Source organism: Dermacentor albipictus, chromosome 4 (assembly GCF_038994185.2).
Source record: "Dermacentor albipictus isolate Rhodes 1998 colony chromosome 4, USDA_Dalb.pri_finalv2, whole genome shotgun sequence".
Lineage (NCBI taxonomy): Eukaryota > Metazoa > Arthropoda > Arachnida > Ixodida > Ixodidae > Dermacentor > Dermacentor albipictus.
In genome coordinates this window covers 166,137,036-166,208,037 of record NC_091824.1, presented here as the reverse complement: position 1 = coordinate 166,208,037, position 71,002 = coordinate 166,137,036, and the positions used below count along the sequence as shown (strand labels likewise).

At 45.6% G+C, this 71,002-nt stretch overlaps 3 protein-coding genes and 1 pseudogene across 6 annotated transcripts in view; 3 read left to right on the top strand and 1 right to left on the bottom strand.

Moving 5' to 3' along the window:
* Positions 1-114: 114 nt before the first annotated feature.
* Positions 115-29,813, top strand: LOC135910076 (signal peptide peptidase-like 2B). Of its 3 annotated transcripts, none has more exons than XM_065442080.2 (14): positions 116-323; positions 8,598-8,708; positions 10,006-10,188; positions 11,598-11,684; positions 18,118-18,263; positions 20,987-21,216; positions 23,211-23,307; positions 24,235-24,430; positions 25,279-25,353; positions 25,520-25,567; positions 26,771-26,924; positions 27,191-27,268; positions 27,381-27,535; positions 28,417-29,813. In XM_065442080.2, the coding sequence occupies exons 1-14, from the start codon at positions 117-119 to the stop codon at positions 28,663-28,665; spliced, it is 2,016 nt and encodes a 671-aa protein (XP_065298152.2). In that variant the 5' UTR covers position 116; the 3' UTR covers positions 28,666-29,813. The 3 variants fall into 3 exon arrangements, with proteins under 3 accessions (XP_070393875.1, XP_065298152.2, XP_065298153.1); XM_065442081.2 differs by lacking the exon at positions 116-323 and adding an exon at positions 3,805-4,160; XM_070537774.1 differs by lacking the exon at positions 25,279-25,353 and having other exon boundaries at positions 115-323.
* Positions 29,814-35,782: 5,969 nt separating this feature from the next.
* LOC135910039 (signal peptide peptidase-like 2B) lies at positions 35,783-59,663 on the top strand. Its single transcript, XM_065441995.1, has 14 exons — positions 35,783-35,972; positions 37,042-37,155; positions 40,509-40,694; positions 41,705-41,791; positions 42,704-42,849; positions 43,829-44,160; positions 46,665-46,761; positions 49,055-49,250; positions 50,396-50,470; positions 52,415-52,462; positions 55,385-55,538; positions 56,167-56,244; positions 57,795-57,949; positions 59,186-59,663. The coding sequence occupies exons 1-14, from the start codon at positions 35,871-35,873 to the stop codon at positions 59,504-59,506; spliced, it is 2,091 nt and encodes a 696-aa protein (XP_065298067.1). The 5' UTR covers positions 35,783-35,870; the 3' UTR covers positions 59,507-59,663.
* Positions 44,767-45,689, bottom strand: LOC135910038 (protein GVQW3-like; annotated as a pseudogene).
* Positions 59,664-63,596: 3,933 nt separating the features above from the next.
* Positions 63,597-71,002, top strand: part of LOC135910077 (signal peptide peptidase-like 2B) — a 45,193-nt gene continuing 37,787 nt past the window's right edge. Inside the window, exons 1-4 of one of the 2 annotated variants that reach the window (XM_065442085.2) lie at positions 63,597-64,136; positions 67,232-67,345; positions 68,917-69,099; positions 70,986-71,002. The exon at positions 70,986-71,002 is cut by the window's right edge and continues 70 nt beyond it. In XM_065442085.2, the coding sequence (XP_065298157.1) occupies positions 64,050-64,136; positions 67,232-67,345; positions 68,917-69,099; positions 70,986-71,002 (401 nt within the window). In that variant the 5' untranslated portion in view covers positions 63,597-64,049. The remainder of the gene's footprint in view (positions 64,137-67,231; positions 67,346-68,916; positions 69,100-70,985) is intronic. The other variant, XM_065442082.2, reaches the window with a different exon arrangement.

The following is a 71,002-nucleotide window of genomic DNA, read 5'->3' as shown; positions in this document are numbered from 1 at the left end:
TCCCGCGGTCTCGAACGCAGATAATAGCGCGGCTAATCCCGGAAGATAGCGCATCAATGTTATTTAGTCGACACTCGCGCGTCCTGGCATCTTTGTCCCTGATAGTATGTGTAAGCATGCGTATATACAAACAGCTTGAGCAGTTTTTCGACTATATAACCATTCAGGTGCGGCACAGCAAGCTCATTGCTAACAGTAACCGTTACATGTCCGACGCAGCCGGTAGTAGCATCGAAGAGCTAAACCCGCCTACTTCTGGGGAATCATCTACCAGTGCATCGCGACCTGCCGCCCTTAACTCGAATGGCGAGACACCACGACAGGTGAGCGCGAGGGGACGTGATGGCTTGTTGCCGGTGCCCAGTGTGTCTATAGTTCTGGAAAATGATGTCAGGAGCGTAATTAATAAGCAATTGAGCGATCATTGCAGTGCACGGACACCTGCAGCATGGCTTCACCCAGACACGGACGACAACAAGATATTTCATGACGCGCTCAGCTTCCCCATTTATCGACGTGACCGTGAATCACATGTATATAGGAGGGGGCGTTAGGTTGGCTATTTCGCGACATATTCCATCGTACTGCATCGCTGTTCAAACTAATCTTGAAATTGTGTGGGCGCACGCTCATCTCTGTCGTAAAAAGCTTCGTTATTAAGGTTTACTATCGTCCGCCCAATAATTGCTCAAATTTTGCTGCCTATTTGCATGACGTCATTGATATCATCATTGCACGTCATCCTAACTCTTCCGTTTTCCTACTGGGAGACTAACTTTCCCAACATTTCCTGGTCTTCAAATCCTCCGGCTTCGAAACAGTTTTCTTCAGAAAGCTTTGACTTCATGAACCTTCGCTCAATATTTTCTCTTTATTAGCTTGTTTCGCAACCAAGTAGGCTATCAAATAATACTGCAAATATCTACACCTTATACTAACGAACTAGTTAGCGGTAAGAGGGAAAATAGAGCCATTCCAGATCAAGCTACAGAACAGGTATTCGGCTTTAACTCAGGAAGAGGACCTTAGTGTTGAAGCAATGAACGACAATCTTGTGGACATCATTAAGGAGTGTGCAGTGGAAGTCGGTGGTAACTCCGTTAGGCAGGATACCAGTAAACTATCACAGGAGACGAAAGATCTGGTCAAGAAACGCCAATGTATGAAAGCCTCTAACCCTACAGCTAGAATAGAACTGGCAGAACTTTCGAAGTTAATCAACAAGCGTAAGACAGCTGACATAAGGAAGTATAATATGGATAGAATTGAACATGCTCTCAGGAACGGAGGAAGCCTAAAAACAGTGAAGAAGAAACTAGGAATTGGCAAGAATCAGATGTATGCGTTGAGAGACAAAGCCGGCAATATCATTACTAATATGGATGAGATAGTACAAGTGGCTGAGGAGTTCTATAGAGATTTATACAGTACTAGTGCCACCCACGACGATAATGGAAGAGAAAATAGTCTAGAGGAATTCGAAATCCCACAGGTAACGCCGGAAGAAGTAAAGAAAGCCTTGGGAGATATGCAAAGGGGGAAGGCAGCTGGGGAGGATCAGGTAACAGCAGATTTGTTGAAGGATGGTGGGCAGATTGTTCTAGAGAAACTGGCCACCCTGTATACGCAATGCCTCGTAACTTCGAGCGTACCGGAATCTTGGAAAAACGCTAACATAATCCTAATCCATAAGAAAGGGGACGCCAAAGACTTGAAAAATTATAGACCAATCAGCTTACTGTCCGTTGCCTACAAAGTATTTACTAAGGTAATCGCAAATAGAATCAGGAACACCTTAGACTTCTGTCAAGCAAAGGACCAGGCAGGATTCCGTAAAGGCTACACAACAATAGATCATATTCACACTATCAATCAGGTGATAGAGAAATCTGCGGAATATAACCAACCCTTATATATAGCTTTCATTGATTACGAGAAAGCATTTGATTCTGTCGAAACTTCAGCAGTCATGGAGGCTTTACGGAATCAGGGTGTAGACGAGCCATATGTAAAAATACTGAAAAATATCTATAGCGGCTACACAGCCACCATAGTCCTCCATAAAGAAAGCAACAAAATCCCAATAAAGAAAGGCGTCAGGCAGGGAGATACGATCTCTCCAATGCTATTCACAGCGTGTTTACAGGAGGTATTCAGAGACCTGGATTGGGAAGAAATGGGGATAAAAGTTAATGGAGAATACCTTAGTAACTTGCGATTCGCTGATGATATTGCCTTGCTTAGTAACTCAGGGGACCAACTGCAATGCATGCTCACTGACCTGGAGAGGCAAAGCAGAAGAGTGGGTCTAAAAATGAATCTGCAGAAAACTAAAGTAATGTTTAACAGTCTCGGAAGAGAACAGCAGTTTACAATAGGCAGCGAGGCACTGGAAGTCGTAAGGGAATACATCTACTTAGGGCAGGTAGTGACAGCGGATCCGGATCATGAGACAGAAATAATCAGAAGAATAAGAATGGGCTGGGGTGCGTTTGGCAGGCATTCTCAGATCATGAACAGCAGGTTGCCATTATCCCTCAAGAGAAATGTGTATAATAGCTGTGTCTTACCAGTACTCACCTACGGGGCAGAAACCTGGAGGCTTACGAAAAGGGTTCTACTCAAATTGAGGACGACGCAACGAGCTATGGAGAGAAGAATGATAGGTGTAACGTTAAGGGATAAGAAAAGAGCAGATTGGGTGAGGGAACAAACGCGAGTTAATGACATCTTAGTTGAAATCAAGAAAAAGAAATGGGCATGGGCAGGACATGTAATGAGGAGGGAAGATAACCGATGGTCATTAAGGGTTACGGACTGGATTCCAAGGGAAGGGAAGCGTAGCAGGGGGCGGCAGAAAGTTAGGTGGGCGGATGAGATTAAGAAGTTTGCAGGGACCGCATGGCCACAATTAGTACATGACCGGGGTTGTTGGAGAAATATGAGAGAGGCCTTTGCCCTGCAGTGGGCGTAACCAGGCTGATGATGATGATGATGATGATGATGATGATACTAACGAACTGTCGTGATATGATATCTGATTTATCGTGTCTGCCTGGTCTAAGCGATCATTTCGCCCTTTGTTTTGCAGCAAGACATTGTCAGCCACAAAACCGCGCACTAAAAAAAGGGTCTTTGTAATTACAACAAAGCCAACTTTGAGGCTATTAATAATGAATTGTCTACGTTTCTAAACGTTTTCTTGGATGATTTAGAGAGCCAAGCAACAGAAACTAGCTGGACTATGTTTACAACAAAAGTGCGTGAACTAATTGACAGACACGTTCTTATGCGCACCATTCCTGCCCATTCAAAAGCACTTTGGTATAACTCGCACATAAGATGACATTGTAACAAAAGCGCGAGGGCTAGTATGGGAACGCTGGTATGATGAGCGGCATCGGAGCCAGCTCTGGAAGACGACGAACACGCGAGCAGTGGCACGAGCGCATGTCTGCGCGAGGCGAGCTCTTTCGGTACCACACGCCGCGGTTTCCAGACCATCTGGGGTATGAGCCATTTCAGGCTTTCGCTTTAATAATTTATTTTTTCTGCATTTACTTCGACCAACAGAAACAGGCACGCTTTATCCGGCAGGCCGAAGGCGCCGCCAGGGCCCGCAGGATCATGACCGATGTCTAGGTTGGGCCTCGTCCCCTGCAAAGGTTAGGGGGGAGCCTCCTGCGAATTGAATAAAGCTTGTTCCCCCTCCTCTTATATGGCCCTAATATATGCCCATTCTCTTTAGCGGGTAGGCGCCACTTTCTTTGGGTTCATCATCATCATGATCACATCCCTTGGCCTATTCCCCCTGTAGAAGAAGAGGAACAGATGTATGCTACATCGCTTGGCTTTTAGGGAACCCACACTGTGACGACGGCTTTCAGTTCCGGGAAACTTGCGGCATAGAATAAGAAGCCGCGACGGGATATCCGCCTTTGCCTTTCATCACGTCAGCTCTCTGGTGCCGGGGCTTTTCAACTAAGCGTCGCGACGGCTACACTTACAGTGAAGACTTCGCACTTCCCCAACTACGTTCGTGAACGACACTCCAAGAAAGAATGCCCTCCCCACGTCCAGTACTCTGCCAGAAGAGCCCACGCCACGACAGTCTTACAACGAGAGTGGTCGTGGTGCTCATGCTCGTTGCCGTATGTCAGGTGAGAGCTGAACTCTGACATTGAGCTTCTTAGGAAAGGTTTCACTTTTTACAGCTTGACGACACCAAAGAAACAACTTCTGGGCTAATGCAAATAATACTTGAAGCCGTAGTAGCTCTAAATTAAACGGTCAAAATAAATAATAAAATAAAAAGAAAATGCAGGGTGCAGGGCCACCCATGTGGATCCGCCTGTGGGCATACATGTATACGAGGTGCTTGCCTGATCCCGACCAAAGCGAGTCTTTCTTTTGGCGGAAGCCTGCCTGCCGGTACCGCGTAAGCGCTGGTCGGGTTGGCCTGCCTGTGTGAGATAGACTGCGTGCTGAGAAGTTTGGCTCGCCTGCGTGAGATCTACTAACGCAGCCCGACGCGCTTGGTATTGTGCATATAAGCGTGAACGGGTCGTCTCGCGGTTCGCCTTCAGCAGCCAAAGACACAAGCCGTGTCCGCGTGCTACGCCTTCTCGCCTCGGCGTAGCGGTTGGCCCGGTAAGAACGAGATCACGTAAACGTCATGTAAAGCTGTATCCGAGCCCGTCTTCTGACTCGACCCGCTCACACTTGGCATGTACGAGAAGCATAGAGAACGGAGTATGCAAGCCTGACAGCAAATTAAGTTTATGTATATATCTACATGAACGAGAAAAAGTAACCCGAGGGGCCCGATTTATATTAACTAAGAAGCCAACAAACAAAGACAGCAAGAATAGCATAGGGGAAATCACTTGTACTTACTAACTGAATTAAAAATATGGTAAACTAATGGAAATGAAAATCCGTGAAAGAACAACGGACCGCAGGTGCGGAACGATCCCACGTCTTCGCATTACGCATGCGATGCGCTTACCAAGTGAGCTACCGCGGCGCCGTTTCCCCACCCACTTTCTGGGGTGTTTGTATTTTTACTACTAGAACTGACCCTGGCACTGTTAGTTAGCGCCACCACTCACAAACCTCGGCGGCGGATGAGGAACATCCCTTCTGCCACAGGCGTTCCGAATACGTGATCTTTTTGGGTGAAGGCAACATAGCATATCTTAGGATATATATCAACGGCAACATTAGCCGATAAACACACTATTGTGGGTCTTTTCTTTTTTATTTATTTATTTGGTTGTATAATAGATGTTTGAACTATGTACAGCAGTTGTTGAAATGTGTTTCAGAGAATTCAATTTCTGTGGGAATGTCAGAAAAACAATTTAACGCCGCCCTCCAATGATGTTACACGACACGAATGTCCTATGTACGCTAGCTAGGACAAGCGCCACCCTGGACAAGGTTCTCAACAATTCGGCTTAATATCTAACTAACGCTTAGTGAAACTGCCTACGCCACTCGTGATACAGCGCCCGGCGGCCGTGTGCTCTGAAGGTCGCAGCGGTCGTAGTACGAGCTCTTTACCAAGATAGAGCTGGCGAGCTGGTTCGAGACAGCTTGCATTTGAGCACGCGCGGCGCGTGCCTTTTCACCCAGAGCAGCGGCCGTCTTCTTTGCGCGTGAACAGCTTCAGCACGTGCTGAGAATGATTGGGAGCACGCGTCGGCGTGAACCTAGTCCAGAACAGGTTGGCCCCGGACGGACAGACAAAGCACACCATGGAGTGCTACTCTTGCGGACCCCTTAGAGGCTGGGTTGACGTATAGGCTGTGTTTGTATGCTTCGTGGTTGCCAAACACTGCACATGGTGCACGCGACGACAGGCGTGGTTCTGCAACGACTCTTGTCAACGCAGCTGCTTGATCGCTTACCTTTTCCTTCCTCCATTGCGAGCACGATGGACCGGGCCCTGTGCAGCACGTACATCGCCGTCTCCTGAGATGAACACCTCATTACTATTCGAGTTCTCTCAGTGACTTAATATGTTCAAAATAAGTCAAGAAATTAATATTTCGTTAGCAGATGCCAACAATAGGTGTCACAGTGGCCACTTGCTTCCCATGATAAAGAAGAAACGATAAAATTATGCTGATTTTAGCACTAATAAGGTGTTTCTAAAAAAAATTGACGATATGCCCTTTTCAGCTACTGTTCCACTCATTCGGCCATGCTCGAATTGTGCAACGCCTTGTTTATATTCATTTTTGCTGATGCGCCTGAGAACGCGGCCTTCCCTCCGTATGAATTAACCTGCCAACGGTGGCTTTCATCTTCAACTGTACAAAGGCTCCCAGCCGGGCTGAGTAAAGCGCTCCAGAAAATAACGCATTAATTCTCCTCTTTACACACACTCTCTATCATTTCTTTAGGCTGAGCCGACGCACGTCCTTAAAATTGTTATCATGGAGTGTTGTCTTTGTCTTTGGTGACCTGCAAGAGGGCAGGTGCTGTGTCGCCATGTTGTTTTATGCGAAGCATATTACGAGAGCTCAACCCAGCTCCTCAGGCGCGGCGGTGTCGCCTTCAATATCACGTGACACTGTGACGTCACGACAGAAAAGAAACGGGGCTCCAACTAGCGCCGTCGCTCGCGGCGTCGCCCCCCGCATCGGACGCGGTGAGCGTCGAGCAACGCAGCGTTCGGCGCGACAACGAAATGTGCGCCTGAGCAAGCGCCGCACGCCTGAGCCGCCGCCGACGACACCGGCTTTTCTGCGACACGAGCTCCTTAACGCTGTCGCGTTAAAATAAAGGCTAGTATGCTTCGCATCCTGGGCTTAACCTTAGCTAAGCCACAGCCATTTTTGTTGCTTGCCATCAGCCGTGTTTTATCAGTGAACTATAGCGTTTCTTGTTCATTTCCTTCTATTAAGAATTTGTCACATTTTGAATATTTTGTAAATAATGTGTGCTAAATTGTAAACGATATGTTTTCCATACCTACTTTGTCGTTAAAGACCGCACTATTCTCTAAATAAAAATGTAATAACGATGCATCTGTGTGCCGTATGGCGCGAAAGCTTTATGAGAACGCTTAATGTCGGCCGCCTGAAACATAGGAAAGGGCGAACACAGGTGTTTGTTGCAAAGTACAGTGCTCATAACTTTGTGCTCATAACTACAGTGCTCATAACTCATACAGTGCTCATGAACACGCACGATTCCGAAACTACCACAATGGATTATTTTGTTTCCAGTTTCACCTGCATTTGTAACTGTGTGGTATACAACGCGAAGCAGGACAGGAGACACAGAAAAAAAGAAATTGGAGGACGCTTAAGCATCGCCTTTAAGAGTGGAACACGGTAGCATTAAAACATCCCTGACTGCTTCTCACGCTTCCCGGCAACTGGAGCGTATGTAACCGTAATGTTTACCGGGAAACGCTTGCCGCGAACACTACGCACGAAGGCGAGCTTTGTGGTGGAGCCACGGCCTCTTGCGTGAGCCGCGATGCGGCCCACGCAAGCGATGCGGCGGAGGTGAGCGTCAGCTGGATGCAAGGAACCGGGCGCGCCGCTCCGTGGCCCCCAAGGGACCCATCGCGCCGGCACGCCCAAAATGGCGGACGCCACGGCCGGTTTGTGTGTGTGAAGTCGCTTCTTTGAGTTTTCGCGTATCAGAATTATGTTTTCTCGTATAGTAAAGTTACAATCCCAGAGCTATCATATCTGTAGGTTGTGCGCATGTCGTAGTTTACGATTTTTCTACGTATTTTAGCTCGAAAAATGAAATCATTTCAGTTAATACCTTGCATCATACGGAAGGCCTGTGTATACGTGGTTCGATTGTCCGAAAATTTATTTGCCGGTACGATGTCCGATGCCTGACCCGGGGCGCCAGATCTTCGGCGATACGGGCTCCTTAACGCCATCGTGTTAAAATGAGGACACGCTCTTTTCCTATGTCCCCTGCCCCGTTTCGCGCTGTACCACGCAGTCTAAAATGGAAAACCAACTAGCCCAAGCCTTCTAAGTTGCATTTGTAACGGTGGCTTAAATCAGACTCCGAAACTAACAATTGAGACAACTCCACACTTATAAATCGGCTCCCGTGCTATTACACGCCGCAACTTTCGCAGCAACACAGCGAAAGCTATACGCGCACGCGCTTGCACGTTCGGAGCTTCTGCTATTGTGTTACTACGCCAAGTAGTGCCGACGTTTTGCTGGCGGCATATCCGACCACGAAAACCACATGGACAACAGTATGCCAAAACTAGGAACCTCAAGTAACAGAGATCCTTTTCCTAGGCACGCTCTTTATTGCTATGAAATAAATGTTGAACAAGAGAATTAAAATTTTCTGTAGAATTTGTTTTACGCTACGCATATTTCAGTTGCTTGCATTCGCGGAGTACATTCAGATGCGCAGTAAAGACGTGTGCTTCGGCGCCGTCGCTTTGGCTGCGCTGCTACACAAAGTTGTCGCCGGGTATATGCAATGATGCGTAAAAAGCGTTCGTTTCTGTTCGCGTTTGAAGTTATCAGCATTACGCACTTTACCGGCTGCATTTACTGAACAATAATGTGCGGCTTTGGCGTTCCTGTTTTCAGGGCAAAAGTGGGAAGCTCGGAGTTGTTCGCGTGATGAGAAACGAGACTTTTTCATTTTGCCTCAAGTATTTCCCTTCGTTCAAGGCGCTGCCAGAGGATAAGTCGGAAGCGGTAAGCACCCGCATCAAAACCAAGTTCTTGTGCGGTCTCTGTTGGCATTATTTATGTTTAAGACATTGTTGTCTCAGCTGCTTTTGGTAGGGGGTGTTATCATTACCTTCACCGGCAGGTAAACGTTGTTTTTAATCAGCTTAAGAGAAATTAAGGCAAGTTGTGCCGATAGTCAATTGAAGATATGGCAATAACGTCTCGTCTATACGCTGTGCCTGTAAATTCTTGTACCGCTTTAATGGCGTAAAACTTGTTCTATCCTTTGCAAACAGGACAGACATAAATTAGGCATTATCGATTCTTGTGACTGCACCTTTGTTCCTTCTGCCTCCTTTCTTTTCCCCATAGTTCTTATAGCTCATGTTGCTGTTCCCCTGTGGTAACTTGATCGTGGACGCGTGCTGAGGTGTATACTATGCCAGTAACGCAATAACGCATTCTTATTCAATGAAATAAAATAACCACTTTGCAGATCACCCCAACCCTGTGAAATGAGGGTGCATTAGAATCATTTTTGCCCCCAGAATTTCTTCAAGAATCATTTTTGGAGAGTCTAATGCAAGCATATTAAAAAGAAAAGCAAGCAAGCTCCTCTATTGTGGCAATGGTCTATCAAATTTTATTCGAGATGCAAACGTTGATAACTTGGTGATCCTCAGTGGTAGCAATAGGAAATGTGCACTGAGGGCATTTTTTCACAGTTATGCCTAAATTTCTATAGGAATAGCAATTGAGAAGTCTTTCTTTAGGCTTAACCCTCCGAGGTTGCTCAGTGGCTATGGTGTTGGGCTGCTGAGCACGAGGGCACGGGATCGAATCCCGGCCACGGCGGCCTCATTTCGATGGGTTGGCGTGCCTCATAATCAGAAAGTGGTTTTGGCACGTAAAACCCGATAATTTTTTTTTTCATTTCGATGGGGGCGAAATGCGAAGACACCCGTGTACTTAGATTTAGGTGCACGTTAAAGAACCCCAGGTGGTCGAAATTTCCGGAGTCCCCCACTACGGCGTGCCTCATAATCGGAAGGTGGTTTTGGCACGTAAAACCCCATAATTTATATTTTTTAAAATTTTCTTTAGGCTTGGACAAAGTTGATAACTTCTTACGTTATTCAGTCATGTGTAACTATGCCTTGCAGTTAAAATGACGAAGAAATTAACCGTATTTCTAGATAAGCATCACGAAAAAAATAATTCATTGTATTATTCGTTGCCCTATTTTAATTAGCGTTTATTTCTATCAGTATTCCGGTTACTGTGGTGTCTTGTGAGCAGTACCACTGTATGCGGGTCGCAGGAGGCCCGACAGCTCGTGGACATGACGGCTCAGAATGGGTGCCTGCCACTGCGTAAGATCAACCTGACCGACAAAGTGGCGCTCATTCGGGACTTGGGACAGTGTCCACTCGAGACTGTTGCCAAGAACTTCCGCGAGGTCAAGGCCTATGGTCTAGTTGTAGGCCTCTCCGGCAGCAAACTTGTAAGTCGACAAGAATTTGAAAAATATTGAACACAAATAGATAAACATAGTAGAAGCAATCTTTAGTATGAAGGAAAATTTGCCGTAATCCCGAAAGTACGTTTGGATGATCGATGGATTAAGCTTCCAATTAATCGATTAATGCTTTACTCGCGATTACGTTTTATTGTTCGTAACCGGAGAATAACAGCATAGACAAGCTTTTTCGCCGGCGCCTCCGCTTCACTTGCTCAACGCGAAGGGAGAAAATAATGGCTAGAGCTTTAATGTTTCAACTAAAATGACGCCTGCGGTTCTTGTACGACCGAAGCCACCCATGCGCGATGCTCCTCGATTTAGGGGAGAGTAAATTCAATGCCGAGCGAGTGTTTCGTCAGTGCAGCTAGCATGGTTGTTAATAAGCACAGGAAGTATTTACAACGAGAAAGCGTTAACAAGCTTATTAGGCTGCACAGGGCATTAAGTTGCATTCGAGTGAGCCCGGGAGGCCCCAGGATCTTTTTGTTGGGTGGTAGAGCATGACTGTACACTTTCGTCGGGGTTGCAGGAGAGCACTCCATCACTTGGTACGGCGGGGTAGTAGGAAGGGGACGATGGGTAGCGGGTAGGGATTTTGGTGGGACGGCTGCCCCCCCAAGTCCCCCACCTTAGATACGCCCCTGCGAGTGAGCTTGATATGCTCGATATGTGCACTTACGAGAAAGTGTCCACTGAAAGGCTAATTGTAGTACGGTTTTTTTCTACAAAGCTTAAGTACATCAACCACATTTTTTTTATAATTCTTGCTCACATACGTGAATCCGAAAATCTGATCAGTCGATTAATTATTCGGTTAAAAATGTTCAATTACTCGGAATAAAAATTTTACTCGATGCCTAGCCATAACAGAAAGTGACAGCAGTTATACACGCTAGGAACGAATAGTAGGAATGTTCGGCAACCGGCTGTGAAAAAAAGGAAAGAAAGAAAAGGTCTCAAAAATTGAAGATGACATTGCTTCTTACGAATCGCCTAAGTGGTTCCGTCACCCTTTGTGACATCTATAACTGGAAAACGGCCTCAGGCAAAGAAACATGACGGACTGTTCTTGTATCGTTATTTCATCCGTTTCCTTCTCTAGAGCCAGTTTTCTCGTTATAAATAATGGATTAATTAGTCGCACAAAAAGCCCGCGTCCTTGCTTACGAGAGCTGTTTAAAGTTTTGCTACTTTCGAAGATTCTGTGTCCATTTCATTGTTAATTGACACGAGTATCGATGCAGTAGAAGTATTTTTATTTGCCACTGTGACCTATTGAAAGCTTGTGTGTTGTAACTGAAGACAGAAGTTTAATGCGCGCATATCATATCGGTAAACGTAAGGAGCACGAATAACGTTTGATTCTCTCTGTTTTATTTACTGTTCTTTAGGACGACGTTGTCTATGACAGGCAATCACCTGAGCCTCTCGACATTGTTGTCGGGTTTGTCAACAGAAGAAGTTTAGGAAAGTTGATGGTAAGTGGAAGCTCAAATTAGTTTAAACCCCTAGTGTGACTACCAACTAGCTGGTATTGCATTTTGCAGCGTGCAGTGCTAGTTACCTGAAGCGTTTTGTATGTACCGCAATATCACGTAAAGGTCGCTGATTATAGTTCGCCGTCAAACACAATGATCGACGTCCGACACAATCGGCGCAATGATCGACGGGCTCAGGATCTACCGGCGATGCGCGAAAGCTGCCTCTGTTAGCGAGATGCGTTGTTCATTGAATGATAGATGCCGTCTCTGGATTCTATCGGAACGGGGCGCCTGGGTTCGTACGTTCGAGAATGAAAGAGATTCATTCGAGATCGTCCGTTCGAGAATGAAAGAGCGCGTGTGGAGCGCAAGCGCTCCGCAGTCAGTGGCAAAGTCCTGCTGGGCACTTATCAGAACTATCCTCGTCTAAACTGAGCTGTTCTTCCGTAGAGCTCATTTGTTTGGTAATGCTGCCGTCTGCTTCCATGATTGATGCTGATCACTGATACTTGACGATGTTTGTGTGCGAAATTCTTGACTCGTTTTGTGCCTCCCCATGACCTCGATCTGTCCAGTGTGTTCATATCGGCTGCCAAGGGATGGCAGATTCTTGTATTGTGTGGAATACGGCAATGGCCTTCACGTGGAGAAATCATGCTCGAGTGTTGCTGAAAGTACATTTTTTGCTATGGGATTCTCAAAAAGGGAGGTTTAGAAATGCTGGCACAATCTACGGGTGAGTCCAGTTCAGGGCCACTTCGCAACTCGACTGCATCTGCAGGCACCGATGACCATGGTTCTCAGTTAGGCTCTCTTCGGGAACAACCACAGAGAATAAATGACATGGCTGTTGTTCTTTTGCCCCTTAAAGAACAGGTAGATCAGCTACTTGCTCTAAAACCAAGAATCGACAAGGTGCTATTTTTGGAAGAAACAGTAAAGGAGTTGTAAAGCTCTCGGTAGTATTTGGCAACATGTTATGATGCTGTCTTGGCTCCAACAAAGGTATCACATTCAGCCGTAAAAGGTCTTGAAACCCAAGCAGGGTCACTAGCAGAAAGATTAAGAATACAGTTTGATGAAATAGCTAGAGTTCGGGCTGAGCGCAACAAAGATGATCAGTACAACGGGCTTTCGAATTTGGAACTCGAAGGACTTCCATTTCCTTCAGGAGTAAACCTGCGTGTTGCCACAGAAGAACTTGCACAGAAGCTAGCCTTGACAGAATTCAACCTTCGGTACGTTGCTGGGGTCCACCGAAAACCAGCCAGAAAGGATAATGTACCAACTGTACCAATCCGGTTCCCTGACCCGTTATTACGGTGCATTTGACTGGCAGCCCGTCGCAAACTGCGTGACTTGGCACAGGAAAGAACTCCATCCCATGATGTACGTAAACGAAAATTTGACTCAGATTACCAAAAAATTAATCTGGAAAGCTAGTGCCAAAGGCAAGGAAACGCTTTAAGTATGTGTGGGTTAAAGCAATAAAACGGCAGACACCGACCAAAGGAAGTACTAAAAATGAATAAATCTTTAAGACGTTTTGGCTTTGCTACGGAAGCCTTGCTCACAATGGGTTGAAGCAAAGTTCCTTCAAGTTTTTTTCAACCCATTGTGAACAAGGATTCCATAGCGAAGCCGAGACGTCTTAAAGATTTATTCATTTTTAGTACTTCCTTTGGTCGGTGTCTGCCGTTTTATTGCTTTAACCCACACATACTTAAAGCGTTTCCTTGCCTTTGGCACTAGCTTTCCAGATTAATTTTTTGTTAATCTGAGTGAAATTTTTGTTTACGTAGATCATGGGATGCAGTTCCTTTCTGTGCCAAGTCACGCAGTTTGCGACGGGCTGCCAGTCAAATCCTTTGGTCGGTGTCTGCCGTTTTATTGCTTTATGTTTCATCCCGACCAGACAGGCTTCCGTCGAACCCTCGACTGTGTGGCTTAAGAATGGCAAGATGTTGATTTGACGAGAAAACGGAGGCCGCATCCTTCGAAACACTATGTTCGCTGGCGTTAAGATGACGTAGAAAATAGCAGACAACTTTCACTCTCTCCCAGATTTTTGTTAACTTGGAACAGTCTTAGAAGTTGCACATACCCGCGTGGTTGCTCAGTGGCTATGGTGTTGGGCTGCTAAGCGCGAGGTCGCGGGATCGAATCCCGGCCATCGCGGCCGCATTTCGATGGGGGCGAAATGCGAAGACATCCGGGTACTTAGATTTAGGTGTATACATTAAATAACAACGGGCGGTCAAAATTCCCCGACTACGGCGTGCTTCATAATCAGAAAGTGGTTTTAGCACGTAAAATCCCATAATTAAAAAAAACAAAGAAGTTACAGATAACCCGTCTTTTTCAGTCGTTCATGTAAGCGTGAAAAGCATAAGGAAACACTGGGATCAGTTTCTTATCGATACCTCTAACATTTTGAGCTTAGCACACGCTTTCATACTTACATAAATTAACCCTCAAGACATGTTTCAATTCCGCCTACCCAACTTTAAAGAGTATTGTATAACTAGGTCAGGTAGACGAGGCGGGAGAAGAGGGACCTTCATTAGGACTAAGTGGTTACTTACACCGTTAACGATTTCGATTGCTGAAAGCCCTGTGATCCGCCTGGAAAATTCTACCAGTGCTCTCTAATTATTGGCTGTGTATCGTTCACCGTCAGAACACATTCAGTCATTTCTCATTCAACTGAAACAAAACTTAAATGTTTCACCCCTCTATGACAATATCGTATTATCGGTGATAGTAATATATATGTCCTAAGCTCGGAGAAAACATCTGTTTCAAATTAAACTTATTAGCTACCTATGGCATAGGATCTGTCATTAACGAAGCCACTAGACAAGACGTGCAGTCAGGTCGGTCGCCTTGTGTCCTCTTGCCTCGACCACGTTTTAGTTCGTTTCATTGATGTTTTTGACCTTTACCGTAAAAACCGGAATATAGGTCGAACTTTTTTTCAAGAAACCACGGCAAAAAAATCGACCTCCGTCTTATATAGAGGTCATTTTTTACGTGTTTATACCGTTTTTCTTTTCATTTTCTTTAAACTAAAGTTTGGGTGGCCAACCTACATTCCGTCCCGATATACATTCCGTTTTTTACGGTAAATTAATTTGAAAAGCAAGAAAACCGGCTGATCATTGCTATGTCGGCGGCCGGATCTCCCCTCCTGACACTCACGCAGTCAAAAGCAAGGAGGCCCAATATACTGAAATATTTGATTACGTTAAATATGACAAACCTGTATCCCAATATGACTGGGATACATGGTTAGCACATAGTTGCTCAACCAGATAAAAAGTTTGTAGATGCTTTTATCGAGCTAAAGCAAGAGTGTAAAAGCTATAATTTAGTACATAAGCGGAAAGCAAACTTACACTGGGTAACTATTCGAATATTTAAACCTATTCAAGAGAAAGACAAACTTTCTAAACGATGTCAAAAGCACCCAAAAGACGAAGCTTTGAAGAGTCTTTACCGAAACGCACGAAACAAAGTGACAGCAATGATGCACTCTTGCAAGGGAAACTGCTTGGCGGTCAGTTTTCTTTTTCCCGCGTTAAACTATAGTGACGATGTGAATGAACTTTGGGCAGCCAAGTCGTGTTCCTAATTAGATTATATACTAAAAGGTTTCGTTACTCCATCGCAAGCAGTGGCTAATTGTTTCAACGATTCATTTTCTTCAGCGGCGACAGATATGAGAACGCTCCTTAATCTGCTGCGCCTTATAGCAGCTAGCAGCTCAGCATCAGATTCGGTGCTTTTTCCCTCGATGGGGAAAGTGTACTTGTTTCGATTGCTATGTCGGTCACGAAAGAGCCGTGCTCAAGGTTTAGATGGAATATCAGCTGAAGATATAATACGTAATACCAGTGTGCTATCTGGGCCGATTCTTTTCATTTTGAACAGTATTCTAGACACGTGTGCTGTACCCGATGAAACGAAGAGAGCGCGTGTTATTCCGATATTTAAGGGCGGAGATGCGTCAAAACGAGAAACCTACTTCCGTACTTCTCTTCTTAGTGAAACTACTGGAAAGGCATGTTCCTGACGCTGCGGACAGCTTTGTTATTAAGTACATTCTTTCATGTAAGCAGCGATACGTAGGAACCTTTTGAAACTTTGTCAGATTTTTACACGACGTACTTGAACGAAACCGAGTGGCCGGTGGACTCATTTTAGATATATCCAAGGCACTTGACTCACCATTTTCTATGCACTAAACTTTACAACTGTGTCTTTCGAGGACTTTTTCTCGACTTATTAAATATTTATCCTTTGAATCGGTCTGAAATTTTTTATTTGTTTGATGTACACAGCCTACTGTGGTACATCACATCAGGAGTGCCGCAGGGTTCAGTGCTGTGGCCACTTTTGTTTACAGTTCACGTGTGACTTGGGGCACGTAATTGACACCGGCATTGTATTTCAATATGCGGACGACACGTTGCTTGTTTCGAGGCGCTTGGAATGTGAAATGGCCGTTGCTCTGTTTCAAAGTGATGCAATAAATATCATAGGCTGTGCAAAAATAATCAAATAAGAGTTAATGCGCGAATAACGCAATAAATGTTTTAGAAATTCCTTAAATGTTCTTGACGCCACTCTGCCTTTCCTCTTGCGTGCCTCCGACTGTTTGAATTTTGACTGTACACCACCGATATAGGGTATGTACACAGTGTTAAATATTTAGCAGTTCACTTTGACAATGATTTAACATGGAACGTTCATATGGCTTCCATTTGTGCAAAACTTCTACGAGCGGCGTATTTATCTTAACGCGTTGGAAACTATTATATTAAAGAAAATGATCCTGCATGCGCTAGCTCATTCGCATATAATATATAGTATCTGCAGTTTTTTCTAACTGCAGCAGCTATTGGAAAACGAAATTAAACGGTTTGAATATTCAAAAGAAGTGCGGCCTACAACACAAATAATTATATGGATGAACCATTCAGGGCTGCTTTGGCGTAAAACTATTAAAATGAAATAAGATTTGATTAAAAAAAATATGTTCTTGTTCCAAACCGGCCCTCAGCCCTCCGTGGTAGGTCAAAATGGCTCGGGCTCTGCCCATATGGCTGTGGCGCCCGCCCATATGGGCTGGATTCGAACCATTCTGACCTATCAGGAGGGCTAATGGCCGATATGGAACACAAACAGATTGGAATAGTTCTACGTTAAAAGTTCTGCATTAAACTTCTGCACTGCATTAAAAGTTCTACCGAACTTTTAATGAAGTGTTTCTTTCTGTTGTGCCGCGATATTTCTGGAACTGCATTTTTACCGTACCCGTTATAAAGCACATGGATCTACGCGATCCCTGCAGATGTGTTGTCCCTCGATCAAGAACTAATTATGGCAAAAGACAGACAATATTATATTCCGAATTTGTTTAATGAAACCCCACTTCAGTACTGGAGCAACGAAGTTTATCCGGCTGAAAGAACACCTTAAAAGAAGGAATATAAAAAATGTCATTTGTATGAAGCTGATTTTTTTGTATGTGAGCATTGCGGTTGGTGTGAATGCTGTATCTGTTCCCAGCTCCCTGCTTTTGCTTTTTACTTATTCGATGTGTATTTGACTCGGTTAGTCACCGTTTTCTATGCATTAAAATTTATAACTATGTTGTAAAGTTGTTTACGTGTGTTGGTATACGATGATATGTAGTACATTTGGCGCTCAATTTTGTGTGTTTCCTGGCAATTTATGTTTTGTACATGTTATTGAAAATGGTGAAGCAATTTAGTTTATACTTTCAAGCATTAGTTATGCTCGAAAAGTTCTGAATGTGATTTTGCCGCGACTGTCAGGTCTCTGCGGTACAATCCCTCGGAAAAGTTCGGCGGAGCAAGAAATGAATGTACCTAAGAACCCGCAATAAAGGCTATTATTATTATTATTATTATTATTATTATTATTATTATTATTATTATTATTATTATTATTATTATTATTATTATTATTATTATTATTCAAAGGAAACAAAATTGATTGATTGATTGATTGATTGATTGATTGATTGATTGATTGATTCTTCTTTCTAGGTCGACATTGTGCAGCAGCTGTTTTTATTCATTTGAACTACTTTTTTTCTTGTTAAACATAACAGTTGGTGTAATTTCGTCAGACGTAAAGAGTTACTGCCTGCATATAATATGTTAGCATCTCCTGTCCTCTAAAATAAAGTTGAGAAATAAGCTGCAGTTTCTGACGCAACGTAATTCTGGTTGCACAAGATGAAAAAATAAACCGCAATAAGCAATAAGCACGGCCTCCGAGAGCTCGGGCAATATGTTAATGAACCATCGATTTATCTTGTATATGTTTTAAAGCGCTTAATGATTGGCGATGCGTACAAACCCTTCGTCTTTTTTTTTTCACTCATTTGCACTTGCAGAAACTGATGACGCCGAAGGAACCGCTGCTTACTCAGCTCTTTACAAAGGAGCCTGAGGTCGACAAAGGGCTCCTCATCGTTTGGTCGATCGCTACATTCAGCGTTGCCATGGGCGCCTTGTGGGCAGGAGTCATCAGTCACCAGCTGTAAGTCCACAATTGCATCGGTTCTGCAAACTGACTTGAGGTTTGAACTTCGTTCTATTTCACTCTATGTTGATTTTCCGCATCCACCCCTGGTACAGCACTGGACAGGTTTGTAGTATCACGGAATAACTGTAGCGAAGAAGACGCAGCGCAATCGCCATCTCACATGGTTCGCATACGAGTCTCTTGCTGTTGACAGACGGACGGAAATGCTCATCAAAGGCCGAGGCTTTTGCCGTGCTAGTCTTCTAGTATGCGCCACGATCTCAAGTCTCAACCCTTCGTGCATTTGCGCACTCGCAATACGGGCGAGTAATTCAACCGCTGTATATCGCACTGCGCCTCACACCGCTGAAATCAGAACTCAGTGTCACACAAATGCGCCTCCATGGGCTTTGTTGGAGTGTTTTGGCCAATTTGCGAACAGATGCTCTTTGGCTACAAGTCATTCAAGAGCCTTCAGTACCAGCTACTTTGACATTTCGTGAAATAAAACTCCGAGCTGGAAATCGTATTACTCCAACGAACATCGGCTACATCCTTCCTCACGTATACCTCCTGAATGTGGATCTTTTTTCTTGCTACCCTTGTTTACCTTGAATATTCGATGAAAGCAATTGAAAAACAAGCAACATGCTACAGTTACATTTATCGAATCCACCCTTAATTTGAGTAGTTAATTTTTTTACCAAAATCACTTTGTAGTATTCAGAAACTAACAATTCAATTGCAATCTACGACACTTGAGGTGCGATGACACTGAAAATAAACTTGTAAATCGAACGCACCTTTTTTTTTCATTCAAAAATGAAGCGGCAAAGGCATACTGCACGACGTCCGAGCAAGGAAGTCAGTTTTCTACTGAAAAGCTGGGTTTTGCTGCCTCAAGCGTCCAATCTGAACGAGTGCACATGCTTAGTCATTTCACATATAACAAATGCAGGCCAATATTTGCCAAGCTAAGCAAAACATTCTTGCTTCTTCGCAGAAGTTAACAGGCTCACTGTTTTCAGTACGTCAAGACAGTGCGCCAAGCACTCGCTTTGCATGAAAATAGCTACTACAGAGTACGTCACAACGTAAGACAAACCGCTGAAGTTGTCTTTGACAACATTTTGTCTTTCGAAACAAGGCTTACATGTACAATGTCGAAACTGGTACAGTTGTACTGAGTAGCAGATAATCAATGAAAGCTACAGGTTCTCGGCATCCTAAACAGCCCTTTTCAACTCTCACAGCTTTACGCTCACGCTATCATAAACTAATATACGAGCCTACTGAACAAGCGTGATTGAATATCTACCGTTGCAATTCTGGCACATTTGCTTTGAGGGAAACATTAGGGAGCCCACATGTAAGTACACGTAGGCTCTCTAGAAAACATGGTTGCACCGGGACATAATTAATAGTAAAATTTTACGCGACATCAACAGAGTTAACATATCTCGACATGACCGCACAGATAAAAGTGGTGATGGAGTCCTGCTTGCAGTAAATAAAACATATTTGGTCTTTTGTAGTATATACTCCGTCCTCACTTGAGTTATCTTAGCTGCTTGCCGGGTACTTGTGAAAAACATTTATTTGGTGTCTGTTAGCATCCTCCAAAACTGTGCCTTTCCTTGGTTGATCATTTACATGAATGCATTGCTAACCATGCAGAAATGTCCACCAATTGATATTTATCGATTAGGCAATCTTAGTTACTCCAGATTGATTGGCTGCAGTCGACGCCCTCTCGTAGCGCAGCAATCGATTTGGTTAGTTTAACTTTCGACAGTAATCCTTTTTAAGCGTTTGACTGATCCACCTGTGATACTAACTTTATAGTTTTGGCGATAACTACAGTTCCCGAAACCGTGTGTCCCTTCATTTTCAGCTTAATTTAGTGACCCTAAACTGCTTCGACGATTAGTGCAGGTACCTTTGCGTTTGTAGGACTTAAGTGGAAGTAAATCGTGATTATGATACTAACAAAACTAACTATGACACCATAAACGCCGAATAAAAAAAATTACTCAATCTTTTTCGCAATCTTTTTCACGTCGCTCTGTCGAGTAATACAGGTCCCTTATAAGAATAGGTTGCTCTAGCTCGTTAAATACGTTCCGTATATTTCAACTAACGACAAAATCAAACCATAGTTAAATATTTTGCGAATACTTAGAAATACGAATAATATGTCTTTACTACCACGCGAAACGCATATTTTGTGTATTCCCCGCACGCACTTCGTCGTGATTACGTAATCGTCTTACTTTCAGGCGCATTTACGGAAGTACGCGCCTTCAGCTTACCTGGTCTTCCTCGTGCCATATCCCATTGGGATGGCCTTCCCGGCGAAGTTGCTTTCACATCGTGAAAACTTCTGCGATCACCTGTGTGCGCTTTCCACCTAATCTGCCTTGTGCGTTTATTATTTACAGATATGCTTGTGTCCTTTTTTTTCTCAGCTTTGAACACATTTTGTTGCAATGCCTATTATGTGACGCCCAGTCACGCCTACACATGTACTGCACTTCGATGTCATTTAGTTTTATTTATTTTTGTACTAACTTACGTGGTTAGTGATGTTCTTGTTTCGTATTTTTGTTCCCATTGTTCCGTTTTTTTTTTAACCACTTGCGATGCTCCCCTTACTCAGTGTCGGATGCAGGGCCTAGTAAGACGTTTTCTAAACGAACGAACCTTCTGGTCAAGGCGCCGCTGACCGCCTGTCGCAGTTACCGCTACCAGGCCTACAAGGCGAGCCGGCCCGCGGCTGCCGCGGAGGAATCCCAGCACGAGGGCCGACGAGCGAGCGTCGACGAAAACGGCGAGGTGATGAAGAAGCCCGAAGAGATCGACATTGAGGAGGACATCGACCTGCAGTTTACACCCAAGGCTATGGTCTTATTTGTCGCCTTCATGTGCGGCGCGTTGATCGTGCTCTACCTCTTCATCCAGTATCTCGGTGAGCTCGCGACCGGCGTGCATGTCGGCACGCCCGACATACTTTTAAACCGCTTTATCTTGGCAAGCCCGCAACTGTCGCTAATGAAACATTCTGGGACTCTAACACAGAGAGGCTGTTTTAGCACCAGCACAGCCGCCTTGCACCCTCTCTCACCTCCCCCCTCGCTTCCGTTACCAGAAATCGCTAACGTAGCAGGTATACAAGCTGTTTTATTTTCTGCACCAAATAACACAGGGTGCTGCACTCATAACTTGTGATAAGCGCATTTGCACATCTTTTGTCAGAATGTGAGGCTTGGCAGCCAGTAAAGATAAAGTTTTAATTAGCGATTTGCGAGGCAATATAGCAATTGCAAAATTGAAGTCTAATAGTCATATGTTGCCCAACAACAACTTCACAAAAATTGTCGTAGGTACTGAACTCAAACGAAAATTAAATAGCGTGTCAGTGACGTTGATCTCCACCCCCTATCAGAAAACGCCACCTGCTTCCTTGCTGCGCAGGCGCCAATGCTATGACAGTTACGAGTTCTCTTCATTCTGATCCATAAAGCCTTTCTTAATTTGCTTCAATTGGCAAACGTGATCATTCGAGCTGCGGTAGCGCCACAAGATTGGAAACGGAATAGAGCACACTCCGCGTCGATTCCTTGCGTCACTATGCAAAAGGCGAGAAGGCCGCGATTAAGCCCGTGCCAGTGAAAACTTGTGCTACTGTTGGTCTGCACTAGCAATGGAGCGGGTAGGGATATCGACGTCACTGATGCACTATTTTATATTTATTTCGGCACTGCCATACTGGGCCGCCCGCAGTGCCAAAGTACTGCATGCCTCTAGCACCCAAGACAATTTTGTTTAGTTAAGTTCTTGTTGAGCTAATAATATCCCTTGGGTCCTCAATTCCCCAATCGCAATGTAAGCAGTTATTTAAGATGTCCTTATTAGTTGTCTGTCATAATTTTTACGATACCCAGTTCCTAGTGGTCGCAAAGACGCATAACCTGATAGAATATAGGGAAATATCCTTACAAAATTAACCTTTTTGGTAAAATTCCGTGCAGCTGAAACAGGACACTGTATTTGTGACATGAAGTCACACAACAACAACAACAACAACTACTACTACAACAACAGGAAGAGGAGGAGGAAAAGAAGGAAGGAACGGTAGGAAGGTCAACCAGGCGCACATCCGGTTTGCTAATCAACATAGGGGAAGAGGTTTAAGAGAAAAGAAGGATGGGGAGGGAATAAGGTACTATCAGTGTGAATGCGTGCAGTTGTCCACAACTTCACGCCTACAATCGGTCATTGAGGCCAGTCGATTTTATGAAACGTAGCTTTGCAAGCCTGCAACGTTTGGGGCCATGGTGCGAGAATCTTAGTCTCTGAAAATGGTCTGCTGTCTAATCGGTTTAACACATTCCGAAGAACGTCGCGTTCGATCTCATAAAGATCTGACCGTGTACCGCAGTCAATTAGATAATAAAAACCTGTCACTATAGGCAATGCCATTCGCTCTGGAAGCAATTAAATGTAACATCCTATAAATGAGGAGAGCGTTTTATTGGGTGTTCAAACGGCGCTGCGTGTCCCCGCCTGATCCTTGCGTCGGCGGTTACGTAAATTTTGACGATAGAAGGTCGGAATACAAACAGATTGAAATAGTTTTACGCTATAGGGCGCCAATTTCGAGCGATGTAGTTGTGAACTTGTGATATTACAGGAGATGCCACTAGGGCGGCGCGCATGGCTTTCGGCTTGACTCGGGTATACAGGTTGCGACAACGGAGGAGAACGAGGGCACGCTCGCGCACGAACGATGCTCGTATGGTGCCGTGTTTTCGAGTTTAGTCCTACTGATGATGCTGCGCACTCAGTGCTTGACTCTCCTTACACGGATAGTTAGCCTTGCGCAAATATATTTTTTGCCTCATATTTATTGCCATTTTCGGTTAAGGTCACAAAGAGCTCTATTTTACTCTCTGCTTCCAGTGTACGTGATCATTGGCATGTTCGTGCTCGCGTCGACAGTTGCTCTCATCGGAGTTCTTGAACCCTTGTTCTACATGCTGCCTTTTGGCACGGCAAGGTAAGCGCACCTTTTTGTAGTGCTGCCGGTCACTCATTCAGTTTCTACTTCATTTGCTGGCTTCCTTTCTTGCGCATTTGCTCAGTTCGGTTTGCATCTTGGAAGTGAACTATGTTGCAGTTAATCACCGGCATGTTAAAGGATGTTAGCATTTGACGTGATCGTTTCATATCGATTCGATGGACTTACATGGGTGGGCAAATGATGTGTGAAATACGTAGCATATAATGGCTACATTTCCTACAATGCTGCGAGCTGTGTTATGAGCCGGGTGAGCTGTCAGATTGCAGTTAGACGGTGAAAACAGAGTGGGAGATATGCTTTCTGACCGTTTGTCCTGTGTCTCACTGTTTTCTTCCCTTCGGTGTTTCTAGCGCCAATGTGCTAGGCATTGTTATAAAAGTGCAGATGTCTTAACAATTAATACAAGCGCTTGTGGCTGCTCAGCTTCCGAGTTGTTAATAAATGCAGAGAACTAGTGAGGGTAACGCCGACGTGCACGCAGATCATCGGACTGACTCGATTCTTGCACACAGCGCATGCGCGTGCATGGCTAGCGGATACAGCGCTGCACAAGATGTCACAAGGCGGCGCTGCAGATGTGCGTGTGTGCGTAGATGTGTAGTTATGTCTTCGTGCGTGCGTGAATATGTTGAGGGTGTCGTGCACGCGTTCACGTGCGTTCTTACGTGTAAAGGTACGGGACGGCTTCCGTGCATGCACTAGAAAGGACGAATTCTTCCTACTATCGACTCAGAACGAACACCAGACTTTCGCACTGAAACTGCTCAAAATGTAGGAACAACCAAATGTGTATACATACTAATTCTCCCTTCTTAGTTAATATTGTGTTCAAATTTTGTGTTCTTTGCTTGTGGTGACCGTGCAAGTGCGGATCCTGAGTTTGTCTCCATACTCCCGTTGAAGGCTGCCAAACTACGCATTCCCCTGCTTCTACGGCTCACTGGAAGTGCGCCAGGTGTTCCTGATCCTGTTTTCCATTGGCCTGGCCTTTTCGTGGGTCGTCATCCGCCACAACTCTAAATCTTGGCTGCTCCAGGATTTCTTGGGCGTCGTATTCAGCATCTACATGATCAAAACCTTGCGCCTGCCTAACCTCATGGTGATCACTCTAAAATCTGTGCATCATACTCTAGGCATTTCTTTTTCTTTTTTTTTGCGATGCGCAGGTGTTGCCTCTTTCCTTTTCCTATTGCCCTTTCTCATATTGAACTCGTTACCTCTTGTCTTCTAACCTGCAGTGTACTTGGTGCGAAAAGAAGCGTGTTCCTAATTGGTTGATGCAACCGGTAAGAGAGATGACGAAATTAGAAAGTTGAGAGCAGAGCACGTTTTCTATACTGGCGGGGGTGGGGGGGGGGGGGGGGATGACGGCGCCTAAAGAAAACGGTTAGCTTCTGCACCCAATATAGGAACGAGCTGCTGCAAATCAGTAGGTAGACACAACGAAGGCGCGAGGCGACCCAGGAACTGCAAGAAACTTCGGGACTTCCTCACAAACGTGTGTAGGAGCGGCAACTAGAAAAAAAGTAGTAGCTAATTATCGGGAAAAGCAACTGATACTGATACTGAAGAGCAACTTAAACTGAAACTGACTATAGGTTCAGTGCTAAAGTCTATACGAGTCCGACGACTTTTTCTCGTTCAAGTGTTCATGCGTCCTGAAAGAGAGCGTAATAAGAACGTCCCGTTCTTATTAAAAAAAAAATTCTTATGATGGGATGCGAGGAACACACTGTTGTGCGGTTATGTATATGGCTGACATTGCGCAGTAGATATTTTCCCATGGTATATTTAGGTATGGGTCGTATAACTTGAGAATTTGGCCGTCAATATCGGCATCCTAAATGCTGTAACCGCCTCCACGTAAGGAATTCGTAACACCGCTGATGATATCGGTGCGTCTTTTCTAGAAACGCACTTAATGATTCCATTCCTTTTTTTTTGCAGGTTATCTGCGTTCTGTTGGTCTTGCTTTTTTTTTACGATATTTTCTTCGTATTCGTCACACCATACCTGGTTCCGGTGAGTGAGCTTAAAGTTCCGCGAACAACTTAAGCGCGGCTATATGCTTACTGTCTCAAAGAGTGAAATAATGAACTGATTGAAAGTGAAATTGATGTACTGTTATTGCTGAATTATTTGTAAAGGAGTCTTTGTACTTTTGTTCTTTGTGCCCTGCGTCACACAGAAATCAACGCCACACAACCAGACAGGCAGTTTCGCCAAGTCATCAGGTGTAAGTGGAGAAAGAAGACATGACTCCTCTCTCTTTTTTAATTGAAAGCACGTACTTGAAAACATTGCAAGAATAGTCGTAAAGAAGTGTTTATTATAACTTCATGGTTAATACGCAGCAAGTGCGACTAGACACGCGCGTTTGTTGGCGTTTGGCTGCAGCCTAGATATTATCCGTGTAGGGTTCCTCTAACGGAGGCAAGCAAGTATCGGTCATATCTTTCCGTCGAGGCTATCCGGTGTAATAGATCATTTATTCGTAATTTTGATTTTTCTACTAGATCAGTTCTTCGCCTCTTAATTTTTCTTCCCTGCCAGTTTTATGAAACTGTAAGTCCGGATGACCGCGTCAACGATTAGGGTTTTCTCATGCAGATTGGGTAACGACTCGTGTGCACTTGATTACCTTTTCGCATTGTGGACGAACAAGCCATACCCAGAACATTAGATAAGGACAACTGGAGCCACTTGTCATCGAATAGCACGAATCAATTGCCCCATGGTATAGCTTACAGAGCGTTTACTCTTACCTTCAGGTTAGCACGATTACTGAGCTAGTTTCGACTCGGTTCTGGGCATAACGGGGAGAGAGCTTCATAGTTTGACTATGGTTCAAATAATCTTTGTTGTATTTCGGCAAAACTCTAAAAGAAAGTCAGTGGTGAAGTTCCGCTACACCAGCAGTCTTTGCTCAGGACGGATGCTTACTGAATGCTGGTAGCTTTGAAAACGAAACATATTGGAAATGCCCTCATGGCAACCTCGGTGGTGGTGACGTGTGCTGCACATGCAGCAGCAACGTGCCACTGCAGGCCTTCCGGCGAAGTCTGTAGCACGGAATACGCACATTTTACGTTTTTCATACTATACGTAGGGCGTGAAGTCACTGAATTATTGCGGGTAGCCCAAGATTGAGCTATCCACAATATTGTAGTAGCTACGATATAGTAGCGCTCTGTTATGCATCGATCGTGTCCATACCTTTCCGACGTGTATGCTAGAAAATTTTGTTTTTGAAAGAGCTTGGATTATTACGAGATCTATAATAGCCTGCCTATGTGCTCCGAATAAATCTCTAAATTTGAGGCTGTGCGGTTTTCTTTAAACCGGCGGCCTGCCCTAGACGGCGCAAACAGTCGCGGGAGCGCAGCACGCAGCATCGACGAAAGCGATTAAGCGAAGTGGTCTCGTCTTGCGCTCGCAGAAAGGAGACAGCATTATGGTGGAAGTGGCCCGAGGCGGCGGCAGCGACGAGCAGATACCAATGGTTATGCGGGTGCCGCATTTGAGCAACGAGGACATCGGCGCTTGCTTCGGGGAGTACTCTGTGCTCGGATTCGGCGACATCCTCATTCCCGGTTAGATAACGCCGATTTCTTGCCTTGGTGTGTCCACTGCGGCGTACGATTACGTAAAGTTGTCCCATGATCGAAGTGATTCCTGAAACCTTTGCTGTTCTCTCAACGGTCCGTTCAGACAGCAAGGGGCACCAGAGAGTGCAGCCGAACTTGATATATCGAATTCGAATTTATCGAATTGCGCCATCCGATGTGGCACCTACTCGCATAGTAATTTTTGCTTACATTCCCGTCTTCCTTAAACTGTCCTTCCTCTGCACTGACAGGTTTTCTCGTGGCGTACGTGCACAGCTTCGACTTGATAGCGTCCCAGGGTTGCCTCTATTACGTGACTAGCGTAACCGGTACGTGTGTATATTTTATTTATTTTATTTATTTCCGTATTTGCCCTGGTCATCTGGCTTTAAGCAAACCACACGCACGCCTGGCACATGCCGGCAACAACCAAACACGCAGCCTACGGCGCCGGTCTCGTAGTCACGTTCATCGGCCTCTACGTAATGAAGATGGCCCAGCCCGCCCTGCTGTACCTCGTTCCCGCGACGTTGATTCCTGTCATTCTCGTCGCGTGGTGCCGCGGGGAGCTTCGGGAAATCTGGTACGGAATCAAGGTGAGTTCCCGTATACCGTGTGCGGGACGCGGCGTGGGCAATTGCTTCGGAAAATGAGGTCAATGTGTACGTCCGTGTCGCGGACTAATATACGCGTGGTTACAGGTTACATCGATTTAAAAACAATGCTAACAGATGACACGAAAAAGAAAGAGAACAAAGACAAAGTGGAGCTAAGAGGTAATGCTATGGCGTGAGGCGTTGTTGCGTGCTCAATGTGGTGTTCTTTTACCATGGTGTGACCTTGACGTATCATTTTGGCGGCAGCAGCGATGTTTTAGTACGCGCTCCTGAACTGCTCTACTGATGTCGTGCACTGCCGTTATAAGTAACTTTCACCTGCTACCTGGCAGTTTGTCCGTTGCCAGTCTTAGAAATCGCTGCGACGACATCTAAACCTTACGCCGAAAACCCAACAAATCCTTGTTGCCATTAAAATGAAAAAAAAACGGACACTTTGTTAACGCACCATTTTGTTGTTTTCGTCACTTGTCCCTTTCACTCGTCAGAGCCAAATGTCTTGTGATCTGTTACCACCAACTAAACTAAAATAAAATTTAGGATTTAACGTCTCGAAACTGCGCATATGGGTCCTGAGGGATGCCGTAGTAGAGGGCCCCGGATTATTTTTGACAACTTGGTGTTGTTTACGTATTGCCTCTATGGTATTGCACCCAAAGCATGGTGTACGGCGAGCGTTGTTGTTTTCCGTCCCTGTCGAAATGCCGCTCCCGGGAGTAGAACGTGCGACCTCGTGTTCAGCAGCGCGACGCCATAGACTTGCCGTCAACTGTGACTGAGAATGCGTGGGACTGCATCCGATGCTGTGGTGCCTGGGGTGACCCAGCCGCCGCAATAGCCGAAGCCTTGTTTCTGCGCAGCTTGAGACGCCTTTCCCCTCCGAGGAGGAACCGGAGCCCCCCGCAGACTCGTTCAAGAGGAGGCGCTCCCAGGACGACGAGGCGCAGCGTGGCCCTCCGCGTCCCGCGGCAGCCGCCGCCACCGAGCCGCCTCCGCAACTCCCCGTCCCGCCGCAGCGGTCCGCCCTGTTCCCCGTGCACCGCTTCGCGCAACCCGCGCCGCACGTGCCAGCATCGCCGTTGTTTCACGTGCCTGCGCGATACTTCTGAACAATATGTAGGCTCACTAAGCGAGAAAACACGTCTGACCTTGACCTATACCGGCACGTGCTTGCATACGTGCGTATTTGAGCGTTGATATTGTAACTTAAGCAGCCATTTCTAGACGGCGTCGCGTACTAAAGTGATTTCGAGAACATCCGTCTACAAAGCACCGCCATACTCGTCTTTCTTTTGCTAATCTCATCGCACAACAGTGTTTTTTCGTCGTGTATAAAATAAAAAAAGCCTATAGAACCCATCCCACGATAAATGACATGGCCGTTAATGCGATTCACATGAAGCAAGGGGGAGACACACCGTAATGCCAACGCCTAAACGTGTGTACCAGCCGGGCTCCTCTCTCGCACTTCCCACTGCACACGCTGCGCCATCTAGCGGAGCCACAATAAAGCCCGCGCGTGGCGCGGCTTCGAGTCTGCCGAGCATCGAATAAGTTGAGAGGATATTTTTTTTGTCTTTGTAGAGCGGCATATACCCAGTGGCACACACCTACTCGCCCAAGTAGGCGTCAGAGAGGTGCACTGAAGAGCGGCACAGACCGAGTGGCCCACAACCAATGCTCCAAGCCGGCGTCGAAGAGGTGCACTGATGAGCGGCACATAACTCAGCAGCACATATCCACTGCCGCATTCCCAGTGACCCATGTATAGGCGTCAAAGAGGTTCGCTGAAGAGCGGCACGTAAGTGCATGGTGCCACATAGATCAAAAAGACCAGTTGTAGCCCATTAAGTATGCTACAGGTTTGCTTATGTATACTAACAATAAACAGGCTTAATATGTATATTAGTCCATGCACACAGCAGTCCAATGGGTAGTACATACATTTTTTATGCGATTTGGCACGCCTTCGCTGAGAGCGCACTACAACTTCTTTCATTGTGGCTCAGCTCTGCTGCGGGCTAACCGCATATCGTTTCATGAGAGCAGGTTAGTGTTTCACGTTTACCACAAATTAATGATATAGCGCCATTTACAGTGCATAATTAGGTCTCGACACTTTTGTGTATTCTGTTCACTATAGTTCTATAGCTTAGATTCGGGCTGCATACTGTAGTATTTTGTATGTTTTAAGCAGTTACGTTTATTTGTAACGTTTTGGCAACTGTATGACATTATATATTAGAGGTGAAATGAGCATGATCATTGTCCTATGAACTTGCGATGATAAATTGTATTAATATGAAAAATCGGCGAATCCAGAAGGGTGATGTTTAGGGAAATCCATGTAATACCCTTCATGTTGAATGAACCGCTGAACTGGTGGAGCGCACAGGCATTAGCGTCAGATTTCTGCTTGGTACACTTAGCAAAAAGAAACAAAGAAACGAAAACAACTCTATCTTGCAATCCAATCTCGGTGCAGAGGAGGCGTTATTTCTTCGCTATCTCCGCTAGGCTCCTTCCCATGTGCGCTTCGTCCCCGATGGATTACAGCACAAGCGCACCACAGCACGTACTAGGTGAACAGCTAAGGTAGTAAAATCGTAATCTCGAACGCAACTCTCGTCGCTGTGCGCGTTCTAAAAATTTTCGACATTAGGTAACACTTTAATATCCGTACTCTGTGCAAATCACGAGTGTACGGCAGCAGCGTGTATGGGAAAAAAACTAGCACTCAAGCTGTCGGCGCTTTGTAGACGGTGAAGATAATGTATATGAAGAAAGCTGAACGAAAAGTGAGAGCCTGAAGTGGCTCACCACTTTTCTACGTATATAAATAAAAAGATTGTTCAAAACTTCTCAAGTAGGTAGTGTATGTTCTGCTTACTGTATGACGACGCCCTTAAGCCGGGGCCGCAGATATACCTACTTGATGATTTGTGCGTATAGGGTCATCTGCATGATATTAAAGCCTTTGTCATTATTAAGCCTTGTCATGGATATTGAAACCTTACAAGGTTTGCTATAGACTATTTGCAGAGCGTCGGAGTAGACTCGATACCTTGTGGAAACCACTATGTTACGTGGTTGTTGTACATACGCATCCATTCTTCCTGTATTCGTCGTCGTTTTTCATCATTCATCATTCTTTTTAGGTAGTCACTGCCATGAGGAGCCCATCATAATAGAACAGTTGCTAAAGTGAGAAGGAACCCTTTTTATTCTATCACACTTTATATGCGCACAGAATTTCGCTAGTTTGTACGCCTACGTACGTTCAAGCGGAAAAACAGATGTCCGAATATATTTGGTGCTTTCGTTTCTAACATGACCTAAGCCTAACGAAACCTAAACTACATAGAAAAGTAAAAATAAAGATATAATTGAAGAACTAAAACCTGACGTAACGTGGCTTGAATCGAGGACATTGTAGTCACGAACTCGGGCGTTCTCCGGCGCCACGAATCGCGGACGGGAAGAGGCGCTATGTGATGCACATGTTCTGTATCGGCTGCTGCGGCCCAGTTGCTGTATAGTGCTGCCCATATTAGTGAGGGCACTTCCTTCTTTTCAATTTCTTTCCTTCATCCCCTATGCAGTGCAGCAGGCCGGAGCATAATAGCCAAGGCGGAACTCGGTGCCGTTCCTACAATAAATTCTATTTGTTTTTCTCTTTCTTGTCATCATCGTACGCAGGGCCGTACGGGTCAGGCCTATGATTCATTAAAATTGCAGCTTGGGATTGTTGGTTTTCCATGCTTGTGTGAACAGCGCAAAATGTAGAAGGGACACGAGACGAGAAGACGGCACCACAAGCGCTGTTTCAGACGACGCCACAGCGCTTGTGGTGTCGTCTTCTCGTCTTGTGTCCCTTCTACGTTTTGTGCCGTTAGCACCAGGCTATGACTTGTGTTTTACCTGATACGGCTTCAATCTACGTTTTTAATAAGCTTTTTTACGTTTAATACGTTTTAATGCGTTTTTTACGTTTTTACGTTTAATACGTGTTAATGCGTGTACGTTTAATAAGCTTTATAGAGTTTTTTTTACGTTTGTCCTTTTTACGTTTATTACGTTTTTTACGTTTAATGCGTTTTTACGTTTTAATACGTTTCTTACGTTTAGTACGTTCTTACGTTTAATACGTTTTAATACGTTTTTACGTTTAATACGTTTTAATACGTTTTTTTGTTGCAAACTCATTTAATAGAATTATCGGCAACAATGGCCAGATATTTTCGGCAATTTCGTGTTTAGCATGAAATAAATAGTCCATATGGTGTCCTTCCAGGCAAATGGAAATCTCGTACATCAGGATACTTCGTCGTATCCTGCCATTAAATTTTGGTCACATAGAATTGGCCATATGGTGTTCCCTCCACATTATGAGTGTAATGAAATTGAATCGATAGACCAGGTCTCTTAAATTGTGGCCGTCAAACCGGAGAAAAAGGCTACCGAAAGCTCCACTTTGACCGATGGGTCTAAGCCTAGTATCTTGTCGTATTATCATTTCAAGCCTAGACACTAGGCTTTTGTTAAAGAATACGTGTTGCGCTGTACCTTTGTTTGTTTTATGGGAAATAAAATGATTACCGGGGTAGTTTTTATTGATCTTACTGCTTTACTTTTTTTGTTCTGTGGTAATTTTCCCTCCTAAATATGTACTAAAGCCGCCGTTCATCTTTCCTTTTTTGATATGCCTCTTCTACAATTTTGTTTCGGTTGATATATGACGCCTCAATAGTTATGATACCTTCTTCCACGTCTATTTATCTGAAAGTTTGCCCTGGGGCATAAAACGATTTTTCTTGTATGTTTTGTAAGTTTGTGTGTTCAAGAATCCTTAATGCGGACCATGTATATCCACAAATAACAGTCAGCTAGATGGCTCGGGTGTAGCCCCACTTTTTACAGGTAGTGGCGCCTCAATGTTAGCAGTCTTTCTCGTTGTATTGCTGTTGTTGTTCTTGACCTGAGTGGTGGTGGCGCATACATACAGTGAGGGATTCGCCATGAATCGGGTGGTTAAATTGGGCGTGTAAAGATAGAGGAACTCACAATTTGAAGGTTGGAACTTAGAAAGTAAAATGTTTGTGAGCGAAAAAAAATAATCGGGAGAAAACCGTGAATAATAAAAAGGTAATAAATAAATATAATTAATTAATTAATTAATGATTAAAACTATAGTGTGGAGGGGTAGGATCAATCTATAGCATGGTATTGGATTAGATTCAGTCAGGCTATTCTCGGTTGCCAAGCAAACATTGTGGGCTCACAGTACGTCTCCGCGCACGGCGTCGCCAAGTGGCCCCCCGAGAAGTGGAGCCTCACGACGCGGCACGACGGCGCACGGCGATAGACACACCGCAGGTTCGAGCACCGAGCCGAAAGACCTGGACGGCTCTGGCCGTACGCATGGGCGCTCTCCCAGGAACACACGGCGTCCAGGACAGTTAAGCCGTTTATTGATCACCAATGGCCAACATGTACCAGACTGCACCCAAACACACGGAGTACACTCGGCGCCCGCGGTTCCCGATGGCGAGGAAGGCGGGTTACACGCCGCGTCGAACAATGGTTTACGCGCGCGGGCCGAAATGCGTTCGCAAACGCTACCTAGCGCTTCCCGTCACCGACAATGGTCTGCGACGGTTCGGACACGCAAATGTGACGCACTGAGCGCCTGCGACTACCGCAAGGGCGGAACGCAAAGCCACTCAGCAAGTCACACTTACGCAAGCTAACAAAGCACGTGAACGTCCCCAGGCCGGGGCGTTGGGGACACAAATAGCTGGTCGTTCACGTACCTTGCAGCTTGCCTCTCGTGACCGGCGCTCGTCCCTCTCGCAGCACGACTCCCCCGCGCACCGCGATCGTCCCCAGTCGGGGCTTCTTCCCTACGTCACGCCCCACGACCCAATCGCAGGGCCGCGTAGCATGACGTCGCGGGACGCGGCCGCGGCGCCCGGGGAAAACGGCGCGCGGGTCGAGGGGCAGGCATTTGGGAGAGGTTTTCCTCGCAATGGCGAATAAGTCCGGAGCCTTAGGCACAGCAACGACTGCGCCCCGGTAGACCGAAGGAACTCCCACAACATTTAAGGGCTGAACCCAATAATAGTGGCTCCAAAAGATAGGATCACAGGCACTGATATATCTAGGCCAATATTGCGAAGTGGAATTTCTAGTAGTCTTTTTTCTTATTACAAAAAAAAACGCCTACAATACAACATGAAATAATATATTATCTCTGCTTCGCCAGAGAATGAGCATAATGGCGAGGGGGCTAGACCAGACTTTGTTGGATAGAAGTCTAGCGTAGGTGTACGGCAACGCAGCCTCGTTATGAACATTGTTACGTCTCAACACCACCAGGGGTGTTAATTGAACGTTTGCCACGTGTCAAATCACCGCACCTCCTAAGACGTCAGCGCGGCGTGGACAACTACTTAAAGCACTCACCCCATCATTACCTGGAAACCGGAGAAAAGGATGAACGGGAGGGAACCACGACAGCGAATGGACAGGCGCAGTTAATTAGACGAGTCAAGCCACCACTCATCCCTCGGCACTTATCCAGCCGTCAAGGCAGCGTGTAAACCGGCTGTTGCAGGATTCCACAAGAGGCCCTCATCCCGCCCTTCACCTTGCAGACTGAGCAAAGAATAGGGTGGGCAACGACGAAAGAACCAGGTGTCGAAGGATGATTTCTTTCTTCCACAAATTCCAAACCAGTTTCTTCGAGGCGGAGGTACTGCGAGTTATGGGCGTGGTATCGCAACGGAGTCGACGATGGTGACTTGCTGCTGGACAGTATTCAGATTCCCTAGCCGACTCGCCTATAGGGAATACGATGGGAATAAAAGCAGATACTTTTCAAGAGTAAGGACAGAGGGTCCTAATGTGAACTGAGACGTTTAACTTTCTCCTGCATGGAGTGGGCGTCGGTACTGGAGCCGTCTAACTAAGCCAATAGACTCTTTTCCTTCATTTTCTACAGCTTGACGTTGTAGTCGATGGGTTTGATGGATTCAATGCCCTGGACGCCACCCTAGCCACGACAGCACTTCAATTTTTCGTGTTTGGCAAAAAATCTCGGTGCCAAGTGTATAATGGTGTGGGTAATCCACAGAGTCAGTTATTGTTGAGCATCTGTCGTAATTACGATGTTTGTTTGAAGGCTCTGCAGATGATCTTGCAATAGACCGTCTAGAATACGATGTGGAAGTAACTTAGGCAAAATGTCATCGAACTGAATATCACTGTTAACAGATCTGTCAGGAAACGGAATTACATCGCAGATGCACACGTCCAAAGGGTCAAGTAATTTGTACGAACGTAATTTGTGGACTATGTAATCGCGGCCTGTTGACACCAAAAGACAACGCAGCCTGGGAAATAAATATTGCTTGAGAACGCCGCAGCAGTGATTCATAAATTCTCAAGAACGCCTGCACTGTCAAAAGACGGAACCTGCACTAAAGAGGAGGAACACGGATTTCTAGGAACAACAAAATTTGCAACAAATTTAGGCAGCCCTAGACATAAATGTTATGCCTCTCTTTCTAAGAGGATCAGAGGGCGGGACTTGTACGCTGGAGCTCCAGAGAATAGTATGCAACCAAATTTTAATACAGGACGCACGTACATACGATATATCACAAGGAGTGTATCTCTTCTCAATCATATTCGACGACTGCTCAGCTTACGCAATACGCCAATTGTGCTTATCTCTCCTTAGAGTACTTCTTAAGGTTCCTCATGTCGCCCCAATGTTGCTCGAACCCCTCCCTCTCCCTCCCCCCTTCATTATTTTTTTTGGGGGGGGGGGGGGGCGAGGGAAGGGGTGTGCGCGCCGCAATTCATCATCACCATGAAAGAGAAAATTGTGATCCACCCGGCTGTACATGTAGCCCTAAGTTTCCTGTGTAGCTTCATGCTATACTCGGGTGGACGACAATTTCTTTTTCATGAATTGTCCTTCACTTTGCGGGTTCCTGCAGAACTGATTTGCCACGTCACGCTGACCATCAACCAACTTCGTTTTCAAACTACTAGATTGTATACTATTCTTGTTCTCGACAATATTCCTTTTGCGTTTATTGTTTCACTCCTTAGAATATTTATCTCTGCTACACTGCCTACTGCCCGATCCTTAGATTATCTTTGTGGGCTCGTGCCATACCTGAGGATCGTCATCATCAGCCGCAGCAGTGACAAAGCTCGCGCGTTTCCAGATCTGTCCCCGATAATCGTTTAAGGCCGTTTGCGACGTCTGTGCTGCGTATTAGACTGAACTGAAAAAAAAAAAATGGCATCGTCCTTGTCTCGTCTGCCCCAAGCAATTCACGGGATCGGCTCCCGTTCTGCGAATGTGGTCATTGTACTCCTATCGCTGATAGCTATGTCTCAGGTGAGGGCACTGTGTGCTGCTTGCAACGTCGTGTAACGTTCGGGTCCCGGTGGTATCGAGACCCTGTAGAGGCGACCTAATGTGGGTTTCGGTTGCGGTGTCGGGATATAGATTAGGAATGAGTTTTTGATTTGATTTGGTTTGATTAATAGAATTTGTTTTCTTTTCTGAGAAACGGCGTCCACTCTGGGTGTAATATGATAACTTCTTCGCACATTAAAATCTCAGTGCACGAGGAATACCTTAGTTTCTTCTTTATTTCGCCTCTATGGGAATGCAGACGAAGTTATGGCCATTATATAATCCGCAGCTTTACGGCTCAACAATGAAATGGATACGGTAGTCAGACAAACCGCTGTCAGTGGACAAGCAACTCGCAATAAATGAGCTCCAAGTGCGACACACATGTCCGTCAGTAAATTTTTTAATTGTTCTGTCGCACTTTCTAATGACATTATTGCTGCCTTGACCGACTAGGTCTTGTTTTTGTGAAGCGTCCCTATATAGCGTACGAAGGGCTTCGTAAATATGAACCCAGGGGTCGAATTCAAAATTTTTTCCCTTGGGGTAAATTGTCATTGGCCCGTCGCCTTCGTATACAATATATTAATGAGTACTTTAAGGATTGACAAGCGATTTATTCCAGGAATTCCTCTTGCTCGAACAACTTTGTGGATACAGGACCAGGGCTATTCACGCAACCATTTTTATTCTAAAGGATGATGCAACAGAATGAATCTAGAGAATGCGCATGGCCAGTTAAACGGAACCACTTGGCGAGATGGTTAATATTTCTGGTATAGTAAAGCAGCGCAAACGTAACGAGGACAATTTGAGAAACGAACGCGACAGGACGGGTCTGAATGCCAAGTAAAGTTATCAGGTAGCTCTGGTGCCGTGGTGCTCGTTTTCTTTGTTACTCCCGGTACTTTCGCGCTTCTCCGTTATAATCATTCACAATCTACATTTGCGAGCAAAAATGCGCTTGAATTCGACCCATGATAGCATCTTAACACGTGCTAGCGCTCTCAACCTTCCCCCTTCCCCCTCCTTATTTTTCATTCTGCAGAGTGAAAACAGCAAACTGGGAGTTGTGAACCTCTTTGCACATGGCAAGGATTTTTCATTCTGTCTCAAATACTACCCGAAGTTCAAGGGGTTGCCACAAGACAGATCGGAAGCGGTAAGTTTTTCGGAGTTCCACGCTGAAGGAACTATATTGTTATTTTGCAGGCCCACTTTTCACTTACAACTGCAAACAAACTATTATGCATACCTGTGTGTTCGTTCTTTTTGGTAGTCGCCTAACGAGCGAACGCGGTTCTATTGATAGTATAACTTCAGTGAACTCAAAGGCGGGTTCAAAATGCCACTACGTATGAAGGAAATGCTATAGTTATATTTTCAGGTGTCATGCATGAAGACGATAGAATTTCTGGACGTAAATGTGCTGAATCGTCAAGCGCTGTTCTTAAAAAAAAAAACATACAATGCGTCCTACGTTCTGCAAAACCGGAGTGAAATGCGAACAAAGTAGCAACGCAGCGCAACTGCGCTTGTGTTCTATCGCAGCGTGCTTGAGTGCATGGCCCCTGTTTCACGCCCACCGGTAAATGTATTGATGGAAATCCGCGTTGTACAGCTTTTTCGTTCTAGTTTCGATGGTACTAATGTAATATGAGCACAGAGCAACATTTCTATCCTCCGGTTGTTCAGCTTTCTTAATTAAACAGCCCAGGAGAAACTGAGAGAGATTGATTGTGAAGCGGAAGAGGCGCTATTTTCTGCAACCCTTTAGGGAACGCGACTCAGCGCCTTGGGAAAGGGGAGGGAGACATAAAGAAGAAAGAGAACGTCGAGGCGTTAAATTAAATTATGGGGTTTTACGTGCCAAAACCACCTTCTGATTATGAGGCACTCCGTATTGGAAGACTCCGGAAATTACGACCACCTGGGGTTCTTTAACGTGCACCTAAATCTAAGTACTTGGGTGTTTTCGCATTTCGCCCCCATCGACATGCGGCCGCCTTGGCCGGGATTCGATCCCGCGACCTAGTGCTCAGCAGCACAACACCATAGCCACTGAGCAAGTCGAGGCGTTCAGGGTAGAGAAGGAGACGGTTGGCTGTCAGGCGGTAGCCAGGCGGCGCATTCACAAGTTACACCACAGCCCTGTGACCTTCAGGAATGTGAGAAGGCCCCTGAAGGCGGAGCTGTGGTGCCGACAGGGAGAACAACAGTTGCGATGCCGAGAACGCAGGGAGTTCCTGGCGTCGAAATGACGCATCGAGAGAAGCTCTCTCTTTGGAGAAAGTGGGGCGGAAACAAAGCAGATGCTCGAGTGCTTCGGCCTCGCTGCGCGCTGAGCAGGCCGGGAATGGAGCCAAGTCTTTGCTAGCAAATTCCACATGGGCACCGTAATGGGCGAGTGCGAGCAGTTATTGACAGCAGTTATCTACAGTTCTGTAAAGTAGATACGCACGTATATCTCTATGTGGAAGCAATGAATAAAACGTCACCATCATTCTGTAAAAGTTGATTGATTGATTGATTGATTGATTGATTGATTGATTGATTGATTGATTGATTGATTGATTGATTGATTGATTGATTGATTGATTGATTGATTGATTGATTGATTGATTGATGGATGGATGGATGGATGGATGGATGGATGGATGGATGGATGGATGGATGGATGGATGGATGGATGGATGGATGGATGGATCGATCAAGGGACACTTGAGCTATAGAATTTGGGCTGTAGAGGCGCTGGTAGAAACTTCGTTTGGACAATACGCCGTTGATGTCCGTGACTTTCCTCGCCGCGCTCACTTTAAGTGCCCCGTCAGCGCGCACTTTAATATGGTTTCTGTCACAAATTAAGTGCCTCTATTTGTGCGAGTTTACTTTAAGAGGAAGCTTTAGCTCGGGCCCAACTCCGACGCGGCCTATTCAAATACATGTAAAACGCAAAAACGTTTTTATGAGATAACTCCTCGACCGATTTTGATGAAATTTGTTGCATTTGAAAGAGAAAGTTAAATTCTAGTGACTGTTGGAAGCGGAATTTCGATTTAGGGCTTGAATTTTCTTAAATCGATTTTCAAATATTTGACCGTTTGAAAAAAATAGAAGCACGAAGTTTACAAAGTCATAGCTCTGCATCAAGAACTGATATCGCGGTTCTGTAAACGGCATCCATTAGACCATTCAAAGCGGCCAAATTCAACATGTCATTTTACATCTTACGTGAATTTGTTACGCTGGTTACAACGGTTTTGCAAAAGTTGTATTTCCCTATGATTAAATTTTTTTTATATTCATGTGAAACATATCAATTTTGTCCGCTTTAGATGTACTATTAGATGCTATTCACAGAATTGTATTATTGTTTTTAGTGGTTGAGTTACAGAGTTGTAAACTTGATAGTTTCGTTTTTCGAAAATTTTCGATTTTTGCCAATTGTTAATAAAAAATTGACGACCTAACTCAAAAATTCGAAACCAACAGTCACTAGATTTTAACTTTGTCTTTTAAATGCGACAAACCTTGTCAAATTTAGTGCAGTGGTTGCCGAGAAAAACGAATTCTCCTTTTACATGTATTTAGATAGGAGCACTGGAGCTAAAGCTTCCTCTTAACGTCGAATAGGAACGTGGCGGGATTTAACTAGCTAAGCTTAACCGCACACCTTATTCTTCAGGCTGCAGCGATCGTTTTAAAATCGGACATATACCGCGTGTTTCAGCGAACACTTTCAAAATTTTTTTAAAGGTTGCCTGTCGCAGGTAGCACAAGTCTATAGTGCTACTAGACTTGTGCCACACTTTCATAACAATATGTCGTTTTATGCATTGAAGCGCAAAATAACTTCTAATAATATGTCGAATTAATATCTCGAAACTGGTGTCATCATGAAAATTTGTTCCAAGTAGATGTGCCTTGCGAACTACCCGGCTAGAATTTGTAAGTTGCAATATGGGCCATAAAACAATTAGCTAAAACTTAATTAGTGAAGTTTTGTTGATTAGTCGATTATGGATTTCAGTTTTTTGTGCAGGTAGTGTCCACCGCTTCGAGTAGACAACTTCATGAACTAGAATTGTGCTATCTGCCACAGATAACCTTTAAATTTTTTTGAAAGTGTTCGCTGAAACACCCGGTAGATACTGTGCTGCGCTACATGGGGCCGCGCGCTAGGCAATTATAGCGACTTTAGCAATTAATGGAGGCTTTCATGATCACCCCAGGAATTGCTTAAAACTTTCACCACTACCTACACTAGGTCCGCTCGGTTCCTGCGATGCCGTTTATCTGCGACCTGTCTTTTCTGCTATCATGCAGCAATCACTTGAATATAACTCCTGCCCGTCTCCCACTACGCACACTTATACAATACAAGAGTGACTCCGGAGAGGAAAGGACAGATGTGCGGCCTCCACAACCGCTACCGGTGACAGCGAGGCAACCGCGGCATGGGGGCATAAGCGAGGTTTCTCATTATGTGCTTCGCATTTGTCTACCAAACCGCAGCAAAGCGACCGACCCATAGCGAACATGGCGGCGCAGGACGGCTGCGAGCCGCTGCACGGAGTCAACCTGACCGGCACCGTGGTGCTCGCCAACGACAGCAGCCGCTGCCCACTTGAGACCGTAGCTCGAAACTACGGCAACGCCAACGCCTACGCGCTCATTGTCGGCCTCTCCGACAACAAGCTCGTGAGTTCAGCGGCTCGCGACCGTATATTATCGCTGCATGTATGGCCTACACCGTCTTAGCTTCGTTCTCTTGGCACTGCCGTCGTGAAAATGCCAAGTTGTAAACGGATATATTCTGTGTCAGCTGGCGGAAGACAGGCGCAATTTGAGATCTCTGGGAGAAGCTTTCGTCCGGTACTAGACCGTAATGATGATGATGATTATTATTGCGTATGATGATGATGATGATGATGATGATGATGATGATGATGATAGCGTTGCAAGCAGTGACGGCAAGCTGGCGAGCGTGAGGAAGACCAAAATTGTCTCAATGACTTTCGTCGCTTGCAAGTTAGCCATGACCAGAGCAGCGTTATACGCAAGGGCACCAGCGAATACACTCAGTTTGTGTTTGCCTCTTGTGCTGTTCACATTATGGTGAGTAACCAGGCAGCCAATGTCAACCTGTTACCTTATGATTGTTAACACCGTGGTTTAGGCGAAACTTTCCTCGCTGGCACCAAATACGGTGGTGTTCTAGATCTCTTCTACGAACCGTGTACAATTGGCGCAGTAGCCATTGCACGAGCGTTGAGTGAGTGTTGCCAGAGGAGGCACTCCCGCAGTGTCAATGCAAATAGTTACTCCATACGTACAACCACCATCAGACTTAACCAGAACAATGGATATATAACACTAGCAGCTTAATTGTAGCAAACTTGGGCTTAAAACATCGGAATTTTCTTTAAGGAAAATACATTAAACTGCTACTTTCAAGGCACCTCTAACCAGAAATCTCCACCACAGCAGAACAGTCTTTGAACCACGTGCCTTAAATTAAGCACAGGGCTGACGACATCGGCAGACGCCATTGCCCACCGATAACTGTTCACTGTAAAACCCTTGAATAACGCTGATTGTCAGCACACTCTTGCCTTCTCTTTTGCTAAATCACACTTATATTTCAATGGAAGTGAACAACCTTAGACAAATGTGTGGGCGCGCACAATGCTCTTTTCCTATTTTCACAGGACGACGCCATTTATGAAAGGAAATCATCGGAGCACCTCGATATAGTAGTTGGATTTGTAAGCAGGAGGAGTTTTGTAGCTATGTTGGTGAGTGAATTACCTTGTATTCACGTATTTTCGCGTACTTTTTATAGTATTTTCTACTTTCTTTTTCTATAGTGTGAAAAGTTGGTCATAGAACTTTGAATGATACCGCAGTATTAATTTTATTATTCGAAGAGTCCCGCCTTTTCAACAGGCATACTTCGTTTCTTCATTTTCTGAAGCTAAATTAATGTCTGAAAGCATAGCAATACTAATCCAACGCTAGAAGTTTAACGAAATTATGTGGGACTACATTTTTTCGCGATGAACTTGAGCGCATGCTCTTTGTAGCACAAAGTGTAACAAATCAAAATTAAATTTTGCGTTTTTTGCGCACTTATAAAAATATGTGCGAGTAGACCTCGCGCACTCGATGTTTGATTGATTAAAGTATACACAGGTGTCAATACCTCAACGCTAGGTTGTCTCATACAGACAGTGCTCACCAAACAGCCCAATACGGCAGTGCTGCTTCCTCCTGGACACTCAAAAAGTTTTCTTCCATAAGAATTGAGCCAATTTCATCGTTTATAAGCCGAGTAAAGACATTGTCAACGTTTGTTTTGCTAAATCTTTCCCGGGTGGCACAAACATATTCGAATCGGAAAAATTGTGGGACATTAACTACCAAGTTTCGGGAGACAGAATACGAGTTAAACCTATAAGGCCTTAACAGCATGTTTTAAAATACTTCTATTACCCTCTTCATCGACACTGTTGTGGTTTCAAATGCTCCGTTTCACCACATGTCGTTAGATCAAGTCATTCGATACGCGACAACTTTGATTTCCGAAAATTTGTCGATGCCTATTGATGTTGGCATCTACCATATTTTTTGTAATCATCAGGACAGTTTTACGTATTTGTTCATTAGCAGCGCTTATTGCTGATTTCTTTCTTTTTATATTTCATCAGAAACTGATGATGCCAAAGGGGCCGCTGACGGGATTACTGTTCACGAAGGAGTACGAGATGGACACAAGCCTGATACTAGTGTGGTTCATTGCCACTTTCAGCGTAGCGGCTGGCGCTTTTTGGGCAGGAACCGTCAGTCATCAGATGTAAGTCACGAGTAGAGCACTATCTTCTAAGTTTATATTAAACCGGAGACAACCTTTGGTTTCCGCCTTTGCAAACAAGTGATAGGAAAGGTGAAATAGTGCGAATAAACACGGAACTGAAAAATAAATAAAGAAGCAGAACTGTAACACGAGGAGCAGTAAACTGCATCTGAAGGAAAACCATCCCCACCGGTGGATCGTGGCGCATGCGCGAAGCCAGCCACAATCACTGCCAGAGCTATTAAAGGCGGATTTAGACGGGGTCAAAATGCAATAACACCCGTGTACTGTGAACCCCGTGTGTAATGTGTATCGCCGTCGAAACATGCGCGTTCTGGGACATGAAAGTTGTTTTTTGATAATGTATGTACGTAAGGGGGGCTGAGTGTTGGTGATGTGATGCGTGTTATATATTGGTTGTTTTCTTCCAGTAAACGTGAGTTGTTAGTACAGCGCCGTATTGTGTTCTCTTCTATTCCTTTTGTGCGCGTCCGTTGCTCTGTAGCTACCATGAAGCTTCACCAACTCGCCCGACTTTCCATGTTATTGAACCCCAGCTGACCAAAGTTAATCTTGAGTCCCCCACTACGGCATGCCTCATAATCATAGCGGTGTTTTGGCACGTTAATCCTCAGAATTTAATTTTTAAATGTGCTCACGTGTTTTTTTTCTTTAGTAAATGAGATATCAGGCATCTCGTTACTAACCTCAGATGAAATCAATTCCTTAGTGCTTTGCACGCGTATCCATACATTTTGGGTGGCTTTTTTTATTACCTGAGAGATGTCAGGTAGCAATATTCATGATGTCACCCGAAGGGTTTTTCTTTTCTTCCTTTTTAATTTTTCCGTACTCCGACCATTGCCATCTTTCGTTTTGCATTTTAGAGCCACTAAGTTGCTTAATCCGACCTCTAGGATATTGACCACCACATATACCTAATATCATAGAAACAGAATTTAATTCATTCCGTCTGCAGCTACCGCTACCACGTGCACAGAGCGAGAAAGCTGGCATCTGCCCCTCCTCGACGAGCACAAATCGAAGCGCGCAGGCCAAGCCAGCCCGCTGCTGGTGTAGCTGACGCCGGGGCTGATGCTGGTGGTGCTGGTGGTGCCGGTGCTGGTGGTGGCGCTGCTGGCGCCGTTGGCGGGGCCGCCAGACGCGGTGCCGGTGACGCGGACAAGCGTCTGAGTGAAACCAGCTTCGTAGAAGCGGTCGACATCGAGCTCACACCCGTCGCCGTCCTCGTCTTCGTGGTGTTCATGTCCTCCTCGCTCGTCATCATCTACCTGCTCATCAAGTACATCGGTCAGTGCGTCACAGACCACAGCTTTCCGTGTCCCTCTTTGACTTGGCCCACGTTTCACTGGACGCGCCACAATTTTTACTTTCTGATTTCAACCTATCGGGTGTGTCTTCTTCGCGACTCCGGCGAGGAGGGTCAGTCGCAACGTCTTTATTGGCTGAACTATACGTGCCAGAGCTTCCTAAAATGTGCCCACCACGCATACGCCTCGTGGTGTCCAGTCTGGTTTATACAGAAGCGCAGTAAGAAACTATTTCGAAAAAGAAGTGCGACAGCGGCGCTTGCGAAATCGGGGCGAAAATTCGTAGCCGATTATCTACGCGAGTATACGAGGTCTGTTAGACAAGTATCCGACCTTTGGCTGAAGAAAAAAAACTGACATAACTGGAGCGTTAGAAACCTTATCACCCTGAAAGTAGCTGGAGAAAAAAAAAAACGACATATCTGGAGCGTTGGAAACCTAATCACCCTGAAAGTTGTCTTCTTGGGACTCCACACACTTCTCCCAGTGGTTCTGCCATTGTTGGAAGCATTCCGAAAAGGCCTCTTTCAGAATGGAGTTTAGCTCAGCTGTCATTGCAGCCATAATATCCTCTCTTGACTGAAATCGCGCTCCTTTCAATGGCGTCTTAATTTTGCGAAACAGCCAGAAGTCGCAGGGGGCCATATCACAAGAGTAAGGAGCCTGCTGAACTACAGGAGTCTGGTTTTTCGCCAAAGAAGACTGAATCAAGTGCGAGGAATGTGCAGGAGCATTGTCGGGATGGATGCGCCAATTTCGTGTTGTCCACAACTCCGGTCTCTTGCGCCTCACAGCATCACGTAGGCGAAGGAGGACATCCCTGAAGTACTCTTTGGTGATTGTTTGACCCTGTGGTGCGTACTCATGGTGGTTATACCGCGGGAGTCAAATGAAGCAGTCAACATTACTTTGACGTTGCTGCGCACTTGGCGAGCCTCCTTTGGTCTTGGTGACGTGGAATGCGTCCACTGTGACGACTGGGATTTGGTTTCCGGGCCGTACCCGTACACCCAAGGCTCGTCACCAGTGATTATGGTGTTCATGAAGTAGGGGCCACTGTTTGTGGAATGCAGCATGTCCTGTGAGACATCAACACGAAGTTACTTTTGCTCCACCGTGAGCAGCTTCGGCACGAATTTCACCGCAACTCTCTTCATGGCCAAATCTTTGGTCATAATGGAATGTGCAGAAAAAGCGCTGATGCCCACCTCTTCCGCAATTTATCGGATAGTCACACGACGGTCCTGCATCACCACAGTGTTTTCTTCAGCAATGACCTGGTCATTTCGGCATGTTGATGGCCGACCGGAGCGTGGCTCGCTCTCCACTGATGTGCGGCCGTCTTTAAACCGGTTGCACCACTCCTTAATCTGTGTGCTGCTCATAGCATCGTCACTGAAAGCCGTCTGAATCGTCCGAATGGTTTCCACTTGGCTGTCGCCCAGTTTCTGGCAAAATTTGACGCAGTAGCGCTGCTCCAGTCGCTCCGCCATTTTCCTCGCAATGAAAAACCGATGAGAGCACAGCGCACTACCTCACTCAAACGCTGCGTCTCAGCGACTGACGCTACCGGCAGGCGGGAAAAAATTCGCGCATGCGCACGAAGGTTCAAGGTCGGCTGACGCAAGCGCGCTTGTTTCATATCTATCAGGTGTTCGCAAAATAATAATAATAATACGGTCGGATACTTTTCTAACAGACCTCGTACAGTCTCCTGCAATGGTTTGTGGGAAAGCAAACGTGAAGAAAATGTGTGTGGTGGCTACTTAAAGTCCGAATAAATCAATCGGATAATAATGCCACGTCTGTTATTTTGTTATCGCACAAAAAAGCATGCAGTGTTGTTACAAAAATTTGGGTGTGATGGCAGATCAGTGGTAAGCGCTAGAAAACCTTCGCAGATGTATGCAAATCTGTGGGCTACTGATACTCCAAAGACGGTGAAACTGTACAAGCGCGCGCTCACACACTTTATCGGCCGTAGTAGGGGCTTGTTTGCTGACTTTTCTTAGCGATGATTCATCGCCGACGCTGCCTGCGCGTTCTCACCGACGGCCTCGTCATGTGTACGGCTGCTTCGGGGCTCTCGAGCGGGCTGCGTCGCTGGATCACGCCGTCATTTTGCGCCGTTGTAGACTCATGAATTCCTTGCTTACCTCCAACGTGGACTCGGGGAAAACGGGACGTGTGGAACAAATATAGCGGATCTGGCTAAAGAGACCGTGCAAAGGAGTGGTTGTCTATTCGAGTGAACATCAGCAGCACTACTCGCTTTTGCTGGCTTAGTGAATATGACGCCACTTAATTCTCTTTCTTTAGTGCCGATTGCTGGGCTAGTCGGTTCATGCTGATAAATTTCTGACCATAAAACCTATGGCCCATTTATCTCAAAATGTCCGTGGTCTTATAGTCTGAAATTGTTAATTATGTTTAATGGCCAGAAAAACAAAGGTGCTGGTTATCTTATTTCTTTCTTTTTTACAGTGTACGTCATTATAGGAATGTTCGTGCTGGCATCGTCCGTCGCCCTCGTTGGCGTGCTCGAACCTCTGGTCTACAGGCTTCCTGTCGGCACTACAAAGTACGCAATGATTTTGGAACATTGCTGTCCAACTGGCTGGTTGATGAAGCTTAATGTTTTCAACTATGGCACAACGGCCATAATATATGCGGTAGCGGAAGTCGCTGCGTTAAATTTGACCGCGAACGTTTTTTTAACGTGCATCCGAACACGAGCGCTTTTCGCACTCGGCCTCCACCGAAATGTTGCCGATGGGTTTAAAATCGAGCACGTGACTTCGTTCTTACGGCGGCAAGGATACGCTGTACCCACAGAGCCACCGCGACGGGAGCTTATTCTTCTGAGCAATCAAAATCATACCATATAGTTCTTATACAGGCTGTCTTCTTTGTCTTTCTTTTTTTATTAGCTGCACCAAATTTTTTTCAAGATTGCCAATGGCAAACAGCACAATTCTAACCCTTGATCTAAATTATTCAACGATGCGGCCATTACTTCTAAGAGAAGTGAAAATGTTGAATTGAACAATTCACGTAGTGACGGTAATTAATTTTTTGATTAATTGATTTACGCCACATATTTTAATCTACGAATTATAGCCGCTGAGTTCACACGGCGTATCCATTTGGAACGAGTTCTCTGGACAGCACCACTTCCGAGATATAATTTACAAAGTGGCCGTCGAAATGTATTGGAGTTTCAGTTAATTTTGTGCTCCAATGCAGAAAACAGCAGTTTCTTAAAGAAAGTAAGTGAAACGCCAATGTATTTCGACGGACACTTTGAAAATTAATATCTCGGAACTGGTGCTGTCCAGATAATTCGTTCCAAGTGGATACGCTGTGCGAACTCAGCGGCTATAATTCGTAGGTAGAAATATGTGGCGTAAATCAATTAATTAAAGGTTAATCAGCGTAACTACATGAATTATTCAATTTAACATTTTCATTTCTCTTAGAAGTAATGGCCGCATCGTCGAGTAATTTAATCAAGGGTTAGAATTGTGCTGTTTACCATAGGTAACCTTTAAAAAAAATTGGTGCAGCTAAAGAAAGAAAGAGACGAACACCCTGTATACCAACTAAAAGCTTTGTGAAATAATTCCGCAATCTTCCCGTAGCTCTGCACGTTCGCATACGACGCGCATTTAGCTTTACCTAAGTGTTCGATATCCCGTTCAGTCACGAATTATGACGCACTATCAATACACGTGTCACAGTTACATATTTTATTCCAAGGGGCTGCAGACTGCAGTGAAGTAAGGTCAAGAGTGGTAGGGTAATCAGTTGTGTTCTCGTGCAGCTTTTTAAGCGAAGCTTTCTTTTCCTCTTCTCCCCACATTTCGAGGTTTCTGCCTTGCCTATTATACAGTTTGGGCCACTGGGTATGGGAACATGCTTGGCCAACTCCTCAGAAATTGTGTGTGCCACTAGGTGGGTGACCGAATAGACAAATATAACAAGAGGTAAGAAAATGAGTCAGCAACAGAAGCAGCCGAGTGTGAAGAAAGACGTAAAGGAATGAGCGTATTTTTTTTTTCTCAGAGAGTAACAGAGGGTTACGGAGTAAAGCTGCGTAATGTAGCTTGACAGAGCTCCGGCCCAAAATGGGCGAACCAGAGCTGCATTGAGCGAGAAGTACAGAAGTGAGCACAAATAAATGCTACTGCACTTAAGCTGGTCGTCGTCGTCAGCATCATCCTTTCTGTAAACATCAAAGAAAGCTCGACTTATCACTGATTCTCTTATATATGTGGAAGCGCCGTTTTTATATATCACTGCGTCAAACCATACGCACAGCTTAATTATTGACTTCAGGCATTACGAGGAAAAAAGAAGTGTTGTTTCATCATCGCTGACGTACAACACGGCGCATCGGATATCCCGTCAAAAATGTTTAGTGCCCTGAGCAGTTATGTACAGAAACAATCTGCAGGTGGGTCTGCAGAGGGTTCTGTTGAGTCACAGCTCAACGTCCACGGTCTTTTTTCATTGCCAGTACTTAACATTAGTGGCAAGAATGCATCGCATCGACAAATGTGTACCTCCGCCACGATAGCTAAGTGGCGTTGCCGCTATGGCGTTGCACAGCGGAGCTCGAAGTCGCGGGTACGGTCTCAGCCGCGGCGGCCGCATTGTCGATAAAGGAGAAATGCAAAAACGCTCGCGTGCTTTACTTAATTTAGATGTGCCTTAGAGAACACCAGGCGGTCAAAATTGAACCGGTGCACCCCTCTACGTCGTGCCTCATAATCATATCGTGGTTCTGGCGCGTGAAACTCCAGAATATAACATTTTTAATGTTGAGCTCGATTACTTGTTTTCTTTCTTTCGTGTCTATTTATATTTATAAGGCTGCCCACCTACATGCTACCCTGCTTCTACGTCGAAATGGAAGTGCGGCAGCTGTGCCTGATTGTGCTCTCCGTGAGCGTGGCCTTCTCTTTTGTCGTGATCCGGCACCACCCGAAATCCTGGCTCCTGCAGGACGCCCTCGGCGTCATATTCTGCATCTACATGATCAAGACCCTGCGCATGCCCAATCTCATGGTGATCTGGCATCGATTTCACTACCTTTGTTGCGGCTCGCTTAACAACAGTAACCTACTGAATGTTATTTAACGATTAACACGAGAGGTTCGTATTTTGGGGCTAAACAAGACACGCTAAGTTGAGTTGCATGTTTCTTTTTTACCTTTATGCGATATGGTACAGGCCACGCGCATGGAATGATAAATGAGCAGTTTAGAGCGTGGGCTCAAAATTGGTTGTGTTCAGTATTTGGGGCATATTCCGTTCCGCTGGCGTGATTGCACGCCTTCGTTCGGCCGCCCGGTGTCATTTGTTGTCGTGGATTATTATGAATTTGGAAATATTTGTAACGTGTTTCTGTCGAATATTAGTATAGAGAGAGAGAAAGAAGTTTAATGACACGAAATGCCGAAAGGTCGGCCTGAGGTATATTCCTCTAGCCAGCTACTCGGCATTGGGGGAAGGGGAAGAGGAAAAGAGAGAGGGAAGAAAGAGGTGCATGATGGGTGACGATGACGATAGAAGGAAGATGTAGAACATATGGCAAGCAATTTGGCATGCTCAAAGTCTGCAATCCTGAATATCAGTATGGCACCTAAAAAGCCTGTAGGGTCCGTATGCTAATGCAGGCTAATGTCCCTGTATCTTTTTGCATAGTACATGCGTGTGTTATAATAATGGCTATACATTGTGAGTTCAGGCACACGGCTGGCATTTACAAGTAAATTCGTTATAACTACGATATGCGTGAGGCAGGGGGATACGTTCAGAAAGTTTAGATGCAGGAGGGGTTCGTAAAAACTGGCAGTGGCCAATCGTAATATCAAACTAGATGATAATCAGTGCTGCCAGCCAATGGAAAGGAGTTCTATATAGGGACGAAGAGCTTCATGCGCGTGCGGCTTTTGTGCCTCGCTTCGAAAACCCTTTGGATAAAGCGCTTTGTAATCTCTTCGGGCCATTGGCGTTATTGCGTGCGCGATAACAACTGGTGGTAAATTGGAAACAATCCTTGTGGTAAAAGGTTTGTGAATCGGACGTCCGGACAAACCGCGGTAGGACTAGCCTGTAACGAAGCTCAGAAAGCGATGAGCAAATGGGGTAGAGCAGACTTGACTGCTGCAAGTTTTGATGTAATTAACCGTGCTCTTTCTTTACCGCAGGTTATCGCCGTTTTGTTGGTCTTGCTCTTCTTTTACGACATATTCTTCGTCTTTCTCACGCCGTTCATTCTACCAGTAAGTGAGCATGGTACACTAAATATTATACTGCACTTGGTATTTCGAGGCCACATCCCATCGCTTCGTTGTGTCGCACCTGATCGCATTTTAACTGCATTCTTATACGATGAAGTTCGCGGGGAAGATAACTTCATTTCCTTGGTGGCTCGAACTTTCTTTTTCTATTTGTAGCCGCACGACTATCAGCGGGCAAATGTGATCGAGTCATCGTTGTTCTGTGCCGGTATTAAGCTAGGGAAAGGAGCTGCGTCTGCGTAGTCGGTAGATTCTTGATTGGTGCAACCAGCAACTGAAGTAATCCAACTGCATGCTCATTCAATACCCTGTATATTCTTATTCTCGGCGATTGTCTTAACGACACCTACAGGATTAAGTTACGTAGTTTCCTTTCGTCTTTTGTAACTCGGTGTCCATTGTTGCGACGCCTGGTTCTTAACCTCAACCGGCGTTACTATTGGGTAGCGGGGCGTTGTCGGCAGGCTGCAGGCGTCCGGTAGACCATGGCGATCAGGCAGGGACGAGACGACTTCTAGTGAGAAACTTGCACGGTTTATTCAATGGTTGGTGAAAGACGTAAAAGAAGAGAATGAAGTGAAAAAGTACATTTCGGGGCCCTTTAAATAGGCCGACTAAAATCGTAAGCGTGATCTTGCTCACGTCAACGTCACGTGACAGGCACCGAGTCTGGTTGTGGATGGGCGGCGTGTCCCTTCTCCCCGGGGAACTGGCACGTGCCCGCCTCCGGAGGTGGCAACTAGCTGGTCAGGGATCGTAGGCGCTTATCCTTTCTTCTAGGCGACGTTGGTTTGCGGTAAGCGTTCTCTCTTAGAGTTGGACAGTTCGTGGGAAGGGTTCTTCTAAAGTCGCGCACACACGAAGGGGCCTGGAAGCACTGCGGGGCGCCAGCCAGACCGGCAACCCCTCGAGACAACCATAGCAAATCGGGAATCCATTCTTCGTTTCGCTTACGCATGCGCACACACGAAGAGGCCTGTAAGTACTGCGGTGCACCTGCCAGCCTGGGAACCACTCGAGACAACCACACTAAATTAGGAATCCACGCTCCATTTCGATGAGACATGGTGGTTGAGCATCGTTTTTGCCCGTTGTGTTACACGCCAACCCTAACACCATTCAGTTTTGGTGAAGTGGTCAACCACCTACTTTTCCAAGTGTAAAACTACGGCTAAGAATGTAAAAAGGACGAGAATGTGGGAACACAAAGTTAAAGCGTCCACTTTTTTTATAGCGTTTTGTTTACCCTGTCCAATTCGCGCTTGTCTTCCCATGCATTCCGTTCGACGCAAGTTAATGGCGCTCCCGTTATGGTGATCAGCAGCAGATTCCGTCCCTTATACAACTGCCGGTCGTGCAAGCCGCAACTGCACCGAGAAATGATTTGATAAATTCTGTTGCACAATACGACAGAGAAAACTCGCCTGCTCAGTATGGGTTGCTGAGAGTAAATATTATGGCTACATATTTCTTTTTATGTTAGGCCTTACGGTAATTCAAAGTGTTCAGCGCACGCTACCCTGGCCATTAAATGGCTGGCAACTGGCTGTAGTCAAGTTCGCTGTTTTTTCGGTAACATTGACCCGAATAAAGCTTGCCTACGAACTACTTCGTAAGCTCGGCATCGTTTTCACCCATACAGTCTCGTGATGCGCCACGTTTTTAGTCTCGGTTTAGTCACACAATACCTCGGCGAATACAAAGCAGGGTATTGTAGCAAAGACGCAGTCATTCAAACCGTGCTCACCTGCCGTACTCGTACGCCACCTAATGCATTATCCAAAATTCAACTAGCTCATTCATTCCTTCTATTCTGCATGCTGTCAACATTTCACGTCCCACTGAAGTCCAACGGACGAGTGTCTTCCGACTCCACTACTCCAATGTATGTGCCTTAATTAATTTCAGATTATTTTTCCTCCGCAGAAATCGGACCCGCACAACGATACCAATAGCTTCGCGAAGTCATCAGGGGTAAGTCGGCATGTACAAACGCGCGTTCTGATCAGTCTGGAGAAGCAGGGCAAGCTGGACTTGCTCTTCAGTACAATCATGTTGAGTGCAACGAAACCAAACTCTTTATACGTGCATAACCTTAGTCCTGACTTTATCCACCCGCATTTACAGCAGAACTATTATTAAATTGTTGAGTAGAGTAGAAACGTGCCAGGAGTGATTGGTCGACAGGACGAACGCGGAAAAACGCGGACAAACGCTAACTTCCAACTAAATTTTATTAAGCAATACAGTACAACTAAATGTGTTACAATTAAAAATAAAATATGCAAGAAATAGAAGTGACTATCACAGAATGCACAACTCAGCACTATGCGGCGCGGCACGCGTGCAGAAGTGAAACCGCAGGAGCGCTAATCCCTTCTGAAGCATCAGGACTGACGTCACGCTAACGCACAGATTTTGCGCACTTTTCATTCATGCTGACTTTTAAGATTTCTTTCCTATACGCTGTCATTCAGATCTGTGCAACGTCACGCACTGTTATGCACTTGTCAGATTCAGGTTTGCGGCAGTAACTTAATGTGATATGTTGCTGATGTATTTTTTATGCTGCGCTGCACAGTCGGCCATTCTCCACAATATTCGTAAGCCACAAAAAGGAAACGTGTGTCCCCGCTGCCGGTCTCATAAAAGTGTGGTGGTCGAGCCTAAGCGCCCAAAGACACTTCATTGCATTCCATGTCCCGTGCATCTATATGGTTGCTGGGCGAATGCAGTATTTGTGAATTTAGCTTGGTTCCTCTCTATTCAAAAACGGGAAATTCAGCAATACATTCACTAAGTAACCACTGAATCTACCGTATAGATCAGAATGTAGGTCGAGCCTAAATATAGGTCGACTCCTGGCCTTGATTTGGCCAGACGACAACTCACAATGCGGTAAGACCGCCATATAAAGTAAGGGGCGACATTAAGCGTTTTTTTTTTTTTGAGGTAACCTCGACCTATATTTTGGTTGATAAGGTAGTTAAATGAAGTGCACTGTACTTGACTGAAAACGAGTCAACATTTAGCGATGTTCAAATTTGTGGAAAAAAAAATCAGACCCGAGAAAACACTCAAAAGTGTATATTGTCGCTTTATACTTGCAATGATGGAGGATGATCACACTACGCCAGAAAGCGCAAATGAATACTCACTCTTTGTTTGCCGAAATTCTTCTCAAGAACGAAATCAACGCTCAGATAACACTGATTGCTGCGAACATGGCGCACTATCACAGCACTATTTTGGACGCCGTCAATTTCCGCCATGTTGGCGTTTTCAGCCAATCAGAAAGGTTGTATACAACCTAGTACACAGGGCTACTATAGCTGCCCTGTGGGCCATTTATAACTGGCAAGACGGCGAATTGGGTGATATGGCATAAATTCATGGCAATCTCCAAAATAGTACCTGCGCTTGTCGGTCGTTTGAATCTAGTCTCGCTCCTGAAGTCGGCCCGATATTTATGCACACGTCACCGTATATTTCAAAACAATCGCTGACGCTCAAGCAGATTCGAGGATGTGTAACACTATTTTGTGTCACTCTCGCAATCTGATTAAACGCGCCTTGTCACTATCGAATTAGCAACTTGCAGAAAGCTTACCGTTCGCGAGCGCGAAAACCCGATAACAGCGAAAGTTCAACAAAGCAGTCAACGGCAAAGATTAAAACATGACACGTGGCCATATTAAAGAACTCCGCCGCATGAACAGATCTCTGGACCGGTATTCACAAAGAAGTAAGTACTCGAGAACTATTCGAAAGAACGAATGCCAGCCAGCCGCGATGACGGACATATTATAAAAGAAGGCTGTTCGCCGGTGGGAAACACCACTACGAACCAAAAGATTTGTGAATTCGGCTCCTGAATTCTACACACTGAACCAATTCGAGAGGTTAAAGCCCACAAAATTTATGTATGCGTGATTCATCAGGACACTGCATCTATATACTGTATTTGCTATTCAAGAATACAGTACCTTTACAGAACTCGCATAGCCAGAGTAATTGTTTCAAACAATTAAGCAGTGTACACATATGTAGTATGATAACATGTCGTCTATAGATTATTGTAGTATAAGCGAAGTGTTTACAATACATACGCGCGCGCGTTCACTCGCTAAAATCCCTTTTGGATCCCATTACCTTGTAATCGTTCGTTGGTGCCCCTTTGAGATAACCTTAAAACTACGACGATACTGCTTGCAATGTCGAACCTAGAGCAGCCAGTCCTGCGATTACGGTGATATTAGGTTAAGAGATATGTGCTTGCACTATATAATTATTTATGAGTGTATTAGACTGTTGCTTGTGTTCAAGAAGTATTTGATGCCATAATACAAGCTCCGACCGAGAAAACTACGAAGGCTGTTTAATGATATTTATACGAGCTCTCTTTCTCTCTCCCCCATCTCTCTCCCCTCACACGCAGTACGTGAAGAAACTATACGGGGGAAGTTTAAGATAGCTTTATGCCACCCTCTATCAGCGTTACGGACAGGGCGAGAGCTGGAAGTACCAAAGAACGCTGTGTCTCGGCGTTCGCCTGTGCGTCTGGTATATGTTGGTGCGAGTCCTTCGGGATAGGGCGCGCGCACTCGGGCTATTATACTGCACGTTAAGCTTTTGACTACGCACATGTATCGCGTTCCTTGTACAGCTAATCGCGCATGACAGAACTTGTTTTTGCTGTTTGTGTTGCTGCATTCGGCGTACCCAGTACAGTTGATTTAGCAGAATATAACAGGTTTATTTGTAACACTAATGAAGTTATTTAACCAATACACGGGATATCGCTGTACTGGATCAGCTGAAAGCGAAGACGTAGTCTGCAATCCACTTAGCAAAAAGGCCTAGCAGATGGCAAACAAGCTTGTTTACACGTTCCAGAGAGGCGACAGCATCATGGTGGAAGTAGCCCGAGGCGGTGGCACCGATGAGATGATCCCGATGGTGATGCGGGTTCCTCGGTTCGGCAACCACGACCTCGCTGCTTGCTTCGGGGAATGGTCGCTGCTCGGACTCGGCGATATCCTTATTCCCGGTGGGTGGTGTCTATATGCATGACGTCACTAAACGCCACTGATTGCTTATGGAGAGCGTTTCCGGCGCTCGCTTGCGTCTCGGCCGGACTGGGGCACACGCGCGATTCCCTCGAAATAGCGCGCGCACGTGCTCCGGTCTGGCCGTGGTTGCACAAATCGTTGCCATGATGTGGAAGTGCCATTGGGGGTTTTCGGAGTACGCTATCCCTCAATCAAAATTCTGGCGTCGTATATCTTAGGTGGTGAGACATACTTATCTTACGGTAGGTATCAGCAAGAGAAACAAGATGTGTCGGTTCTCCAGTGGTGAGCGTGAATGCCAGACGTGGCTTTGGTATATTCTCAGGTATACCAAAGTTGTCAGCTTTTGTTTTGTGGCGATAATAATCGTGTTAAGAATTGCTACGGGGTAGACTACGCCGTCTTTTAAATGGTGTGTCGCATCTCGCCTGCGTTTTACATTGATCGGGTTAAATAGTTAACGCTCCAGGAAACTTTTCGTTAGTTTACTTCTGATTTCAACGATGTTACTGTTGAGGCTAAGGCTGTCTCGACCGCCCCCTACTATTTCCTCGTACCGTTCCTTAGAAGCGCTGACATATTCCACTTCCTTCTTGGTGCTCGCAGGGTTCCTGGTTGCCTATGTGCACAGTTTCGACCTCGTCGCGACTGGGCGCCGCTTGTATTACACTACGACAGTCATCGGTAAGTGCGTTCATTGTCACGTTTGTTCTTCAATAGACTGCATGTGAAGCATCTCTCTGAAAAGCTTCTGGCTTCTGTGTGCGAGGACGTTATATAGTTTGAGAGAATTTGAGCTCCGCTATCGGTGATTGTTTCAAGAGAGCCAGCACTGTAGGAAATTAGGGAAATCATTATGAAATCAGGCAATTCAATGTGCCACGGGAGTGGTGTATGTAATCTTCCTCTTTCATATGGCTCTGCTTTTGTAGGACACACTGGACGGTGTGTGAATATAAGATGAAGGCAGCACGAGTCATCTACACGTGGCAATGGTCAGTCAAATATTACCTTGCACGGAAAGGATTGCGGCTGCCTACCTGAGTTCAGCCAGGCTCATGTTGTTGCCAGGCATACATAATCAGACAACTAGGGAGTTTATCGAGGCATGGCACATACATAATAAAAAAGAATCATGTATCAGTTTTCCTTCTATTGCGTTGCATCAAAAATAAATTTAGTATTTTAAGGGATAACTTGTTTGTTTAATCACGTGTGGATATATATTGTCTAGTTAGTTGCGAGTAAATTTGAGTTGAGAGTCGACGCTTGTGTCCCTGGTGTAATTCGGTGTTCGTATTTTTATATGGCGCGGTTTCAAGGAAATCACTATGAAACTGCAGTCTGGCATATCGCACCGTGACTCAGATATGCTGCTCATTTCTGAGTACTTTTAGCGCATCTTCATTCTTTTTATATTTTTTCGTTCTGTGGTTAACTCCTTGCCCATAAAAAAATTTCACAGCTTTCGCAAGGGGGACTTTTTCTTTTATTAGAATAAAAAATCGCCAATTTTTGCGAACGTTTCGTCAATCATCCTCTTCTATTTAAAAAGTAAAATTTCATTCAGAGGTCACTTCTGCACTTTCTGAAACTGGGCGCTGTCCAAAGATTTGTTGCAGTTGGCCTTTAAATTAATAGAGGCGAGCGATGCATTATTCAGTTATGGTTGCGAGTAGCGTATGCCTGTTCATCAAGCATCGCAAGCTCACAACTGAAGAGATTGTCTCACGATCTGAAACCTGAAAAAAAATTATCTCTATACAAAAGGTGATAGTCAGTATAGACTTAAGCATACGAAAGCCGGATGTACCTATCAGTGACGTTGCGTTTCACACGCCGACATCAGGCATCCCTCTCGTTATTTTCCCATTCATTCGGTACATTAGGTCTATTGGGCTACCTCTGCAGCATTTGCTTTTCCTAACAGCTCTGTGAAAAACCACGGATCACCTAACCACCTTTGACATCATGTTGTGTCAGCCAAGCCTTATCGTGTCAGATTTCCTATTCAAGATAACACACTCGTTGGAATCTACGTTAGGCAAAGTTTTCTTGAATCTTGTTGCATCTGTCCGTGCTATTCACCGTGTTTTGAAACATAGCGAATACGTACCTCTCGGGCAAGACGCTTGTTCTTGGCTTTAAGAACGTGCTTCGATCCCATGATACAAGTGGGCATGGCTCACATTCTCCTAATGCGAGCTTTTATATGTTATCCCGTGGCTTCGAAGCCTATAGCGTGGGCCTGGTGGTGACCTTCCTGGCGCTGTACTTCATGAAGACCGCCCAGCCGGCGCTGCTCTACCTCGTACCTGCAACGCTGATCCCCGTCGTTCTCATCGCCCGACATCGTGGAGAGTTGCGCGAGATCTGGTACGGACTGAAGGTAAGTTACGGAACGTTGTCTTTGTGCGCTAAGACACATTCACTATTACTCCAGTCACACGGCACGTGTAATGCCATTCGCAGCGAATGAGATTCCTTCTTAATGCCATCTTTGTTGCTTCTACACGGCCGTAATGAATGAAATCTACAGCTAATGGCATTCACCCATTGAATGAGTGCCGAACTCATGCAGCGCTCTGTCCTGTGCTCTTTATTCGCTCGTCATGTGTTGCGCTGTTCCTGTTTTTATTCCCAAGCGCGATTTGTGTAATCTCGATGACAGGGGCTTGGCAAAAATTACAAAATCGACAAGGTAAAACGAAATCTCATCAGAGTAGAGGGTGTCATAATTGCTGTTATGAACTTTTTAGTAATTTTGTGACGCAGAGCACAATAGTTCAAGTGGTGTGTGCAACTATATTCTTGTTCCCAACCTCGACTGGACTCTAGCACCTCTTGTTGGCCATGTTTACAAACGCTCGTTTGTTTTGTTGAATTTCTGTAACCAACCACGGAAGCTAACTCTACAGCTTCGTCACATGGAGAATGAAAAGTCAAAAGCGCACTGGACCGACGACGAGAGGTTCGCGCTATTGAAAGTGTACGTGTCGATTACCGAGTGCCTACGTGCGCAAGGTGCCGATAAACATCGCCATCAATTGCGAATGCCACTTTATATTCCCGTGCAGAAAGGGAACGCAAGCCCGCAATTCGGAATGAATGCACTTACTGTGAATAACATTACACGTGTTGTGTGACTGAGGTTTAAGGCAAGCCAGTAGGCTCTCGGAGATTCGGTGGTTCGGCAGTGAATGCGTGTTATAGGGGGGAGGAGGGGCAAGGGGAGGAGTGGCCGATCCCCAATGTCATCACAATATCATACCGCTGCAAACAAACTTCTACTTGCCTACAATGTGAACCCGGTAAAACCCAGAGTGAGAAACAAAAATTACGGATTACCGGCCTAACAGCCCGCGCACAAGAGTTGTTGCCAATTCCGAGCAAGGTATACGCAAAGTAACATTTATTTGATAATCATTCATAATTACGTTTTAGAACAAAGGTTTGGAACTCTGAACGCAAGTTTCGTTGCTGGCTGTTCTTTAATTCACATTTGACACCGAACACGACATCACCGCACGAAAACGGTTGTGGAATGCCCCCCCCCCCCTCCCACCACATTTTAACAGCTTTCTTATTCGGCATGATACTCGACCCTTCGTTGCACGCACCCCAGCCTGAGACGCCTCAGCCGTCGGAGGAGGAAGACGAGCCTCCTGCGGTCCCGAGGAAAGGCTCCGAGCGCCAGGGCCCGGCTGACGCGAAGGAACAAGGAAAGGCGCAGGAGCGGCGCAAATCCCGCGAGCCCTCGGAAGTCGGCGATGCCCCAGAGACCCGTGGCACTGCCAGAAAGCCTCCCTCCGCCGGATCGGTGGCGGCGACTTCGCCACAGCGGGTCGTGGGCCCCGCGATTCGTTCTCCCACAGGCGCTGCGTCCGGGGCTGCAGTTCCGCCGCCCGCGTTGTTGGGCACCATGTTTACAGTGGGACTACGCTAGATGAAAAAAGAAAAAGTCGCTTCTCGAAAAACGCGTACACTCTCGGCGACTCCGACTCGTGTTTGTCTTTTTAAAATACCGTACATGTCGACGTGTACGCTTGGCTGCAAGCTCGTGTTCTGCATGGTTTAGCAGTGAATTGCAACTTGATGGCTAACGGTGAGGTTCTGTTTTGATTTGGTACGCATATTGTTACCACATTCTCGCCTGTAGAAAACGTTCTTTATAATTCGTATCGTTGAATAAAACTTAAGTGCGATCCAAGAGCCACATTGACAAACCTTTCATTTCCATCGAAACTGAGAGTTGGGCGAGTTGGTGTGGTTCAACCTTAACGAAAAAGTGCGCGAAAAAGACGTAGACGAGAAAAGAGAAACGACAAACACGGGCGCTACTGGCAACTAACAGTTTATTTCCAAAGAAACAGAAAAAGTAGAAAACTATGCTGAAAGGAGAACAAGCATCCTCTCAAGTGTGCACGAGAAAACCACAATAAATAAATATTTTAGTTTTCTTAGTCGATTACGAGACAGATTACTTCGTCGCCACTACTTCGACTTAGCGTGTTTCACACCATCACACGTTGACATTATGTGTATTTGGTTTGTTCGTTTTACAGCGAATCTGTATATGGCCGTCCGTCTGTCCGTCCGTCCGTCTGTCGGTCGCCTGTATGCCGAAAGCTCCTCCGGTGCATTCCCATGCGCATGCGCGAAATAAGACAGAAAAATAGGCACGCGATTAGCCAACACCACTGAGGCAGCACAAAGCCTGTTTACGCAGATCCATGACGTCACACTATCTGGCCCGAAACTTACATTGACAAGGCTGGCGTGATGAAAGCGGTGACGTCAAAATCACTGTTGCCTACTCGGGAGCATCCTTATTAGATTCTGCGGCAGTCAGGCCAAGTAACATGACGCCATGGATCGGAGTGAAAAGGCCTTGTGCAATCTAGGTGGTGTTAGATTAGCTGCGCCAGTAGTAACGTCATTGCTCTCCGTCACACCCGAGTGCGCACGCAGCCGTTTCTCTCCGGCTCCGAAATGGTTAGGCTATGCGTCACACGTACTCCCGAGGAGCAGACAGCCTTCGATGGGCAACGCCGCGAGCAGAACCAGGAACGAGCTCGTCTACGCCGTGCCGATGCTGCAGCCCGGGCACTAGAACAGGCTCGTGCAGCCAAGCGCAAGTAGCAACTGCGTGCCAAGGATCCGGCAGTCTACTAAACTGTAGTTTAATGAACTGTCGGGATTAACTCAGTGATAAACCCCGGGGCCGCACGTTTCAGCTTCACCGGTTAACCCTCCGTACGCAGTGTTTGGGCGGTGATTTTTCAATACTTTGGAATAGTTCTGAGTTTTTGTGACCTGGCCTCACTTGCCTCACTCGCGACCTGGCCTCACCGCGGCATGCGGAATTCCTTCAGCTGAGAGCTACTCCTTACATTCATACGTGCATTTTTTCTCTGTTGTTGTTAGCGCCTTTTAGAACAACGGCCACAGGCGCTTTCGTTTAGCTTGTACGGGTCCCGAAACGAATCAATTTCACCACATGCTTTGTGTTACTGCATGGTGATAAACGCAGAGGACACACGCCGTTGCTAGCGCTTCATCTGTAAACAGGAGCAGTTTTAGCAATGTTACTGAAGTACTATAGCGCCAAACAGACGACACATGAAGAAGAGACACGGAAAGGCTCGTCGCCGTGTCTCTTCTTCATGTGTCGTCTGTTTGGCGCTATAGTACTTCAGTAATATGCACCAACTAGCCCAACAAAAAGTTCTGCTGGAATATCTTTCTTGTACAGTGGGCCCGTCAATATGTGTTTCCTCCCCTGAAAGCGCTCGTCCGTGTCTCTTCTTCATGTGTCGTCTGTTTGGCGCTATAGTAATTCAGTATTATGCACCAACTAGCCCAACAAAAAGTTCTTTAGCAATGTTCTCGTTCAAGAGCATTGGTAGCTGCCGTTACATGCTTATATTTTGCTTCCATCGACACAAGCTCAAATCTGCGACAGCTTTGGTGATGGCTCTGTAGTTCCGGCCGAAAACTGGCATTCATTGTGGATAGGCACTTTTTGCCGTGTATAGTGAACGCCATCGGTGCGCTGCTACAACTGGCTAGTCTGGTGCCACTGGTATCTTGTGGTATGACTTCACGAGGTCCACCTTGGAGAAGATGGTAGCACCGTGCAAGTTCGTTATTGTATTATCGTGAATGTGTAGCACAAGGTGGCGCTATAAACTAGCCAGTTATAGCGGTGGGCGGATGGCGTTCATTACAGTCCCTTTTGTGTGGGCTGGGTCATTTGCCTGGTGCAGAATCCACGGAGAGCTGACGTCCAGGTTGAACGTTCAGATTGCTTGCGCTGACATGGTGTGTACGCATTGCAGTCGAATTACTTTTTGAAGACCTCGCTTGTTGACGTAATGGGCGCGTCGCGGTGTAACCAAGCTGGTCATTGGCACTGCCTCGAGCATGGTGCGGCTGACACCTGTCGTATGTGTAAATCAAAATTCACCCATGTGAGTTTGGAGGCGCGTAACTGGCTCACAATGGCTCGAGGATCAAAGGGATCAGGAACGCTGTAGTACAGAGCACGTAAGACCAAGGGGCCGGCACAGTGTCGTGTCACCGGTGGTGTCGTGTGCTTACATTGCACCACTAAGCAAAGTAGGGTGCGCTGCGGCTTGCCTCTGTTTTTGCCCTGCGCGCCCTGACTTACCGCTGCCTTGTTCGGCGGAGCACATTATATAAAAGCAATTCACAGGTGCACAGGTGTCAGTTTATCAGTTGTTGTTGTTAGTTTGAGTTTTTGTTTAGCACTCCCCTGTTTCTCGTCTTTATAATTCTTTTTTTTTTTAAGGCGAAGCTTTCTTAGCAAACTCTTCCGGACCGCGGAAACTGCTGCCTTGTGTAATCCGTCGCCTCGCGTAGCAACGTGCGCGCGATATCATGTTCGCACGAAAACATGTGCGCTCACACGCCATGTTTCCATTACCCCGTGCACGCAGGAAAGAACCGGGAAAAGTAATAGTCATCATTACTCCTGCCTTTCGCGACGTATTTCTCTTAGCGTACATCTGTCATCATCACTCTTCCTTAGAAACATCACCCTTGTCCTCTAGACATCGCTGCGTCGACGGCGATTACAGTGTACACTCGCATGAACTGCTGCTTCCATTTTAGCTTAGATTGTGAATGGTGTAGCGCATAAACATGCCATCAAATGAAAGTTGGGACCGATTACGGCGCATAAACATAAACATTGCACCATATCACACGATACGATGATAATAAAGACATTGTACGTATGGTATCATTTAAGTAGCCGCTTCACGAGACCTTCGATTCAGCAATTCCAACATGCACAATGAATCAGCACAATGATTTTTCTTCACTCATCCTCAGTTGCGCTAATGTCAACATGACGTCATTGAATACCAACTCGCCGGAACCTGCAGCCTTGTTCTCGTACTGGTTGCTCTATTCATACTAATAGTCACAACCATTGAATAGTCGGTTGCCCTTTCGTAATTGATGACAAAACGCAGCACAAAGAACTTGGGCGATGAAAGGCGCCGGAGTAGACAACTCCTGTTTGGTTTTGATCATCACAGGAAATTTCAAGGCGCAGCGATACTTCAGTGTACGGGCCTTTTTTGTTGACATTTATAACGATGAGGAACGCGTATTTATTCCGAAATGAAACTTATAAGAAAGTTGATAGTAATTCTAATACTGAGAAGTGTTTCGGTGCAAGGAAAATGACAAATGTTGCGCATCACCAAACTTTCCAGTCTGGCTGTTTTCGATTTCACGTTTACAGTCCTTCATTCAAAGCTTTGAAGTCTTCATTTAATTTTTTATACCCCTAAAATTCTCTTTGGAAAGAAAACGCCACCCGATTCTTGGTCGATGCACCAAAGCGGGTATGTGCCGCTGCTGGGGTTCATTATCGTCACCGTCTGTCTTGTTTGCGCAAACAGTGAAAAGGATGGCAAATACAAAGAGAAAATCAGTCTAATGGCGGCGGCAGGCGGTTGCAGCCTTATTTATTGCAATAGAGGCTCGCAGTTTTTTTCTTTCACAGACACGTCTACTAGAGAAGTGTTCTTGTTTTAAGGGCTCATCATCATCAGTTGAGATGTAGGGCGCCATGGATGGCTCCTACTCAGCGTGGTCGCGAGCGCCATCTGTCACTAAGCAACTTCCATCCTGTAACACACACGCACAAGGTGCTGAAGCAACTGTCAAGCAGCCGGCTGAAAGACTGTGTCCGATTCGGCGATGGGACCAGCACACCCTCAACGCAACGCCGTCGCCGATAGCCGAGACGAACGGCACGGGCTGTAGTCGTCGGCGCCTTTCGATTCCGACGGCGTCCGGTCTAGCCTGTCATGCTTGAAGCCACGCAACCGAGGCACAGCGCCGCGGATCGCTCGCTGTGGAGGCAGGCACAGGTTGGCTCACCTGTGACGCAGTGCTGCCGGGGCTCGTGAGCGCAGCAGCAGGACGTACAGTGCACGCACCTTACGCAAATGGCGTCGGCGAGACCTCCACGAAAAGCCAGCGTCGGGGCTGCGAGCTTCGTAGCAGCCGTGGGCTTGGCTTTCGTCTCTCTGACGGTAAGTGTGAGCAAGCAGAAACAGCCTTGTTGCTGCTTCGCGTTTTTTTTCCCCTTAAACACGTAGCCGACAGCGAAACGATCCCGCTTTCAATTTTACCGCGAAATGAAATAGAATACATCGTTCAGTCGGGAAGACGCCAATATTGAAGCGGCGAGTAAAAAATATGTTCAATATGAAATAGATATAAAGGAACAACACTTTCCACAAAATATATGAACGTACAGAACGCGTTCTTATCACTTAAGATGGTAATCTATAGCCTTAGGACACATTAAATTAAACCAAAACGCGGGAGCACTGACACGAGCGCGCTCGCGCGGTAGCGCCGAGGGGCGCAAACGAGCCAGCTGTTGAAGAAGACGCTGCTGGAGCCAATCGTGATGACGATAGTTTCGTGTTGACACACGGACATGATCGTGGGGAGAGTAACCCATAACAGCCTCGTAGAAGAAAAAAAAAACGACTATGTGCAGCTAATCCCAGCTGATATCGAAGACTGCGTGTACCACGCTTTCGGAGGTGGTTACTCGTGGCATTATGTTGCACTATATGTTCTATGGGTGACGTCCCTTTACTGCCGTGCCTTAGATATACACGGGAACCAACCCGTACTTCGAGCTATGCTGCCCCAAGGACAACTTCGGAATTCCGTGTATCCAGAGGATCAGCGTCTCAACGGTAGCGTTAAACGACAGCGTTAAGAAATGTTAGCTGTCAGGAGGGAAGTATGCACACACAGGCACACACACGTTTGTAGAACACGTTGCTGCAAAATGCATGTGAAGCCGCATTTATCGGCTAGATAACACTCCCGCTATTTTCGTCTTTACAGCTGTGCAAAAGGAAGTTTTAGCTCGGGAGCTCATATCGAAATACACGGGAACGGAGGAATCATTTTCCTCAGCTACACCAACACCTATAGTGAGAAGACTTGTTGCATATAAAAGAAAAAGATAAAGTGCAGTGACTGTTGGAAGCGGATTTTTATTTTCGCCATCATTGTTTAAAATCAAATTTGTTGCAACTTGCAAAAAAATAAAGTAAAAACTCAAGTTTGAAGTTTACAGCTCCGTAACTCCATAATAAATAGTGGTATCACAATTATGTGATATCAATTATGTGATATGTGAGGTAGTCGGAAAGCCGATGAACATGCGTGGACAAGTACAATTCTAGCCGCGTCGCTGCGCCTTTTCCTTTTCTTGAGTCGCATATCGCCTCACATCTTTAGTGAGGCATTCGGCCACCGCAACCACGAGCTCGTTTGGGCATATACCCTGCTTCTTTTCTTTTTTCAAACGTGCCACTTGACCAGCATACTTCGTGCCATCTGGTTCAGATCATACTTCCGAAGGGCACTGTGCGGACATTCTTTAGCGATCCCTCTTCTTGCGAGGTTTGAATGAGCAGGCTTTTCCTTTCTTACTATAATACTACGGGTTCGGTACCGCCAGCACAAATTAAGAGACACAACTGCAAAAACTACAGCTGATTGTCGGCAGGCAGCTCTTGCATGAACTTCCGACTTTCAGAACAATGCGCAAAAACCAAGACATCTTTACAGCCTCTTCACTTTTATGAATTCGCACTTGTCCCAGTACCACCGAGTAATTATTTACGTGGTGGCACACGTTCAATGCAGGAAGTTATTTTTGCGCGTGCATGAATTTATTTATCACACCAGGCCACGAAGACATCAATAATGCCTGGCATAATGCGCAAACCAATGCAGATGCCATCCTCCTGGACAAATGCGTCGCTGTTAAAACTGACGAAGCCAGACAAAACGAGACGACAATGGACGTTACTGCGGTATTGTCGCTGCAAAGTCAGTGGACCGTCGGCCGACAGTGGTCTTGCGACCGTGCGACCGAGCGCTTACGATGACTCTATTGCGTTCGCCGTTCGGGCCAATGACTGGTGTGAAAAAGACGCTGACATCACAAAGCAATGGCATAGCGTTTGCAGACCAATCCACGACACGCTATCGTTCAACTGTGGCATAGAATTTGCGATACAACTTTTACAAATTAAAGAAGGTAACGTATAGAAAAATATTGGGCTTTGAAGCTTCAACCTTTTTTGTGTGGTAAGTACAAGTGAAAACGGCCTTCTCTGATCAAATAGCTAGCTCGCAGAACACATTTTGTGTATCCACTGAGGCTTGCGAGTCAAGTTAACTTATAAGACCCGCTGTTCGTCAGACATCTCTCTCTCTGTCCAGTACAGCTATAGATTATGCTCTTGTGCGAGACCACACATGTGCGCAGCTCTGCGCGCAGCTCTGCACGCTGTTTCCGCTGCTCTATCTAGCATCCTGAGTGGTGAATACAACGTCCATGTTCAGCCGCCACCTTGGAATTGTCGAGGAGGCTGCAGCGGTGACGTACAACTTCTGTTGACGTTTTTGTGTCGTCACGACGTGTTTCATTCCATCATTTGCAGCAAGGCTTCGGTGTTCATTAACTCCTCCTGGGAGTCCGGTCATATACTTGTTTCCGATGTCGTAGTCTGCAGGAAAAAAAGAACATGACAATGACCAAACAAGATACGCATGATGGGGCACTATATATGTATAAATGAGATTGTGCTGCTGGCGTGGAGCATCAACACATTTCCAAAATGAAACTAAGTGGCCTTAGTAGTAGACATAAAGAGGGAATAGGGACAACTGACTGCCCTGCGCTGCCGTCCACTCATGTTTCGGTGTGTGATTATCTTAAGTACAGTAAAGTTTATACTTTTTTTTATAAGCAAAATCCATATTTTCACCAACTCGACAGCATCAAAGTGATAAAATATAGCCATTTTTCACTCCTGAAACATCTTTGGATAAGTTCTTGCTCGCCAGTAGACGTAATTTTTCACAAAGTTTACCAACTTTGAAGGCAAGACCTCCCGGTGCATACTTCGCACTCTTGCACCTAAATGAAAGCTGGAATAAAGAGGCAACTCATCACGTTACCTCTATGATATTTGTTAGCTCGTGAGGCTACATGAAAGCTTTATTCGGAAAACAGAAGCGCACAACGTCAGCAAAGTGGTATCAAGTGCATAACTGATGCTTTGTAGCGAAAACGTTCACTTTGCAGGGCGCTCAAGAACTCGCTGTGGTGTCCCTAATTACACCGAGCGAGCATCCAGTCCAGTTGTGCATGTCGTACTACCCAGAGTTCAAAGAGCTGCCGGATGGTCCAGACGCTGCGGTGAGAGTCCCAGCGCCTTTTTCGTTTACTGTTTTTTTGTGATCGCAGGCAACCCTATGCGATTAACTTATGACTTGCATATAAAATTTAGAGACGATAGAGTGTTTAGTGTTAAAACAACCTAATGTTCTTTGACAGCACTCACACTGCCGGCCTTAATGCCGCCCTGCGTCAATGCAACCCTGAATTGTGCTGCCACCAGTTTGCATTTTCGCTATTAATCGCTAATGGATAACCCAGTGAATGGTTTTCGCTTCCTTTGATCCATAAAACTAACCATTGTGGTAGGCGCGGATCCATGGCTTGACCCGTCTGTCTCCAATGCGGAAGTGTTTTCATAGGACTATCAGTGCTTCAGGCGTCATCGTGCCACACCTTGTGGTTAATAATGTAATTATGGGGTTTTACGTGCCAAAACTACTTTCTGATTATGAGGCATGCCGTAGTGGAGGACCACCTGGTAAAGTAAAGGCTAAACTGTTCTTATTCCTCACCCGTGTTTTGACAGTCCGCTATTAGCCCAACAGACGATGCCTTTGTTCCAAAACTAAACGATATGCCTGAAGCTGGTATAATTTATGCGAATTTCCTTTTGCTCGCTCATGCTATAGCTCTATAGTAGGGCTGCACTGTGTGTGCGCGTGCAGTGTGCGTGTGGTATGCGCGTGGTATTCGTTTGAGCGTGCGTGCGCGTTCTTGCGCGTGAGTGGGCGTATGCGCGTGAGTGTGAGTGTGCGTGTGAGTGTGAGTTCGTGTGCACTTTCATGTGAGAACATGACAATGACCAAACAACAAGTGTTTGCGTGAGTGTTTGCGTGAGTGTTTGCGTGAGTGTTTGCGTGAGTGTTTGCGTGAGTTTTTGTTTGTGTGAGTGTTTGTTTGTGTGAGTGTGCGTGTGAGTGTGAGTGTGCGTGTGAGTGTTTGTTTGTGCGAGTGTTTGTTTGTGTGAGTGTGAGTGTGCGTGTGAGTGTGCGTGAGAGTGTGAGTGTGCGTGTGAGTGTGAGTGTGCGTGTGCGTGTGAGTGTGCGTGTGAGTGTGAGTGTGCGTGTGCGTGTGAGTGTGAGTGTGAGTGTGAGTGTACGTGTGCGTGTGCGTGTGCGTGTGCGTGTGCGTGTGCGTGTGAGTGTGAGTGTGAGTGTGAGTGTGAGTGTGAGTGTGAGTGTGAGTGTGAGTGTGCGTGTGAGTGTGCGTGTGAGTGTGAGTGTGCGTGTGAGTGTGAGTGTGAGTGTGCGTGTGAGTGCGAGAGTCTGTGCGCGTGTTCGTATGCGTGTTCGGGTTTGTGTGAGTGTGAGTGTGAGGGTTTTTGTACGTGTTTGTGTACGTGTTTTTGAGCGTGTTTTTGAGCGTGTTTTTGAGCGTGTTTTTGAGCGTGTTTTTGAGCGTGTTTGTGTGCGTGTTTTTGAGCGTGTTTTTGAGCATGTTTGTGTATGTGTGTTGCACTTCACATACACACTTTTGCCCACTTCGACAGACCTAATGCTAACACCCCTAATATCGTTTTCAGCTTCGACAACAATCCGTTTATTCTCACGAGTTAACGGAACAAGACAGACATGATCCCGATTTTTCAGGAGGTGCTCCAGGTGATAAGCTTTACAAGCCAGAGCAGCTGTGATAAGCCGTATGGAATCGACCTCAAGGAAAAGGTGGTACTCATTCAAGACACCGGCAACTGCACTCTGGAAAAAGCCATGCAGATATACAAGGATGCCAGAGCTTACGCCCTCATAATTGCGCTATCCTCGAATAAGCTCGTAAGTGTGGGGTAACGGGGGGATATCGGGTGAATATAAGATTATAGCAACATTATTTTTTCTCGCTATTGCAAAACTTATTCAGTACTTTAACAAGTTGAAGTAGACTAGGCATGTTGATAAAGCTACTGGCGAGGTATCGATGGCCTTTTGATGATATATCGCTTTGATGTCCGAGTATTTGTAGGTTTTAACAAGTAAGAAAAATAGAGGACTTTCTTAGTTCTATTATGCAGATGCGACCATGCCTATATATAAGTTCTCCTCAATGTGCGAGGTAGGCGATGTTTGCCTAATTTTTCGCAAGTAGTCGAAAGGTGTTTGGCATCACCTATTGTTATTTACGTTTGCATTGTGCTGCATCTGTGGTACCTATCTCTATTTTTCAGCGTGAGGTCCTGCACCGCTGTATGGAACTAGCCGTGCAGTTCGTTCAGTCCATTGCCAAAGAACGACATTGAACCTATTTATTTATTTATTTATTTATTTATTTATTTATTTATTTATTTATTTATTTACTCGCGGTCTAGAATTAGGCTGTTGCGTGCTGTTTTCCTTGCTCACTCTTCCCTGATTTATCATTTCATTGAAAGCGATAAGGAAAATTAAAAATTAAATTATGGAGTTTTACGTGCCAAAACCACTTGCTGATTATGAGGCACGCCGTAGTGGAGGACTCCGGTAATTTAGACCACCTGGGGTTCTTCAACGTGCACCTAAATCTAAGTACATGGGTGTTTTCGCATTTCGCCCCCATCGAAATGCGGCCGCCTTGGCCGGGAGCGATAAGGAAACAATTTTGTAACGTTGCAGTGAATTGGAACGACGGTTATACAGGGTCTTCCAAGTTAAACTAACAGTAATTTTGATAAATACGCGATGCTAACTACGCAAATTCTGCTTGCACAGGCGGTTTATGTGCGCTGACAAGCACAATTTTCACAAACACTTAGTTATCGAGCGAATACTTAACACGAACTTGTTAATGAACTTTTTGCTATCACGATTAGGATATATGTTTGTCTTAAACGTCAAGACAATCGTATTCGAAGACGATTTCACTTTGTTTGGTCCTCCTGGAGTGCTGCTGTTCCGAGATATTCAAAATCGAATTCGACACTCATTCAGCTAATTCCGCACTCAAGGAACATAGATTTTAGCGCAACGTCAAGCCGTGAGGGAATGTCAACCTGAGGGAATGGGAAAAAGTCAGTCGTTGCTCGTCTTCTCCAGCCGATAGCAATATTGCAGTTGTTGTCAGCTCTGACCAGCTTGCAAATGATATGCCACACGCAGTAAGCTACGTCATAACGGGGGCTTGACCTTGTGTTGAGATCCATGCCCCTGAATGCGAAATTGGTCGGATGAGTGTCAAATTTGATGATGAATATCTCGAAACAAAAGCTTCCAGGAGAATCAAACAAAGTGAAGTTGTCTTCACCTGTGCAAGCAGATTTTGCATAGCTAGCATAGCGTTTTATTAAAATTATTGTTACTTTAGTTCTAAGACCTTGTACATTACGCTAAGGTAGCAGTAGACAGTGCGAAAGCTGGGACAATGTCAATACTATAGACATACACAGCGCTGGCTATTTGCTGCTTGCATTCGATATTTCTAAACCTAACGGCCTGTTCTGGCTGCACGCTGTGAGGAATATTCGTTGCAAAAACACTTGAAAGTTATTGCTTTGTGAGGAATTCTCGCAGTTGAAATGTGCAAGATAAAATGACGTTGCATTGTGTTGCAGATTTCAGATACCATGCGCCCATTTATGCTCTTTTTTTACTTCAGGAAGAGTAAACACCATAGGAACAAAGTTTTAGTTTTATACATACTCATTCAAGAATATTCACTGAATCTGGCTTTGTCTTTCTTCCATATACAGAATGACATTACTGTCGA

Coding starts and splice junctions, on each gene's coding strand:
- LOC135910039 (XM_065441995.1), top strand. CDS start 35,871: ATGGCATCGTCCTTGTCTCGTCTGCCCCAAGCAATTCACGGGATCGGC. Junction 37,156..40,508: donor CACAAGACAGATCGGAAGCG/GTAAGTTTTTCG, acceptor ACCAAACCGCAG/CAAAGCGACCGACCCATAGC. Junction 50,471..52,414: donor TCACGCCGTTCATTCTACCA/GTAAGTGAGCAT, acceptor TTTCCTCCGCAG/AAATCGGACCCGCACAACGA.
- LOC135910076 (XM_065442080.2), top strand. CDS start 117: ATGCGTATATACAAACAGCTTGAGCAGTTTTTCGACTATATAACCATT. Junction 27,269..27,380: donor TTACGTGACTAGCGTAACCG/GTACGTGTGTAT, acceptor CCAAACACGCAG/CCTACGGCGCCGGTCTCGTA. Junction 27,536..28,416: donor AAATCTGGTACGGAATCAAG/GTGAGTTCCCGT, acceptor GTTTCTGCGCAG/CTTGAGACGCCTTTCCCCTC.